This window comes from Aphis gossypii, unplaced genomic scaffold, assembly GCF_020184175.1.
Source record: "Aphis gossypii isolate Hap1 unplaced genomic scaffold, ASM2018417v2 Contig00241, whole genome shotgun sequence".
In the NCBI taxonomy this organism is placed as follows: Eukaryota; Metazoa; Arthropoda; class Insecta; order Hemiptera; family Aphididae; genus Aphis; species Aphis gossypii.
The window spans coordinates 43,961-116,049 of NW_026083035.1; the positions used below are offsets into that span (position 1 = coordinate 43,961).

The following is a 72,089-nucleotide window of genomic DNA, read 5'->3' on the forward strand; positions in this document are numbered from 1 at the left end:
CTCTTCCCAGACCTTAATCATTGTTTTGATGTATTTAATCGGTTGTAATTAATATTTCTTTATAATTACTAAAATCTTCTTGTGTATAATATTCGGGTGGTGGACAAACACGATAACATAATAATCTAAATAAACCCGGTGTTCCTTTATATATTTTCCCATTTAAAAATATTATATTATCATCTTTAAATTTATTATATCTTTCCCAATCATATAATTTCCATTATTATATATATTCCAAAATGAGGATCCTTAATTCTTGGTAAGTATTTTGTCGTGTTTTCACCTAATTTTATGGTTGGTGTTGCTGGTTTAAATGGTCTTAAAGGAGATTTAATTGTCAGCGGTGATCTACTTGCTAGAGTTGATTTAACTGGTGTAAATTTCTCATCCGTACTTGATAAGCGTAATAATTCAGGTCTTTGATAGGGTATTAAAATCTTTTGAATATCTTCATCCGTTTTAATATTTATATCTTTAACCTCATTAACAGCAGTTACAATATTTTTTAATTCATTTGTTACAGGTCCATATGATTTTTCCTTTTCCTCTTCATAATATATATTTTTTAAAGCTGCATTTTTGTATATCTTTTTCAATTTATCCTTAAGCTGAATTACTCTGTCTGCTTCTTCAATCGAAATTTTATTATTCATACTACCTCCTCTTTTTGTCTCCTTCTTATTATCAGCTTTAATCTTGTTTACTTTATCAATCTTGTTTTCAAGATCTTTTCTTATTCTTTTTATATCCATTTAATAAAAATAAAAATTAATTAACGTTCCAAAAACAAATTTTATCGTACAGTAAACGAATTTTATCGTTCAGTAAACGGTTTTTATTGTTCAATAAACGGCTTTAATGATCAGCCTAGATCGTTTACATTCAGGATATTAAATTTATTGTAAATATGATTATTTATTAAATCAACTGATATGAATCCAAATTTTAATTTCCAACAAATTGAACATATAGATTTAGATTCTTCAAAGTCATATCATTGCTTATACAATCACTCCATATTTTCTTAATATAAAAATTGGGTTGCTTGAAAATAATAAAAAAATTAGAATTCGTTCTGATTACTTGTAAATCTAATAAACTAAAATGTTGACCTATATAAATATATGAAATATTTTTTGATCTGGATCTTATAAAATATTCTTTTATTCTATCTTATTTATCTAAAATATAATCGTCAAAAATAACTAAACTGTTTGGTTTACATTCATCAACAGATATTATGCCATCATCAGTAATATGCGCTTCAATTTTATCTATATTATTAAATACTTCTTTCATTTTTTCATAAATTGGTTGATCAATTGATCTTGCAAAAATATAAAGATTCTTATAATGAATCCAATATTTAAGAATAATATTACATAATAAATTAGTTTTTCCTGATCCAGATGAACCTATAATTAAACATCACATAGGAATTAGAAATATTGATTTTGATCTACTATCGTCTAAATGAAATGCTGTAATTTCATAATTATCCATTTAATAAGGAAAGATTTATATAAACTTATCAAGTTTCATTTTTCTTTTAAATTTTTTTCCTATTAAATATTTAAAGTATTTTAAAAAAAATTAAAAAAATAAAAATGTCTGATTCAATTTCTTTAATAACACGATTAAATAAAAAGGCTATAAGTATGAATATATTAAATTATCAGATTTAAAAGTTGATGAAAAGTATAAGGCCTATGATTTTGAAATAATTAACACTAAATTTGGAAACAGAGTTTCTGTAATACTGAATAATAAATATAAACTTATTTTACCAGATAAATATTTGGATATTATTTCTCAATATTTGTACGAAATGAACGCATTTGAAATATTTATTATATATAAAGGTAAAAAAAATCTTAATAATGGACAAACAGTCCATTTGATGGAATTTGAATAAATTACTAATAAAATTTTATTAATATAAATGAAGATAATTAAAATCATAAATGGATCTATTCATTTAGAACATTACATATACAATGAAAATAATGATATGTCTATTGGACTTTATGCTATATCTTTTACTAACTCTAATAACTTAATTAAAATGGAAAATGAATGCCAAATAACAATTAATAACAACGTAACTAACATAAAAAGTGGTCAATGTTCTAAAGGCGAATTAAATAATATAATCAATCCATTAGTCATATCTTTTGTTGATAAAAAGGTAAAAATTGAATCCCCTTGTTATTATAATTTAGACGAAAACTTAAAGAAATATTTAGGGTTTAAGGATCTAAATTTTCTAAGAACAAGTACTAAAAGCATGATTTACTATCCTCTCAATGATGAGCATTATATAAATATAGAGAAGGATTGTGAGTTTACAGTTAAAACAGAAAAGTTAGTACTGACTACTTATAAAATACCTAACCTAACCTATTGGAGTCTATTTAATAAGGGAAATTGAAAATTTATTAAATTGTGACAAAAATATTCGTAATACTAAGCTTACAATTGTTGGCCAATTTTTAAAGATTTCAACTAACTATGAATATGATTTCATAATTATTTATTAAATACCTTGGGAATTCCATTGTTTAATTTTATCACAGACCATACAACTGAGTCCCCATTTAATCAAACTGTTACTGGTACAATTGAACTACAATTTTATACACAAGGTTTTTTAAAAGATATAAATGGTACTATGGAGACTAAAAATGACTATATTATATTGTAACGAGACAAGACCGTACGAGTGTCGCGCTCTTGTATCGCACATTGGCGTGATATAGTTATGGAAATGCGCCGACGGCTGGTAACACATAGTAAAAACATATTCTCGATTCTCAAATCTAAAGGATTTCTAATTTACCCGGATGGAAATGTTTTAAAAATTCAAAATTTCATATTAATTAGACTGATTGAAACTTCATTTCAAATCCATGCTAAGAGTCCTAACGTTTTTGACGACACTGTAGAGCACTTTTTTAATAATAATTATATAATACCTTTTCCATGCAATGACCACAAAACTGAAATTGTTGAATATATTTTCACGTCATATTTGACAATGAGAATGAGACAGTTTATATTTATGAATAATAAAGAAAAAAAGTGAAAATAAGGTAAAAAAGAAATTATCAAAATTATCTGCTACCTACCTAATTTATAAATAAACAATAATCACTTAATATAATAATAGCTGCTGTAATACAATAATTACTTTTTTATGTTTTATCTTATAAATACTGTGAATTTGTTTAATATACCTTCTTAATAACAGTAAAATATTATGATTTGTTGTTTTGTTGTATGCTTCAAAGCATCAAATTCAGACATAAGTATCATAGAAAAATTATATTCAAAATAATACGAAATACTTAATGTCTCCAATAATAATTACAATAAATTGAACTACCCCGGTGGCTTGGTATTTGCCATTTGGTAATTGGTATTTTGGTATTATAAAAAAACTAAAAATTAAACTAAATATTAAATTAATTTACATGGTTTTAGTTGTATTTTAACCAATATTGTCTTTAAGCGCTAGTTGTCATGCCAGACAGTGAGAAGCGTGGGGCCTCAGAAAAATATTGATAAGAATATTCCGTTCCGTATCCTGTATATCTTAATTCGTGGTAGTAACTTATCAATAGTATCATCAAATATATTGATGGAATCTGCATGTTTCTTAATACAAGATTTTAATTCTTGAATGTATACAAATATTGGACAACTCGGGTATGTCAAAAATCCTCTAATTTTCATATTTACTAAATCTGCTTCTGGGTCTGGTAGTATTCCATATTTTGCTTCTAAACATTTTAAACACAAGTCGCATTTATAACTGTTCTTCAAGCGTTTTACTAAGTAACTGTGAACAGTAAAAGCATAATATAATTAATTTAATAAGATAAAATTGAAAGATATTACTAAGATATTTACCAAGTCAGAAAGTACACAATGCATTCAAAAACCGTTGATTCTGGTATATTACAATAATTATGTTCCTGAAAAGTATCACCAAAGTCCCAAATACCTTCTTCTACTATATTATCCATTTTTGATTTCAATATTTTTATTTTATTTCCGTTCTTTCTAATGAGTTATTTTGTTCACTTATAATTTCTTTTAAATCAGCTATATTAATAATTGGTATGTTTTCTAAATAAAATAAAATATTATGTTTTTATTAAATTGGTAGAATTTTGTAGGATATCGTCGACATAGAAACATCTACAGAGCTGAGTAGATTTTGAATACCTTCAAGAATAGTACAATTCCCAGTTTTGGGAGGTTTTTCTAAACTATAAACTGATAACAATCTATATAATTACATAAATGATGTTGACGATGGATGATTGTTAGGTCCATTTGCTTGTCGAATAATTCCAAAAAATCTCTGAAATTTTAATAAAATATGTTTCAATGTTCATAATATAATATAAAAATAATTAAATAAACAAATAATGAATAACTATGAATAATACAAACTTCCAAACAATCCTGATTCATTTTTGCTGTTAAAATATATGAAAATCCACATTGATTGAGTAAATAGTTTGACAAATCTATTGTGGAACTAATAGTTATCCTCAATCCTTCAGATGTTTGTCTTGTGAGAAATTCATCTTTGTTAATTAGGTTTTGATTTAAATTTTCTTCCCAGTTGTTTAACCAATTTAATGTATACTTTAGTACCCAGAAATTAAACATTCATTATAGTTATATATGTTACATACCATGATTAAATTTTATTTTTAATATCTTTAATCGTGTTACATACAAATTATATCTACTCAAAAAATAAATTGTGTTAAATCTAAATAAATACATAAATACTAATACTTTCCTAATATTAGTGACACAAAAGTATTATGCAACCCATAAAGGAAATAAAAAACCTCTAAATATTTTCCATTTGGTTTTATGCCTTCAGCCAGAAAATTCTACATAAAGCATCGAATAAATTATACATTATACGTGTAAAGTCTACAGTTTCTTCACAGTTTTCAAAACCATCAAACTTTTTCATTTTATAAAATGCTATACCAGTTGCCATTGATAAACTAAACAGCTACAAATAGTAAAAATGCTTTATATTTAAAAATATTATATCAAAAGTATTATGAATCAGATTTAATAATAGAATAATAGAAAATTATAACAAAAGAAAATACTATGTTTACTTGTGAAGAAAATTTGACCTTCATTTTTGTCAAGTTGTTCAAATCAAAATGACTTTTGGTCAATTTAGGACAAATTTTAAACATTGTTTTTGAATCATAAGAAAATACTTTTTCATAAAAACTCCATTGTATGTATTGTTTATTTGGATGAATCTAAAAGACATACATATATATAATCATAAGTCATAACATAAATAAATATTAAGGAAAATGTATATATAATTATTTAATTAGTATTATGTGTCTAAAATTCAAACCATGTGTAAAAATCAAGTTTCTTACAGTTTTTAGTAAGTGAGGGGCATCAGAAAATACAAATAATTTTCAAAAAATTTTTTTAATTTATCTGCTTTTCCAAACACCCAAAGCATTCCATAATGAACGATTTGTATCTGCCCCATAACTTGAATTTCTGCATTTTCAAGAAGTAAAATAGCTTTATGAACAATGTTTGATAATTCCATCCCTAAAAAAACCAAGTTGCAAACTAAAACACAAGCTAATTTGTAATTACCTTTCACAGATCCTTTTGATGCAAACATAGCAATTGGTTGATGTAGACGGTCAGCCAAACTTTGAATCATTAGAACTAGAGCATGATTTGCTTTTTCTAATGTCTTTGGTTTGAACTCATCTCCATAATCTTCAAGACCATTGTACGTTAGATTTCTATTATTTACATTTAAACTTTCTCCAACAAAGATTTCATCAAACACAAGGATAGATAACTTTTTTTTTTTGGTTCTCTGACTTTTCACTGAATTGTTTATTAAGAAGTTTAAAGAAATCTTTATCAAAGCCGCATCCAATGTTTGCAAATTGTCGATATAGAAGGTAAAGGAAGTATATTTTGTTCTTTTAAATATTTGTATCCTCTAGGAGATCTATAAGAAAATTTAATCAATACCTATGACACCTTTTATCTTTAAAATTATTAAAAAATATTTTACCGTATTTGGAACAGTAAACATAGCAACATCCAATTCTCACTATATTTTCTGTTTTTTGTATTTTTAACTTTGGCTGCACGATAAATTTCCATGATTAATTCACTTTGCCCTTCCGATATGTTATGATCTTTTGATTGATTTTCAAGTTTTTCATAACTTACATTTTTCATTTCTGTTTGTACTTTTCTTAGGTGAGCTTGTAATCGAGTTATTGTTATACTTTTCCTTCTATGTTTTTCTTTACAATAGCTATAGTTTTATTAAGTCTTTCCAAATTTTGTATTTTTTTAGGGGAGAAGTATGTCTTAGTTTTTTTGATTATTTTGAATACTATAACGTTTGTGTCTTATCGAGTATAATAAACGATTACACCATACACATAAATTACTGAATTAACATGTCATTTGTTGGTAGTACTGTTTAACAATTTTTATGTTTCCATGGACAATGGGTCTCTACGAAATTAGGACCAAATGAATCTTTAATGTCAGGATATTCATATGAAGAAACATCTCCTTTACAACATTTAATATTTTGAATTTTATTGAGAAGTGCTATGAAATCCTCGGTATTTTGAATTTCATTAATTGATGTAATTTCTATATCTAATACACTGACAATTTTCCCATTAATGTGCAAGTTTAAATCAGAATCTAGAAAATGAAATATAATCAATTATTTATGAGGAAAGCGTAAATTATATTGTTATATTATTATTTTATGAATAAAAACTATTATTTATTTTTTATATTATTTTTATTCAATTTGTTATTAATTATTATATTAAATAAGAAAAGGAAACAACAACAATTAAGCATAATAAAAAACAAATGCACAAGCTTTTGGTCAAAACAAGATGTTTTTCAATATATCTTGGTACATTTAACTTGAATCTACTTAATGTATGAAATGATAAAGCTAAAATATAATCCTTGGTTTTATATTCCAAAATTGTGAACCAATTGCTCATCAAACGAATAGTCTTTAAATTTTGCAATACCTGAATGCATAACGTATCTATCTATTAAAACATAATTTTTTTGTTAGTGTTTAGGACTTTTTTTTGGTGTTGAATGATGTTTTATCATTGTTGATTCAGCACATGGTGTAAAAGAAAAATCATTAACAGAAGTGTCTGCTGTTTAACTACTAGTAAATGAATTTTCTGGAAGAATTGTATCAATAATAGAGTCAGGAGTTAAATAACATAAATTCACTAATAATTTTTATTGTATATATTTATATATGTAAGTAGGTGTAAAATGAGACTTCTAGACCCTCATCCTTGGATACGTATCCGTGTAACCCCGCCGCCGTCTCTACATGTTACCCCCGTCACCACTGCTGTTTTGTGTAACCCCGCCAACACGGTTACGCACATGCGCTGAAGAACAAATATTATCATATTATTGTACCATATTACCGTACTCATATATTCAACAGTTATCAGATAACGCTATCTATCCCTGTTGTAGAAATGTTATCACTTATTACCGGTATATCACCATTTATATTTGAAAAATTATAGTATAACAAGCATGTAGAGTCTTGTTTGCATTACAAGCAATAGTATTATTCAATAATCTAAAATGTTCTGACATGCATACTTTAAATAATAAACCTGTAGAAGAAATCCCTACCATAAAATATAATTTGTGAGGGTTTCAAAAACTTAAAATGAAATCAGTCCGTATCCACTCTTCTTCGATTAAGTGCGTTGTTTTGTGATAAATTTTTGAACATGGCTGGTTCGATTGAAAAAATGCGTGCTGTTTATAAAAAAAATGTTTTTACATATTTGCCTCCGTAGCTACCAGCTAAACTTTTCGATTGCAGTAATTTTTTCCTTGATTTTTCGTCTCGCAAGTTTTTGAACATAGGTCTCGATCCGACAGATGAATTCAACACCGTGATTCACATTATAACACCATCACATTTTGTAAATATTTCCGCCGATTTTCTCAAACGTATTTACCGGCTTATGGGAAACATTCTATCGTTTATACTCGATCAACCATAAAAGTATAAGCGTAATTTATTTTTGGATTTCGATTCAATTACTATATCTAGTATGGTGTACCAAAGAGAGAATATGCTCGTTATAGAGTCTAAAATTCAAGATGGATGTCGTATACTGTTAAATCGTAACGACTTATTAAGGTTATAAGATTTAGAGTGGTCTATTTTTGAGATCATCGAGAGAAAAACCAAAATCGTTAAGCCACTCGTCAAACAACAAATTAATCAAATCGCAATATACTTAAAAACAAATACCAAGGTTGAAACTAGAACGCTTGAAGATATGACAAATCATGTGAAAAACATAAATAACGTTTTCATTGCAACACATATAAATGACTACAATTTCACAAGTCAGCTTCAATTATATGCAGCTGAACATATCGCACAAAAATAGTTGGATGAATTAGAAAAAAGTAAGGTATTTTTTTTATTTTTTATTTTTCTTACACTAATATTAATATATTATATTTTCTAGGGATATTCCGACGAGAAACCTTTTTCACCGCCATCATTTTACACTATATTTAATGAGGTGAGGTAATATAACAAAATCTCCATAAAAACATATATTTTAATATTTCATGTTTTAGGAAATTCTTTCTAATATATCGTCCATGCCCCCTCCATCATAGACAAGCTGTATAGACGAAAACGATGGACCACAGTACAATAAAATAACGCAACCCAAAAGATGACACACTATTTAATGTACTATATTTCTTTGTATAATTTTTTGTATAGTATTTGTGTAAAATAAAAACAAGTCAGTTATTTTAAAAACATTTTTCTTTTTATTTATAAATAATAAGGTAATAAAAATATTTACAAGGTAAAAATAATATATTTACAAGTTAAAAAAAAATTACAGTATTCTAACATCCCCGTTAAAGTGCTAAACGGGTTATAAGATATAATCTGGTCATGTAGGTAGTATTAAATAATAAGCTGCAGTCAGTGGCGCCGATGTAGTTTAAAAACAGTCGGGCAGACTAGGTAAAATAATGTAACTCACCACCTACCCCTAAACACCCCCAACATATAATTACAAATAAGACATAGGTATCGTTTCAAACAACAATAGTAAATAAATAATTTTAGAACAATAAGATAACATTTTTATATTATAACATAATAAATTATGTTTTTATATATTTTTGTTAATATTTTAATCCTTTAGTTAAAACTACACTTTTTGAAGCAAATTCATCAATAACAGCTTCTACGTTGATGTCTATGTCTAATTCACAGGTAATACGTAATAAATCTTCTAAACGGTTTTCTCCTATAGTGTTTCTTAATCGTGTTTTGACTAGTTTAAGTTTAGAAAAAGTTCTTTCGGGTGAGCAACCTGATACTGGAAGTGTAACGCCAATTTTTATCAGCATAAATAAATTTGGGAAAATAGTTTTGAAACCATTTAAACAAAATGCCTTATACACGCACAATAAACTTGACGAATTTTGATATGTTTTTAATGACTCTTGCGACATAGATTCTTCATCCAAATAGTCTGAGTTATTTGAGGTATCATTCGAACATGAATGTAAGTTTGTTACTTAAATTAAAGTCGGATTGTATGTATTGTTCATATTCTCTTTTAACATCATTTAAATTTAAAAATGTATGATATACAGAACACACTGATTTAAAAGCATTTTTTGGAATGTTGTCAGGATTTATTTTAATTTCATTGATTCTTTTAATAGAAAGCAAAGCTAAATTTTTCAAGACCTCTAAATTATTATCTGTGAATCTATTATTTATCTGAGTTATAATTAAATCTAACACCAAAAAAAAGTATCAATTTTAAATTTTTTTAAAGGATCTTGCACTGTTTCATCTTGACATAATTCATTTGCTTTGCGAGGAACTCTTTTTTTTCGTGATCGCACATTTTCCAATGGTGTAAAGTTTTCAATCTCACAAGCTTCTACAGAGTCTTTAACAGCTTCCACAATTGTATTAAATTGTTCATCTGTTCTATACAATTGAATTATATTTTTCACTTTGTTTATTACAGATACTGTAGATAAAATATCTATATCACGTGCCTGTAGTATTCGATTCAAAGGTTCAAGTACATCAAAAATAGTTTTAAAAGTAAAAGCAGTTATTATAAACCTATACGAAGTTATATATGAAAGTAATCCTAGACACTCACTACCAAGCATGTAATCAGATGTTCCATCTGTGATTTGAATTTCTTCAATTGTTAAATACATAGCATAATAAGTGTCGAGGATTGTTGTCAATGCATAAGAATGAGACATCCAGAGTGTGGTATCCACACATTTTAATTATCGTATTTGTTTTTTAGGATATAACATTTTCAGTTTTTCTCTGAATATGGCTGCTCTTTTTTTACTTCCTGAAATAAAAGTGAACATTTTTTCCAACTTCCCAAAAAGGTCAATGGCATTCAGGCATGAACCAACAGCTTGAGTTACAATTAAGTTAAGCCTATGCACTGAACACCAAATATACAACGCATGTGGATTTTTTTCAGTGATTTTTGCCTGTAGACCATTATATTGACCACTCATATTGGCGCTCCATAGGTTAGTAACTGGTTTAATGGTACTAGTGAATCATCAAGTAGCGAAAAAAGTGATACTGATGACGAGGTTGAAGATACGAGTGCTGAGGTTGAAGTTGTTGATGTAACAAAATTAATTCCCGATTTTACGGTGTCAAATTCAAACGATTTTGAAGATGACATAACTTTGCCAAACCATTTGACCTGCTCTGCTCATACATTAAGTTTAATCGCTACTACTGATGTGGCAAAAATTGGAGATAAGTCATATAATACTATTTCCAAGGCTATATTTGCAAAATTAAATTTATTTTGGAACCTCTTAAGAAGAGCTCAGTTGCGTCGGATAAAGTATATGAGATATGCTGTTGTAAGTTCCCTGTACCAATTATAACTGGAACTCAATGTTCCATGCAGTCAGAAAAGTTGTGACTAATAAGGAAAAATTGGATGTTGCCTTTGATAACCTAAAATTAAAAAAAATCAAAACTTTGGAGTGGAGTTTTCTTGAGGAATACTGTTTTGTTATGGAGCCTCTAGCCACTTCACTTGTTTTGTTACAAGGTGAAAACACATGTTTTTTAGGGTATGTTGCACCCACTATAATTGCTTTAAGATTGAAATTAATTCAATCAACGCATTTAGTTTATTGCAAGCCATTAGCATTTTCAATAGTTCTTAGTCTTGAAAAAAGATTCAATTATTTGTTTGATTTAGAGCTTTCTAAAAGCAAACCATTTATTTTATCTGCCATTAGTCTCCCTAAATTCAAACTTGGTTGGGTACCAGCGAGGCATTTAGAAATGTGCAAAAAATTATTTTTGTCAGAATGTAATTTATTAAATATAACTGAAAATAATTTTGATATGAGTAATGAATCTGATGATAATGAATTTAGTGACAATGAGTTTTATGACATTCTTAGTGGAGATGGCTCTGTTCATGATGTTAGACCTTTAAAAAGTAATGCTAAAAGTACAAATCTAGCAAGTGTACAAGCGCTTTCTTATTTTGATACAAAAAAAAAAAGATTTCAATATTTTAGATATGTTACCCATTGTTAAAAAAGTTTTCCTTAAATACAACACGACTCTACCATCATCCGCACCGGTTGAAAGATTGTTTAGTAGCGGTTCCCAATATTGACTCCAAGAAGAAACCGTCTGACTGACAAAACATTTGAAATGCTGTTGTGTTGTAGATTTATAAATAATTCATATCACCTGTGTATAAATTATATTATTATTATGTCATGACTCATGAGCATAACATAAAATAAAATATTCTTTTATTTATTGTATAGTAATAGTATATACTTATTCAATGTACATAGTATGCATGGTATTAGTTAAATTTTAACTAATAACAATAATTTTTTATCTACTAATATAAAATACTAAAATATATATAGTAAAACTGTTGTGAAGGTTTATAATAATTAAAATTGACTGTGATGAGTCGTGTCAAAAATATGTAGTTTTTTCTTGTTATTTATACTTAATTTTAAAAATGTTTTTTCAGTTATACTTTAGTTATTTATTAATGATAATGTCTACTACTAAATTAATTTACACATATAGCTGGTGTTTATATAATATTGGAGTACTAAGTAGTATCAAAGGTGTACTCTTTAAATGTTTTGGATTTCAATGTGTTAAAACAATTTATCTTTTTTTTATCTAGATAAAAATGTATTTATCTTTTATCTTTATCTATATACATTTTTGTCTTGTTATCTTTATCTTTATCTAGTTAAAAAATTACTTATCTAATCCCAACACCGATTATAAACGTATTATGAAGTTAATAGTTTTAAAATTTAAAACGTCATATTATATTAAAATAATTTTTATAAATCATTATAACAGGAACAAATAACTCAAAATTATAGTGTAGCAAAATAAATAATTTCTGTTGTAGTTCCTGCCGAGGTTACTGGTGCTAATAATTTCAACTCAAATGACATTGCATTTTTTATCAATAAAAGTTTACAGCCTACTGAAATTAATAATATATTAACGAATCTTTGGAAACCTTATTCAACATTTGTATTTCCAATAAGTAAAAATTATGATAAAAATAAAAAAGGACAAACAATTAGATTTCAATATAATTGGCTATCAGGGTGGACTTGGCTAGTTTATTCAATATTCATATAAGGAAAATGGAGCTTATTGTAAGGTATGTGTTGCCTTTTCCAAATGTGGTGCTGGTGTTAATAACCAAAGTTTTGGAGCTTTGACTAAATACAAATTTGAAAATTGGAAACATGCAACGGAGACCTTTAAAAAATATTTTCTTGTACAATATCATTTAAAATGTATAATTGACGCTGATAATTTTATTAAAACAAGGAACAATCCTTCTGAAGTTATTTTAAATATTTTAGACTCGTCGAGAGCGAAACAAGTAAAAGAAAATCGGACAAATATTAAATCAATTATTGAAGCTATAGCAGTGTGCGGAAAACAAGACCTACCTCTTATGGGGTCATAGAGATTCCGGTCACTTAGTTGTAAAAAACTCTGAAAATACTAACGAAGGACATTTTCGTGAATTATTACGATATAGAGCACTTGGTGATACGCATCTTAAAAATATTTTAGAAGGTCCAGGACTACGTAATATGTATATTATTTCCATAAGTCAGAATGCCATAATTGATTCTTTTAACAATGTATTACTTAGAAAAATTGTATCTCGAGTAAATAAAGCTTAATGCTTTACTATTTTAGCAGATGAAACTGCAGATATATCGGGTAGTTAAATTTTCACTTTTCCATCGGAAACCACCCCCGAAGTTTGAAATTGAAGCATTATATCGACTAGTTATGCTGTACACAGACACAAAAAAAAAAAAAAAAACATACATCATTGTAAAATCAATACATTCATCACTCCATTCAATATCTAAAATGATGGAAAAACGGGAATTTTTTTGAGTTATTTATAGACCACTGACATTTTCAATTTTTATGTGGATTTTTTTTTGAAGTGTCGGTAAAAAAATTTTGGATGACCAAAAAAACTTGAAAATTTGATATAAGGTTCCTTATTAGTTGTTCTTATTGTAGCTAAAAAAAATTAAAAATCGTAAGTCACAATTTTTTTTTATAAGCGTTTATAGTTCAAATGTTTACGAAATCTGTCGAAAACGTGAAAATTTGCAAGTAATATGTTGAAAAATCACAAAATGTTTTGTGTTTATAACTAAGGATTAAAACTACAACACTAAGTTTTCCATAAGTTTTTCTTCAAGTAGATATAGAGAAAACTCGAAGCATCATTATAGGAAAAATTTTAAGTGCGTTTGAATTTTAAATTTTTACGAAATCGCGTAACGATAATCCTCAAACGATTTTAAATATTTGTTATTATTCAAAAAATATAAGTCGTAGGTACTTGAAAGTTTTACCAGTTATTTAGATTGTCATTTTCTTTACATGATTTAATTTTTAAAATATGTTCAGTTTTTTTAAGCTATTTATAGACAACTGAAATTTTCAATTTTTCTGAAAATTTTTTTTTGAAGTGTCGATAAAATTTTTTTGGCCTATCAAAATACTTGAAAACTTTATACAAAGTTCCTCATATGTTATTCTTATAGTGATTTAAAAATTATAAGAATACATAGGCACAATTTTTTTGATTAGCTTTTGAAGTTCAAATTTTAACAAAAATTCGTCAAAATCATGAATATTTGCAAATTATTTTGTAGTTCAAAATTCATAACATTTTTTTTATTTATATCTAACGTCAAAAAAATCAACACTAAGTTTTCCATAAGTTTTGCTTCAAAAAGATATAGAGAAAATTTGAAGCGTCATTATAGGAAAAATGTTTTGAGTGTTTGAGTTTTAAATTTTTATGAAATCGTGTAACGATAACGATTTATACTCAAACAAGTCAAAGGAATTTAAATATTTGTTATACTTTAAAAATTATAAGTCGTAGATACTTGAAAATTTCACCACTTATGTAGGTCAGAAATTGAAAAATTGAAAATTTGTACAATAATTATTTTACCACAGTTTATATATATATTATACGAAATGATTATATTGTGATTACGAAATGTTAGGTACTAAAAGAAGGCGGTAAGTGGGTACCGCTTTGCTGTACATTAAGAGGTAGGGTGGACCTCGGACTAGGGTAGGTTAAATTTGAATGCAATGATATGTATCATTGTATACAAAAAACGATTCTGAACGGAGATGATTTGTTAGTCTAGGATATATTATATTTAAATACTGCCATATATTCTAATTTGAAACAATTATTTTATTTTTCAATTAGGACGCATTTGCAAAAGGCATGGTTAATCAATTTTTCTAAAAACATTGCATGTCGTTATCATAATTCATAATACCTTATATTATCATAGATATACCTGGTATACCAAAGCATGATGGTTGACACTTTAAGACACGATTAGAAAGGCGGACTTCGGGGGGGGGGGGGATATATTGTTTCTTTTAGCATTATTATCGCTGTTTTAGTGGATACTTATGGAACTAGATCATATTATTATTAGTTCCAAAAGTATCCACTAAGACGGCGCTAGTAATGCTAAACGGAAAATATTACCCCGAACTCTGCCTGTTGTATTACATCACGGCTATAATTATAAGCCGTGTATTCATTTCATTTCGTGTCAACCCCCCACATCCTCCAACCATGTCATGAACAGTCCTGTATAAATATATAAGTATTAATATTAGTCCGTGATTTGAACATATGTTTAGCATATGAATAGAGTTAAGATCATAAAAATAAAATAATTAGGATTTATTGACAGGGTTAGGCATAGATAATCAAATAATTAGGTATCTACTTAAGATAATAAATATATTTTTAATCTAATCATCTTGATGAGATAATACATACATTTAAATAAAACTCCCTAAATAATGCTTATTTAATTTATTTTTATTATAAAATTTATTTAATTTCATGAAAATTACATCAATAATTTTTAAATTATTCATAATAACAATTAGTAATAAATTAAATGTGCATTGGGGCATTGATATTTTATATTTTGTAGTTTCATTATTTCATAACTGTACAATTATATTTCAGTACATAAAAAAATGGCTGTATATAAAGAAACATTGATGTGTATTTATTGAAATAAACACATTTAAATAATAACTTAATGATTGTATGTTATGTGAATAATATTTATAATACCAAAAGAAGTATGTAGACAATACAGGAAAAAGTAATCTATATAATTTTAAAAGATGACCGTTGTTTTTTATTTACATATTATACATAAAAGTACGTATAATGCTTAACAGTGTGTACTTATCGTGAGTTAATTCAATTGTTGGGCAAGGGATTATGACATCAGTGATAATGTCACACAAATAAATCTTATTGGATAATATTTTGAAATTAAAATTAGTAAAATGAATAAACGGAGTATAAAATACAAATTACTACGTCTATACTATTTTGAAACATATTTAAATCAGTGGTTTAATTTTTTTGACACTGTGAACTACTTGGAGAACTTTCGATACGTCACAGACCACTACACATTTTAGACTTTATTTATTCTCATAGCCAAGAATCAATTTTTTACACATTTTAGAATTTGGGTTATGAATAAATAAAATATAGTGAAATTCCTTATAGCTTACATAATAAATTGTTTGTTATTGTTCAAATTTAAGTAAAAATTTTACATTTATCAACAATTTAACACAAATTACTATTATTAAAAAAATGTATATTGTATTATTTTTTTTATCAAAAGTAAATTAAAATTATTAAAATAAGTTGATGTGATTTTTGGGCTTGTATTTCCTTTACTAATAAAGATATTAAATTAATATAATTAATATAAAATTAAAATATTTGTTTAAATTTTGTAGGTAGGTATAGTCTGCGGACTATAGGTTGGTGGGAATCAGGGCCATATTTACGCACGAACAAAATAGACATTTGTTCTGGGCCAACATGGCCAAGGGACCCACCGGTGACTATCATTAACTATGTAATATTATATACTAATATATTATTTTGTTGAAATAAAAATTTATTTTTTATTTTGTCCTGAGCCATATATATATTTGGTAAATCAGGCTCTGGCGAGAACCTCTGATTTAAATATAATATGGTATATGTATATGACGAAGTTCGTATACGACTCCCGTCCGAGCAACACGTATGTATTCCGTATCACTCCGCATTTATAGCTTCGATTGCATAAAGACGAGTCTTCACATAACAGGTATTATGTTTATTGTATTTCTTTCAACAAATAACGTCCAAATATAAATACCCCGACACCGTACTAGATAACGGCCGCCTCTCGCGCGGTTGTTGCCTGCCAAGGTCACATACTGGCTATTCACTTATCTCAACCTATTCTAATGAGTCCGAAACTGTCTCCGTTAATTATCTCCAAAGTCAAGACACCTGCACAGCACACTGATAAGTCACCGACGATATGTACTAACAATGAATCTAATTGGCATATAGTCGATTCTAATAATTGCAACAGATCACCAAAATCACCAAATTCCCCCCCCCCATCTAAAAAACCAAACAATATTTTTTTTACATCCAAAAACCGTTTTGCACCGCTTTCATCCACTATTAATAATGAAAATAAAAATGAAACCGAAAACCAACATATAGACATATCAACCGAACAACCCACCGAAATCAATTATGATACTAATATCGTCAAAATAAATCTCCCACCTCCTATCTTTATTGAAGTGCAACTAAATTATAATGAATTGTGTCTTAAACTTACTGAATTAACTGACGCCTCCCGTTTTAATTGCAAAAGTACTACAAAAGGTGTTAAAATACAAACATTTAGCTCCGACTCATACAGATCCGTTATCAAACACCTCAAAGAGGAAGCCGTTTCCTTTCACTCATATCAATCTAAAGAGAACAAACCGTACAGAATCGTCATCTGAAATCTTCTCCCCATTACTGATGTAAACTATATTTCTAAGGAGCTATCGGAACTCTGGTTCCAAGTTAAAAACATAACAAATGTACTTCATAAATCCACCAAAACATAACTACTCCTATTTTTCGTCGATCTAGAACAATCGGAGTCCAACTAAGACATTTTCAAATAAACACTTCTCTACTACTCTAAAGTTAAAGTTGAGACTCCCCACGTTAAAAAAGAAATCCTCAAATATCAGCGATGCCAATCCTACGGCCACACCCGCAGTTACTGTTTTCATAACCCGAGATGTGTCCGTTGTGGAAACAATCACGAATCAACTCAATGTCAAAAAGACCTTTCTGAACCAGCAAAATGCGCGCTATGCGGTGGCTCTAACCCGGCAAACTAAAGAGGCTGTAAAACACAAGGACCTATTAAAACACAGAAAATTATATCTTACCCCCACAAAGAAATATTAACAAATCTTCTCATACCACTTTTGAAACTAATATCACTCAAGATAATTTAAAATCACAAAATTTCCCACCACTTCCAAATACTGATTGTATACAACCTACTTTACCCAACATTACCAAACCATCGGGAAACCGTTCTAACCGCTTGTCCAAAATGAGGTACTTGCCGAAAATAACCTAACCAATAAACTTTCTTTCTTTATAAATGAATTAAAGTCATTAACCAACCCCATGATCACACTTCTCACGACAATCATAGAGAATTTCATCAAGGATGGCCGCTAACCAACTAACCAAACCTATCAGCATACTCTTATGGAATGCCAATGGAATACTAAACAATATAAATGAACTACAAGTATCATTAATCAAAAACCAAGTCGACATAGCCATGATCACCGAAACACATCTCACAAATAACTCGGCCTTTAAAATATTCGGTTACAACATACTAAGGGCAGACCACCTGATGGTACCACCCATGGTGGTGCAGCGCTAATTATCTCTAATAAAATTGCACACACTCCATCTCAACCTTCTACATCATACGATTTGCAAATAACCAACACATCTTTGCTTATCGACTCCATACTAGTCTCCATTGCTTCTGCATACCTTCCCCCAGGACGAAAATTCCCGGAAAACGAACTCCTCCAATATCTATCCACGTTAAATCATACATTCTTATTAGGAGCTGACTTCAATGCCAAACATCATTGTTGGGGATGCTCAACAATCAACACCACAGGCCGTTCTCTCCAGAATCTTATCAGATTAAAACACGCCAAAGTACATGCACCACGCGCACCAACCTATTGGCCTTCTCACCTAGGCCGCAACCCCGATTTTCTTGACTTCTACATCTCTAACATTCCAAATCACTTCCAGACAAAACTAACCAACCTAAATGACCCAGCGTCTGACCATACTCCAGTTCTAATTCAAATAAATGCCTCAATCTCATCGCATAACAATAATAATCCTTCCCGAATAAGTAGGCCAAGGTTTCGTAGCATCATAACTAGAAACTCACACCTCAACATCAAGCTAAAATCTCACGAAGACGCCATCAGAAATTTTACTGAAACTATTATCAACGCAAAAAATAATTCCTCCCTCCCATTTCACAATCTAAAATTTGATCATCTTATCAAACCTGAAATCAGACAACTTATAACCGAAAAACGCAGAGCCCGTAACCGCTGGCAGCACTCTCACTATCCTGAGGACAGGTAAAAATACAATTCACTATCTAATAAACTTAAATCTCTCCTCAAGACCCACAAAAATGAACTTTATAAATCTCACCTTGCTTCTCTTTCCCCAAACAAGGACACACTGTGGAAAAAAACCAAGTTTCTACTCCAACACAAGGAAACTTTCCCACCACTACTCCGAGAACACAACACAATAGCAGTCGACGATCAAGATAAAGCTGAACTATTAGCCTCTCACCTCGCTGACTCTTTTACGCCACACTCTTCACTCCCCTGCCCAAATCAAATTGAATTAGTCAAAACATTCCTACTCTCTCCACTACCTATGGCCCCACCAGCTAAACACACATCGCCTGCCGAAATCTCTAACATTATCAAAAACCTGAAAACAACAAGTCACCCGGTCATGATAAAATCTCAAATAAAATTATTAAAAACCTCCCACCAAGATCAATTATTTGGCTGACATACATATTCAACGCCCTACTTTGCCTATCATATTTCCCTCCCACATGGAAGCATTCTATTATCATAACAATATTGAAACCAGGTAAACCTTCTAATAGTCCTACCTCGTACAGACCGATTAGTCTCTTACCAGCATTTGGCAAAATGTTTGAAAAAATAATACTAAAAAGGCTAATACCAATAGCTCATAATGAAAAAATCCTGCCTGACATTCAGTTCGGATTCCGTTCCAGTCATTCAACCACCCATCAACTACACCGCGTAACCGATTTCATCTCCTCGGCACTTGAAACAAAAAAATACTGCTCGGGAGCTTTTCTAGACGTTGTTAAGGCTTTTGACACCGTATGGCACCAAGGATTACTGTTCAAACTTAAAACAATATTCCCAGCCCCTTACTATCTTCTCCTAAAATCTTACCTCGAAATTAGATCTTTCAAAGTTAGAATCAATGATAAACTTTCAAGTTTCAACCCACCATGAGCTCTAGCAGGCGTTCCTCAAGGCAGCAACATTGCCCCATTTCTCTACATTCTCTACACTGCTGATATCCCAGTTAATCAGTTCACTCTTATCGGAACTTATGCAGACGACACAGCCATACTTGCCTCAAATGCCGACCCTACCATTGCCAGTCAACAAATCCAAACCCACCTAAACACCCTTTTGCCATGGTTCAACAAATGGGGGATGATCAAAATAAACGAGACTAAATCTTCACATATTACCTTTTCACTAAGACCTCAAGACTGCCCATTGGTCACTTTGAACAACTCTACTATTCCAAATTGCACCTAAGTTAAATATCTCGGACTAACACTCGACAGAAAACTTACTTGGGGTCCGCATCTCAAGGATAAACAGAAAAAGTTAAACAGCAGACTTCACCTACTGAGGCCCTTACTAAGATCCAGCATCAACATCCAAAATAAAATTATTATATACAAATGTATCCTTCGTCCCATCTGGACTTATGGCATCATACTCTGGGGCCCAGCCAAAAAATTTAATATTCAAACGATTCAATCCTTCCAATCAATTTGTCTCCGTATTATTGCCAAAGCTCCCTGGTATGTAACGAACTAAGTACTACACGATGACCTTCAAATCAAAACCATCCACGACACAGCCACCGATTTCTACAAAAGGTTTAACGGAAAACTCTTTTCGAATCACAACCCTCTCATCTCTCAAATGGCCTTAAAAACACTACATGACAACCCCACAAGACGTCTCAAACGCAACTGGTGCAGAAATATTCTTAACCTATAAAATACATTGTATTGCTCTTAAAAAAAAAAAAAAAAAAATCCAATTCATTGTAAAAGGTGAGTGACTGCGAGCCTTCCTGCACATTACTCAAAGTCACTTTTTGATTAACCCAACTATGTATGTGGCTTGTTCTCTGTATGGTCAATTTTATTAAAATTTTCTAAAATCATATCCCTCTCTGAACTGTTTACTTTGCTAAATTATTTGCTTCTGCATTTACAATCAGGACCTATAGACCTGGGCATTACATGATTACCACGTATACTACGTAGTATGTTCAAGCCCTAGTGCTCTACTATTTTTTGAACTATTACGTTTCCAAGTTTCTTTTTTTTATTTTTTTCTTACCTTTGGACTTATGTACCTCATCTTCTTTTGTTGAATCATTAATAACTTGAACACTGCTGACATTTTCACTGCCAATATTTTCATCAAAGTCAGTATCATATGCTAAATTATTATTCGCGGGTGTTGATTGTTTGTTGAAGTAGTCATATTTTTCATACTCAAAATTGTCTTCGAAATCCGACACTTCAATAAGAGAATTCGGATTTCCATAGTCTGGGTCATTAAAGAAATCATCTATACTGGAACCACTTATACTTGAAATACTCATTACATTTATTAAATTTAAATTCACTCTTATTAATTAATTAATAACATAAACATTAAATAACAATTAACAATAACAACAAAGAGTTAAAGAAAGTTAATGACTAGTAACTACTGTTGTATAGTTTGTATACTATTTTTTTTTAAACTACATTACTACAAGTAAATAATATGAAATGAATAATTTATTGATTTTCATTATCAAAGCGGTATCTATAATCATTAATTTATTGATAAACATGTTGTTTTACAGTGTTACCAGTATTTGGAGCAACAACCAGACTTGTCCGGACATATCTTGTTGTTGCACCATTTGATTCAGATTTTTTTTTCCTATTTTATTACGTGAAAATGTGAATTTGACCAAAACATGGACATATCTCGTTGTTGTCCCAAGGTCTTCAATGAAAGTGGCCTTTCACTAATATAAGTGGTGCTACTAACATTCAAATGTTTTTATTATATATTTATTTTTGGTAACATTCATAATTTTGTTTTAGATCTGTGATTGCGACTTGTGTTAAGGTAATTTTCAAATTAGTTCTTTTATAATATTATATACTCTAATTATCAGCTAATTTTATATTCTTTTTTTTGGTTGACAGAGGTAGCAGTTGTTGTTGTTGTTATTTATTTTTTTTAACTTTTAGTATTAAGGTTTTTTTTAGCTGTAAGTTTAGTTTTTATTTATTTTTTTTTATCTTATATATAAATATATTTTTTTTTTCATAAAATGGGACGTCCGAGAAAACGTACACAAAATAAAAAAGAAGCAATCAAATATCACGCGAAAACATTGTTCTTCATTTGCAAGAACTTGAAAAGGATAAATTGAGAAAACAATTAAGCCGTGCGTCTGATATTGTTGCTACAAATCAAAGAAAATTGTTAATTTAAAAAGTACAATAAAACGATTGAAAGACCCAGTTTTAAAGAAAGTTAATCAGATCGCCAGTCGTAAGAGCATGTTGAAACGACTGCAAGATCCGGACGTTAAAAAAGCCAACCAGATCGCCAGTGTGAAGAACAGATTGAAACGAATGGAAAATCCAGTTTTCAAAAAAACATATTAAATTCAATATTTTCGAAACATTAAAAATCGAAGATTACCATCAGATAGTAGCCTACGTCAAAATGTATTTACTAAAAATAAAACACCAAATTCAATATCTTATAAAAAACGAGAACGGCAAAAATTAAACGAAACCAGGTAAAAGGAAGATGTTTCGATATCTGAATATATTTTGAAAAGGTCTCAAGGTTTATCAGAAAAATGTTATTCATGTCATAGATTACGTTTCCCATCCAATGTCAATAAATGCAACTCTGGTATCTTCAATCGATTTGGGGATGTCAATTCTAAGTGATGCCAAGAGTACTGTGACGATATGTACAAGTTGTCTTCCACATATAAAAAAATCCAAAGTTCCTCCGTTGTACATAGGAAATGGTTATGAGTTAAATCAGATAAACAGTGTTCCGTCTTCAGTTACGCAATTAAATCAAATAGAAAAGCAAATGATTTCTCTTAGATTACTGTTTATGAAAATATTCAAATGTCATCGCAGTGATGGATAGCTAAAAATCAAAGGTAACGTTATCAATGTTCCAATAGATATGACTAAGACTACATCTATTTTGCCAAGGTGTGCCGAAAATTTAGCTAAATTTAAGATAATGAAGGTAAAATTAAAAAGAAAATCGTGCATTAAACAACATTATCTTTATCAAAATGTTAGACCATCATTAGTAGTATCAGCATAGAATGATTTGATTAAAAAACCTCTATATAAAAATTCTGAAATAGACAAAGATTGGCTGGCGCATGTATCAGAAACATCAAAAAGTTTGGAAAATATCTCAGATCACGAAAGTGAAGAAATAAACGATGAAGACACAAATATTGAACCAATCAATCCGGGAACAATGGACACGATGATTGAAAACTGTGATTTTGTTTCTTTTGCACCAGGCGAATGCATGAAACCGTTATTTATTCTTATTGATGACCATACAGAGGAAAAAGCTTTTCCTGATTTATTTGGTGAGCATCCACGTACAAATAAATCACCTTTAAAAAATTACTCAAAAGTAGTAAGGTCTGAACTGCTGAACGTATATCGAAGGTTTGCATCAGACTCATCTAACTTGTTTTTTAAATGCAAAGTATTAGTTCAAAAACTAATTGCAAGCAATGTGCAAATTGTTTTACGAAAAAACAAAAAAGGAAACACAACTGCGAATGACGTAGCAAATCCAGCTGTTCTAAACAAAATGATAGATAACGATCAAGGATACCGAATATTACACAACGTACAAAATTCACCTTCATATCTTGCAGCAATGAGAAAAAATGTTGTTGCCATAGTGGGTCAAGAAGGTCAACCGACATTATTCTTAACATTTAGCCCTAGTGAATCAACTTGGACTGATCTGTTAAAGATTTTGTATAAACTGCGTTACTCCAAAACGTTGTCTGATGATACTGTCCTAACTTATGCACAAAAATCATATTTAATTCGACAAGACCCAGTTGTTTGTGCTACTTATTTTGATCATAGGTTTAGAGCACTTTTTAAATTGATCAAGTCCAAAAATGTTATTTTCAAAGAACACAGTGTGAAACATTTCTTTCATCGTGTCGAATATCAACATAGGGGCAGTCCACATGTACATATGTTATTGTGGTTAGACAATGCACCTGTTTTCGACCCAGCCAAACCAGAAACTTTTGGTGCATGTGTAACACTTATCAACAAATACATTACGTGTATGGTAGACGATGGCAGTCCGGCCCAAGAGTATTTGCATAAAAATACTCATAGCCATACACACACTTGTTACAGATTTGACAAAGACAAACAAATGAAAAAGTGTCGCTTCAACATACCATATCCGCCAATGAATGAAACCTGTATATTGACTCCGCTAACAGAAGACATAAGTAATCCGATCACAAGAAAAATTCGTATACTACAATATGAAAAACTTCTGCAATACCTCAGGGACTTCAAGGACAGTGATTCATCTTCAGATCCATCATTAGAAGACATTTTACAAAAATTGTCAATTAAAGATGTAAATGAATATAAATCCATTATTCGAACTGTTATCAGACGGCCAACAGTTTTTCTAAAACGTACAATAAAACAACGAATGGTTTCTGGATTCAATGAAAAATTTTTTCCGTTATGGGAATCTAACATGGATATACAGTTCATATTGGACGTTTATTCTTGTGTTAGATATGTAATCGAGTATATTGGAAAAAGCCAACGTGGAATATCAAAACTAATGAGAGACATTGTCGAAAATCTTAAGTCTTCTACTGATTTATCGGTTAAAGAACAACTGAAAAAAATAGCGTCAACTTTTTCAGGGAGTCAAGAAATCTCTGCACAGGAAGCAGTGTACACTTGCTTAGGTATGAAGCAATGCAATACTTCAACTGGGTATATATTTATAAACACTAGCCATCCTGATAAAAGAACTCGAATGTTGAAACCAATGGCAGTTAGAGGAGAAATGGATCCAAAATCTGATGACATTTTTTTTTACGGTCTCAATGAATACTATTCATGTAGACCACACAGTCTTGAAGATGTAACTTTAGCAGAATTTGGCTCCAATTATGAAGTCCGCGGTAAAAAAAACCGGCTAACAACAGTTCTGATTCTGACACTGATAATGAACCTGATACCTTTTATCCGATTGACTCCACTCTAATCGGAAAACCAAACAAGTATATACATAAACGTAAAATCAGAAAAATCATACGGTATGTTAGGTTTAATGTGGATAAAAATGAACAAGACTTTTACAGAGAAAATATTATGTTGTTTTTACCATGGCGCGATGAAAAAACCGATTTGTTAGATATTAACTGTAAACAAGTGTATGAAACAAACATTGGTCAAATAAAAAAGTTGTACCAACAGTTTAATAAAGTAGAAGAAACCCAATTAGACGATAATGAAATCCAAATAGACGGGGAACAAGGCCGTAACAACAATCAGCTTGTAGACGATGAAGATTGGGTACCAGACGATGTACTAATAAACGGTAGTGGGGATTATGTTGAAAATACAAACACATCAGATGTAGATTCACCTAAAGATGGTGGTAAGATAATAGTGCACCTCATAGACAATGAACAGTTTAAAGACTTAATCGGATGTCTAAATGACGGTAAACGCCAACTCTTATATCATACAACTAATGTTATAAGAAGTCAATTGTGGAGAAAAGGTCATCCTGCGATGAAGGTATTTGTCACTGGACCAGCGGGAGCTGGAAAATCAATGCTTATACGATCATTAGCACAATCTGTAATTCGGATAGCAAATCTTAGACCAGATATAGATGATCTGTCACTTCCTCCCGTATTGCTGACAGCACCTTCAGGTAAAGCCGCATATGGAATAAAAGGATTAACACTTCATTCCGCGTTCAAACTACCATTGAATCAATTTGCCGGATTGTTACCAAAGTTAAGTTCAGATATTTCAAATACACTACGTTGTCAGTTTGCAAATTTAAAACTTTTGATAATTGATGAAATTTCCATGGTTGGCATAAAAACACTGGGATACATTGATCAACGATTGAGGTCTATATTAAGAATAAATAAACCATTTGGTGACATAAATGTAATAGTGTTTGCCGATTTCTTTCAATTAGCACCGGTATTAGCAACACCATTGTACGATAGTTTTGAAGAAATATTGACTAAATTTCCAAGTGCTGTAGAAATGTTATCGATTAAATCTATTTGGGAAACATTCAAGTTTTATGAGTTGGCTGAAATAATGCGCCAAAAAGATGACAAACAATTTGCAATAATGTTAACAAAGTTGGCCAGAGGATAGTTGGAGGAAGCTGATGTAAAATATTTCCAAAATTTTATAACCCACCTAGACATTACTTTTCAAACACAAGTAATGCATCTTTGGGCTACTAATTACGAAGTCGACGAAATGAACAGGAGAGTGCTTAACTCTAAGAATCAAGTTAGTTTCATATCCGAAGCCATTGATACGTCTGCGAAACAATCGGATATTGAATCTGCCAAGAAACTGCCACGACAAAAGACTATGGGTTTAGCTTTAAGGTTAGTTTTAAAAGAAACAGCTAAATACATGGTGATAGCAAACATTTCAACCGAAGACGGCATAGTGAACGGTGCAATCGGAGAACTCATGCAAATAAACAAAGGACAGACTGCAGGAGGTAAAGAAGTTGCAAAAACAGTTTGGATCAAGTTTGATGAGTCAGATGTGGGGTCACTAACCAGACAGAAGATAAAAAACAAACTAAAACCCGAAGGCGAACACACAGATGATATGTGCAAGTGGACACCAATTGAAATTATAAAATTAGAATTTCAATTCGGTAATGCAGAACACCATAAAGTAACTAGAATGCAATTGCCCTTAGTGGAAGCTTTGGCATTGACGGTACACAAAAGTCAAGGTGCCACATATCAATCTGTAGCATTTCATATACCCCAAAATTCTTGAAGTGCAATATGTTATATGTAGGATGTAGTCGAGCAACTTCTGCTCAAGGTTTGCGTATAGATTACTTTCCTGCAAAGCCACCAAAACCTTCTGCAAAAGTTGAACATGAAATGTGCAGACTCAGGACACCAAGTTGTGCTCTTTTTCCGCGCTTTTCTAGAATTATGACACACAACATGCCACTCTCCTGCATGTCACACAATATAAGGTCTTTAAAAAAATATGAAGCTCACATTAATGCGGATTTCGTTCTTTTACAATCTAAAATAATGTTCTTCCAAGAAACTGGTTCAAAATCATCTGACACATATACCATTAAGAACCATACTGAATGCTGTAGAATAGACAGTATACATGCAAATGGTAAAAGTGGTTCTATTTGTTTTGTTGAAGAATCCATTAATAATAAAGAAATAATCTGCAGCACAACATTGCTTCAAGATCAAAAGAAAAAGACACACTTAGAAGCAATTGAAGTCATTATTGAAAATATTACCTATATTGGGATATATTCATCGCCAAATTTTCCTGTACAGAAGCTTTGTGATTTCATTGAAACGGTAGCTTCCACCAAAAATAATGTTATCTTTATTGGTGATTTCAAAGTAAACTTCAACAAACCGCCAAAACAACTAGTTCAAATATTAAAACATTTCAATTACAAAATATTGGTTGACGGTATTACTACAAATCACGGAACAACCATTGACAATGTCATTACAAATGTTGACATTGCAGCTTTGGTGTACGAGTCCCTCATAAGTGATCACAGACCTATTCTGGTTATGGACATAGATACTTTCAAGGAAATAGAAAAATATTCTGAGACTGTTGATGACCAAATTGTACAAGAAGAAGTCAAAAACAATTTTATTAAACTAAACGTTTCTGCAATCGATTGATTTCCTGTGGAAAAATCTAAAAAATCGATTAAATTAACTAAGGTCCTGAATAATAATAACTTGGACGATATTGAGTTCATACAGGTTGATAGTGACACTATTTTGGTTCCAGAAACTAAAACTAAATCAACCAAAAAAGTTGATTATAAAATCATAATTAATAATATTCAATTTATTCAGGTCAATAGTAATACTCTCAAAGTTCCAGAAAATTGCAATATAAGGTCAGATTCATTCTTAGAAACAATAAGTGTTAATGCAACTGTGTCAAAAAATCCAAAAACAATAAAAATATCAAGCATTAAGAATAAAGTTGACATAACATCAAGTAGTATATTTTGTGGCTTTACTAACATTGATGGTGTATCATGTTATGCTTATTCTGTCATACAGGTTCTTTTTAATTGTCAATCTCTTGTAAATGAAATTCGCAATAATCAACTCGGACCAACACTTCAACATAGCCTACACGAATATACAAGTAACAGTGGATCATGTGATACTCGAACAATCAGAGAATATTTGGACAACGAGACAATATTATATACTCTGCAACAGCAACAAGATTGTAAAGAATTTTTAGAAGCACTTATGGACCGTAGTAGACCTAAATTTGAATCTTTTTTTGGATTTCAAGAATTGTATACCATTCGTTGCAATACTTGTAAACATACAACGGCCAACAATGCACCTACAAGTTTGATTCTACATTTTGAGATTCCACAGCACAGATCACAAACTTTGAAAACATTATTTTCAACAAATCAAAATGTTTGGAATACATTAGATGACTACAAATGCAATAATTGTAATAACATCGGAAGTTCTGAAGATAAACATCAGATAATAGTGGCAAATGAGTATAAAGTAATTCAACTAAAACTATTTATTCCAACATTTGTAAATGGTCAATTTGTTCCCAACAAGATAACAGATCTAAAACTTAGTGGCGTATCCACCTCTATTTTGGAAATTGCTGGAGCACAATACAAAACTCAAGCTGCAATATTACATACCTATGGGAGAAAATACGAGTTCTGGCCATTACATTGCATACCTGAGACAAGGAACTTCCAATTGGGTTTGCGCCAATGACACAATAGTTGCAGAAAAAAGATGGCCAAACAACAGCAAAGATGTATATGTTATCATTCTAAAAAGAATGTAAAAATATTTTCCAATTGGAAAAAAACAAAACATAACACAGCTAAAAATAAATTGTAAACTTAACCTGTAAGTTTACAATCAGACTGTTATTGGATTCAAAAAGGAACGTAAAACCGCCAACTATTCACTTACATAATATTATGTATGAGTTGCCAGTCCCAAGCCTGGATAAAAAGTGTGAGGGTGCTAACCTTATTATAATTGTTATTTTTTAACACAAGCAGAAACCTAGATTTTATTTTTATTTAAATAATATCGAACTATATATTATTATCCACACTTCTGACCTTAATACCTTATACTATGTATGTTTGTATTCAATCCTCCAAATACAAACTACAATTTTAATTGTGCGGTCTTAAAATTATCAACATTCATTATGTATTCGCCTAGGATCATAACATATTTTAATAACTTATATAATATCAGTTATACATCAAAGCCTATCTTCCATTGTTAAGTATTTAGATGACTTTAGCCTGTATAATAAATGTTATTTTCCATACATAATTTAAATTGTTTAGGAAATTTTATTTTGTAATTTTGTGCCAAGTATATAATTATAATATACAGTGACTAAAAATTAATAATCAGAGTTTATTTAAATTTATTTATTCATAATACTTCATATTTTACATTGTACATTTAACTATGACTGTTGCCGCCGCAACATAATAATATTATCGATATTTTTTAATTAGCATTATCACTGGGCACAGAGGACAGCTGGTCACACACACACATATTATATCACTTATTGTATTGTTTTATTTTCGTACCTATTGAATGTGTCTTGTGAGTTATATAATATGTAGATTAAATGTTATCGCACGCCGCCGTCTACGCGGATATTACTGGACACGGCCGCCGCAATTTTTGTCTTTCTCCGTCCGTCGTGTGAGATAGTCCGCCGCAATTATTAATATTGTACCGAGTAAAATCGTATTTTTTTATATTTTTTTTGTGATCGTCGCTGGCGCCAACCGCCACGTATACCCCTTCGTATATTTATATTATACTTATACTTTATATCACATTGCGTGGGCGCTAATCGCCACAGCGTATTATTATATTATTATTAATTGCATTATCCTTTTATTTTGTGAGCCATAAGGGCATTATTATCATATTATTGTGCAGATTTTACGTGTGTGAATCGTTACTCATTATTATTATATATTGTGTATTATTTTATCATTTTAGCACAGGACCAGCTAGCTAGACTGCGCTCCACAACTGTAAGTTTTTACTATTTTTTTTTTTGTTGTTATTTATTTTATATTGAATCTGTTGAGAGATAAGGGCCACGTATTCTGTTTATATTTTATACTTAAGTTCGCACGAGCTAACAGCTTAAACAGCTGCCTATAATATTATTGTGATTTATTCTGTTCAGCCATAAGGGTTGTACATTATTATTTTATTATTTATTTTATTCTATACTACTGGCTATAAGAGCCGTGAACTAATTATTATTATTTATTTATTTATTATCATAATTTTTACATCTGTGTTGCTGTGATTTTTTATATATTTGTGTCATTATTATTATTGTGTATTATACAGTAACAGCAACTTATTTACCAAAAACCGTGTTACCATTTTATTATTATTGTTTTATTGTACACACACCCACATACATACACACATTAATACACAAATACACATAATCCACAACAATCACTACATAGCCGACAGTAATTGCTAGGCGATCCCGACCACTACTGTTCGAGCTATTACACCACTACACACCCAGTTCGTCCTCTATAGCAGTGTTTCTTAACCTGTGTTCCGCGGAACCCTAGGGTTCCGCGAAGATCACTAGAGGGTTCCGTGAAAGTGCTGTGCTGTGTTTTTATCAAAATATTAAAAATAGAAAAAAGCTAGAATTCTAGAGGTAGCTAATGGGAAAACCCGTTAGACGTGCACAATATATTGTATAAGATATTATTATATTGTTATATAAGAGTCAATAAAATTACAGTTCATTATTTTTAATGAGTTTTAATGATGACGATAAGAGCAACGACAGTATCGAATAATTATTTATAACCGCTTGTTACCGTATATTATTACATAATATACGATTATATACGATATTATTATAAAATATTATTATACGAAGTATAATATTACTAATATTGTACTTCAGTACGTATTCGTCCATTCGTAGTCGTCCGTTAACCGTTGTTCGTCAGTTGTGTGTGACAATTTATTAAAATATGAGTAAACAAAAGAAGTTGGATTTCTTTTTGAAAAATCCAAATACTAGTGTAATTACTACTGCTGAGAAACCAACACCATCAACGAGTGATGTCACATCTTCGTTGGAACCAAAACGGAAGAAACCGAAAAATCGTAAGTACGATCCCTCATACCTAGCGTTCGGATTTACATACAAAGATGATTGCCCTCAATGCGTTATTTGCTCGGAAATTTTAACTAATAGTTCTATGGCTCCAGCAAAACTTTTAAGACATTTGGAAACAAAACACCAGCAGTATAAGAGTAAGTCAATCGATTTTTTTAAAAGAAAAGAAAGTGAATTGAAAGCTCAGAAGACACTAATTCGAAATACGGGAACTGAAAATGAGTTAGCCCTTAAAGCGTCATTTTTGATATCACTTCGCATTGCAAAATCAAAAAAAAATTTTACCATAGGAGAAGACTTAATTATGCCTTGTATGGTCGATGCCAACCTTACACTTTTTGGAGATAAAGCTGCTAAAAAAATAAAAACAATACCTCTTTCTAATGATACAGTTTCAAATCGCATAACTATGATGAGCGATGATGTTCATCAGCAACTTATAAGAAAAATAAAAATGTCAAAGATCTATGCTCTTCAATTAGATGAGTCGACTGACATTACTGATAAAGCACTGCTACTTATTTATATTCGGTATGTGCACTGGGACGAAAAAGAAATCAAAGAAGAATTCTTGAACTGCTTGGAACTGAAGAAACATACAACTGGGGCTGAAATTTTTTCTGCATTGTACGATTGTTTCTTAAGTACAGATTTAAAGATGTCAGACTGTATCTCAATTTGTACTGATGGCGCGGCTAATATGACTGGTAGGCATGCAGGACTAGTCGCAAAAATGAAACAAGTAGCTCCAAATATACAAAGCACACATTGTATGATACACCGAGAAATGCTAGCAAGTAAAAGAATGAGTGCCGAGTTTAATCAAGTACTAACAACAGCTGTCAAAACCGTAAATTTTATTAAGTCCAGCTCTCTTAATTCACGACTGTTTGCAATGTTGTGTGATGAAATGGGATCCACACACAGAACGCTATTATTGCATGCGGAAGTTCGCTGGCTTTCGAGAGGTCGGATATTAAAAAGACTGTGTAAACTTAGAGAAGAAATAATAATATTTTTATCAAGCAAAAATTGGGACCTGGTTCAGTACTTCAAAGACATAGATTGGAATATGAAATTATGTTATCTTGCAGACATATTTCAATTTTTGAATGAGCTAAACCTGTCTCTTCAAGGAACACAAAAAACCATGTTTCACAGTTACAGTAAAATAGAAGGGCAAAAGAAAAAATTTAAGCTGTGGATCACAAGAATTGAAAACAACTGTTTTGAAATGTTCAGCACCTTAATGGAGTTCATGAAGGGGGTGAATGAGAATAATGAAGATTACAATATTACTCAACTTAAACTGATTATTGTTAATCATTTGAATATGTTATCGCTTAAATTTGAAGAGTATTTCCCTTCAAATCAAGACCCAAGAGATGGTTTCTTATGGATTTTGGATCCATTCAGTGCCAATAGCTCAACAAATACTCTATCTACGAATGAAGAGGATATGTTGGCAGATCTTTCCTCAGACGTCACGTTAAAAAACCTAAAAAACAATTCATCACTAGATAAATTTTGGATAGAAGTTCACAGCGAATATGAGGTATTAAGTGAAAAGGCGTTGGGAGTCCTGCTTCTTTTTCCTTCAACATACTTATGTGAAAGTGGATTCTCAGCAGTCACTGCAACCAAGACTAAATATCGAAATAGATTGAATGTGACGCCGACACTAAGACTTTCATTAACAAACCTTACTCCAGATATTGATAACATATGCAGTCATATTCAAGCGCAACCATCCCATTAAGATTCATGCAATTATTGTATTATTATTTTTCCTGTTATTACAATCTAATATAAATTTAATCTAATCTAAATATATTATATAATGTTACTTCTCAATATAATCTAAATTCTAAATAAATTATTTTATTTTATTTGTATACAGTGTATTTAGTATTTTAATCACTAAAGTTTAGTGCATTGCTAATGTTGCCGCTTATCGCCATGTTTTGTGTACCCTTCTTTTTTTAAAGATATTTTCTGAGGGGTTCCGCATGAAAAAAATATTATTGTCTGGTGTTCCGTGATAACAAAAAGGTTAAGAAACACTGCTCTATAGTCTATAATATATTTTTTAGACCTAGGTGTTAGCGGCGTAAAATAAAAGTTAGGTGTCCGAGCTCGTATGTTATTAATATTATACTTCGGCCCCCTCAATGACACAACTCGAATACTAACAATTTATTGAATATATTATAATACATATAATACATTAAAGGTAAAAAGTAAATACTTAAAGAGCCACTTATTATATATGTTTATACTAATTTATTACATTAAATTTGTTATTTTTTACAGATTCAAAATATTTAATCAATTTAAGGGTTGAAAGTATATGAATCTTTCAATGGCCTTCATTGGGTTTAACAGTGCAAACATTTTTATCAGTTGATATCGTTGATGTACTGTGAACTATGAATCTTATAAACAATTTGTCATTACTCAATGTGCTGTGTGATACAAAATTCTTACACAATTCTGTATCTATTGAACTTAGAATTTAAGAAATATATTAATCCACTGTTATTTTTATAAAATATAAAAAAAAAATCCTTTATTTAATGGTTTAATTTGAATTATTAATATTGTAAATAGTCCATAGTAATCTGGTCAAATTTATTTGGAATACCTCTGTACTTAAGTCTACCGGTTGAGAAACTAATAACAATTTGTATTATAGTACACTGAGTATAACATCAGCTGAGCTTGGTTACACTATAATATGCATATTTGATGATAAAATTCAGCCATTAGTTATATCTAAACAATAAACAAAATACATAATTATAAGTAAATATTAAGTAATTTAATGAGATAGGTATCTATTAAACTTACATAATGAAATCTTTAAGAAATGGCTCGTCTTGATGTTAATATGTAATTGTTACACAAGGAATCAACACGACGTAGAATCATATTAATTTAAAACGATTACAATTAATACATGGTTAATTCATAATAGAAATAAAATTTTAAAAACCGTAATCAACCAACAACGTCAACATACGGAATGTAAACAAAACATAAAATATCACAGATATAGATAAAGTTTATTATCTATATCAGCAGCAAGCTTACTGCTGTGTACAATATTATATATGATTATATCTAATTCCGTAAACTATACACATAGATAATAAATAATTATTATGACAAATCTATGACCACGGTCTTAGAAGATAATTCTATCTTCTAAGACCGTGTCTATGACTATACAAACTAGATATTATGGTATTTCTTTTTGTCACGGACTAAGAATAGATAGTATCCATGAAGACCATAGAGTACTCTATATAGTTACTCTATGATGAAGACTCTAGTCTTCGTGATAGTATCTTAGTCCGTGTTTTTTGTGTATACCACGATTGTAGATAATATATTATATGGGATATCTACAACCATGCTTTGGTATACCAAGTATATCTATGATAATATAAGGTATTATGAATTATGATAACTACATGCAATGTTTTTAGAAAAATTGATTAACCATGCCTTTTGCAAATGCGTCCTAATTGAAAAATAAAATATATGACAATATTTAAATATAATATGTTCTAGACTGACAAATCATCTTCGTTCAGAATCGTTTTTCGTATACAATGATACATATCATTGCATTCAAATTTAACCTACCCTAGTCCGAGGTCAACCCCACCCCCTAATGTACAGCAGAACGGTACCCACTTGCCAACTTTTTCAGTATGTTTATAGATTTTTGTTATCGAAAATAGGTATTGCAATTTTAAAATAGAAAGTTGATAGTGTTTTATCAAATAAGGGAGGAAGTTAAAATTATCAAAATTTTAACACAGTGTAAAATAGTAAAACCTAGAAAGTTAAAAAAAAAATTATTTTAAAATTCCTAATATTTCCCGAGATATTAACTGGTTCACGATAAAAAAATCACCCTGTATTTATATATACTTACAATCTTGATAAATTAACCATGATTTGGACTTTGTTGGATCATAATCTGGAGTCTTTTCATTATTGGCTTTAGCATACCTCATACTTGCTTGGGTCAAACCACCTCGAATTCCTATAATAAATTTATATATATTATATATGTAAATGTATATATAATTATTATAATTACCCTTTTCAATCATTGACATCATATCAAACTCAGTGAGTAACTCTAATTTGACTCTGGTATATTTTAACATACAATCAAAGGAGAATCCTGGTGCTGTATAGTAAAAAGACGGATCCAAGCAGTATGTAATTAAACATGGGTCTCTGAAATTCTTAAACACATTCGCCAACAATATAAAACGTCAATTTTTAGATATAGGTTAGATATATATTCACCCAAAGTCTTGCATTCAAGTGGTCCCATACAGTTTTTGCATGTTCATAATCTTCTTCTTATACATGTGATTCTGTTAGTGTACTGTAGAAATCTGCTTTCTCCGGTAACTGGGTTTGCTCCAGCTTGATCTAACCATCCGTATACTCATAAGGGTAAACACCTTTACGAGTAACGAGTGTCAAGTCTTCAGAATTAAAGTGTTAAGCGATTTCTCTAAACTTTTCGAACCCCGGTGTTAATACATTTTCTGAGAGTGTTGATAAACTTGAGGCCATAAATCTTAATGTGTCGATGAATTGTATTGAAAAGTTGTTGATAACGTGTTTTGAAAATGAGATGAATTTTTCTTCACTGTTTGGTATTACAGAAATTTTTTTCACATCGAGACCGAGTTCAGTTACGATAAAATGTGTATCATAACTTGATAAATTGTGAAAACAACATGGTACAAAATTTTGGGGTTTGAAGCTTGAGGTTGCAGGTATTACACAATAATTGTCAAAATTTACCCGATAAGTGACAGTGGTCAGCAACTTTTTGGTTTCCCGCAGAGATACCGTTTTTACATAAATTACATGTCTTACATAAATTATGTGTTTGTTGTTGTTTTGCAGTAAAGATTATGGGTATGTTGGTTTGTAGTAATTTTTCAATGTTTTCAGCTATTTCAACGATACTTTTTACAAAATGTTTACCAACATTCTTATTATCTTCATCGCCACGAAAAGTTATAGGTGAATTTGGAATATTAAACTGATCAAGCAATTCCGTAGGAACATCGCTATTTGCTTTAACCATAAAACCATAACTCATAGCCTAGTGTTTTTGAATAACTTTTGTATTATTTCCACATTTTTCATCTGATTTTTTTAGTAGTGCTTCAAAATCTGCATATATAACTATTAGGTGACGTTGAGTTTTTTTCCATGCATCAAATTCTAACATTGATCCGGAAGCAGGCATTCGAGGTAAAATTGATTTATGTGTTCTGCATATTAACTTGTGTTCTTCAAATCGTATGCGTTCATTTATTTGATATTTATTAATATGTTGAGGTTCGAACGATGTGAAGCATTATTTACAAAATATAACACGTCCCTTATGTCGGGTTTTCTGTGATCGAACAAGCCGGGAAAAATTAGAGATGTAGGTAAAATGAGAGTTTTCATCGTCGGTTATTAGTAACCAGTCGAAATGATCTGTTTTTTCTTCATCTACCACCTTCAGTGGAAACACTTCTTATTTCGGACATTTTAGATGTGGTTGGAAATGTTTTTCGAATTCGCAAACATTGACAGTTACGTTAGGATAATTTTTTCAAAAATGTTAACCTGATGGAGTTTTGTTGGGAACGTGAGACCGGTAAAATTACATTTTTCTTCGTGTGTTGTATAATTTTCTATACGTTGTTTATTTGAAACCGTAACATGTTTTGCTAATATAGCCCACTTGAAGCACTGTTGGTATGAGTTTTGTGAATTGATTACTTTTTTCTTTTCGATGAAGTCCGGCAACGGAATATAAGACGATGCGCTCATAGGTGTATATTTATATATGCCTAATAATAATCCGTCAATACACTATAGCGTATAACCACTTCCCTTGCTAGAATATTCGTCTTGCTCAGCCATTAATTTTATAATCCCTTCTTCAACAATTTCCCGTACACCGGTTCCGGGAAAAATTGGTCTAGCTGAGGTCTTAAATGAACGGTTTTCTGATGAATTATCAACATTCGGAATATTGTACGTAGCTTCCAGCTTTAAATTAAACTTGATCGGATGTTTAGACGCTTGTGATTTTAGTAACTCGACTAATTCAGATTTAAACGAATTAAAAAATTCAATACCTATAGTTTTGAATATTTTCGATATTTTTCACGTAACACCAAACTACTTTTCTATTTGCAGAAGACGAAATTTCGGTTAAGCCTGGGCACTGTACAAGAAGTAAGCGTGCCTTTTTAGACTTGATAGAAGACGTAGTGTTTGCGGAAGAAGTATGTTTTCCGTTATCGTTCGTAGTGTAAGAATCTTTTTTAAAAAAAAAACCTAATTAATAACTAAGAATGTGTTGTCGAATATATATAATTAACTCACGAGTGATAAAATATATTTAACGTATTTAAAAATCAAATAAAACTAACCTGTATTAGCGTCTAGCATTTCATATGCATTCATTGCGAGCATACAAATATCGTCATCAGATAACATGTTGGAACCACCAGCTGGTATATCTGTAACAGTTATTTTCGGTGCTATCTGTATATCTTCACGTGCGGCGGATCGACGATTTGCGGGAACGATAACGACTCCTTGAAAAAATATTGTTATTGAATGATGAAAAATAATATTATATAAATACATACCATGAACATTTTTATGATGCTTAAAAAGAACTGACTTGTATTTAAATGTTGATGGACAGATGGTGCATGGGAAGTGTATACAGAGATGAGTTTTTTTATGAACCGATCAATTACGCTTTGTGTTAAAAACCAATGGGCACTTTTCGCATTTAAACATATTTAAAATGTTTAAAGTAAAAACGAAAAAATAAACATTTTAATAAAGGCGATGAAACGCAGAGATAGAATGTACGATATGGTCGTCTTGAACAGACTGAACGTACATCGATGGGTAACGGATCAAGTGTCTTGGCATTTAAACCACGGGTTGGTAAAATATTATATGAGTATGATAATTGTGTATATCACTATAGATTTCTGACTATTTTGGGGATCAATAAACAAAGTATCGATAAAATTCCTAAGACTGACCTGCACGTGTTAAGAATAGACCGGTTGGACAGGCCATTCCGCTAACAATAGAAGACTATACCGTCAACAATAAAGGTGTGATTCCTATGCACGCGTCTAGTGACGCGTGGGCGACGCGGCGCGATTTAATTTTAGCCACGAAGGTACTACTTTATTTGTTTTTAAATATAACCGATTCCTATGACCGCTTCGAGAGCAGTCAAATCGCACGAGCCGCGCGGCTAATTACTAATACATTTTAATAAATTTCAATTCTCGATATTTTTTGAACATTGTTTTATACAAAATGTCTTCAAAAGTATCATTCACAGTAGAAGAAGACATACAATTGGCTGAATGTGTAAGGGAACATCCATGTTTGTATGACCTAAAAAATTCCAACTACAAGGATCTACAAATAAGAGACAATGTATGGAAGCTTATATCAAATAACTTAAATAAGAAAAGTGGTAAGTAGTATACCCATTCTATATATCATTTAATATATTTTAGCTAGATATTTTTTTTGTGTCTGAACTCAACATTGGCATCTGTATTTTATTAAATTACATTTTTAATACAGTTTAATGAACAATTTACAACTTTCAAGAAAAATAAAGTAAGCACAAGTATTTATTTATAGTTATTATTACTTACATACAACATAAACTAAATAATAGTTATTTATCGTATTATTACATTATGAAAAAAATTACATTTATTTTAAATAGATATTATTTCCTTATTATTTATATACCAACTGATGCGTGGCTAAGTATAACTAAAATAATATGCTACTGTGGAACTGAAATAGATATTCTTTATTCTAATCTATTCAATTGATGATTTTGCCAAGGAACTGCTCCCTGTGGACTGTTGAAAAACTTTTTTAATTCGTCTCTCACGAAAAAACTCTCAAAGTTAGCATATCCTCTTGTTCTTGCCAGTGAAATCATATTTTCAGATGGCTGAGGTTTGTTATTATTGAAGTTATAATAATTGTAATTTGTTTTCTCCAAGTAACGATCGCGAAGTAAATTATGAAGGCAACATGCAGTCAACACTAAATTATCAACTGTTTCCGTTTTTAAAGGTATTGGTGTATAGAATACTCTGAAAATTTGGCTTAGAAGTCCGAAACTGTTCTCCGTAGTTCTTCTTGCCCGGGAAAGTCTATAGTTAAACATGGTCTTTTGATAATCTTTCCTAGCCTCAATCTTAGAATAAGGACGCATCATATGTTGGTCTAGGTGAAATGCTTCATCGCCAATATGTACCAACGGTAAAGATACATTCGAATTCGGCAGTTTTTCCGGGGTAGGAAAATATTCACCGGTTGATATCATTTGGGAGATAATAGATTTATTGAAAATTCCACTGTACCCTTCTTTGCCATAGGACCCAATGTCTACAAATATAAACTTACAATTAGCATCCACAATCGCAAGAAGAACAATGGAAAAAAAAATCCTTATAGTTAAAAAATAAGGTTCCACTTTTCTTTGGAGAAAATATGCGAATGTGTTTCCCGTCTATGGCACCAACACAATTTGGGAAATTCAATTTGTTCCAAAAGTCATGAGCAATACGCACTAAATTTTCTTTTAATAGAGGCTTTAATAAGACAAGCGTTAGGCGTGTACTTAAACTCTTTAAGACTAATTGTATTATACGTGTAATATAACTTTGAGATATCCTGAATGAAAAAGACAATGATCTGAGCGATTCTCCCGTTGCCATATATCTAAAAAAACACGTATCATGTTTATAAATATATTTATTTTTAAATTTACCGTAGTAAAATGTGGTATTTCCGCCACAAATAAAATTAAAAATTGTTTGGAAATAACTGTTGTACTTATATTTAAATAAATAATATAATATAAATTATTTTGTACAAATAATTTAATTAAAGTGAACGAAATATTTCATTTTTGTTTTAATATATTATATTTTCACATAAAATCAATAAAATATGTACGTTATTCGACTAAATATAGTAGATACTATTTTATACTATTTATATTATTGTTTTAGACAGTTTGGTTTTAATTTTTCCATCATAATCTTAATTGTTTTTTAAATAGAAACACATCTAGAACCAGACCTATGTGGTCTGCCTGTCATAAGGTGGATATTTATTTTATTTTAGTATTTAGTAGTATAACCTAGTAATAATTTACTTCTATTGTCTGTATAGTTTTATTAACTGTAATATTTAAATAAATGGGTATTGATTATTATTATTTCAGTTGATGATTGCAAAAAAAAGATGGAAAAACATGAAAGATACGTATAATAAAAATAAAAGGAGTAGGAAACTAGGGACGGGATCATCGACAAAAAATAAACAAACAAAATGGGCTTTAGCAGATGCATTATCATTTCTGGACGTATGTTTTTACGAACGAACGTGAGTAAAAATATATTAAATACATTTTATTTAAAAACAATTTCATTAATAGTTATAGAAATTGCCCATTATTAATAATTATTAGTCGGAAACAATGCACATTTTAAAGCCTAAGAAACCAAAATGTACAAAATGTGGTAAGTTTGGACATGAAGTAAGCACTTGCATTACAAATACAGTTAATAAAGACTCATCATTAGTATCACTAATAAGTTTGACACCGAATAAAGTAAATGAAAAATATTTTTTCGATGCACTCGTTAATGAAATACCAGTCAAATCATATATAGATACAGGAAGTCAATTGTGTCTAATGCGAAAAAGTGATGCGGAGGATTAAGGGCTGGAGATTGAGTCGTTGCGGAATGACATAGAAGTGAGAGGCTATGGTGATGGAAAACTACTGCCATTAGGAATTGTCACTGTACAGCTTCAAGTTGATCAAGCTACATCTCAAGTACCTATTCACATAGTTCCAGATGACGCACAAAATATTTCTTTAATAATTGGACAGCCATTCATTGAGCAGCCGCATATTTTTCTAGTTAAACGTGGAGACACTGTGCACATTTATGAAGATCATAAAGAAGGTAATGACATATTTGGTATGGATATTCCTACTCTACCTCCTCGTGTAATGAGTCTGTGGGCAAGAAAATCTGAAGTGATTTCACCTAACCACGTAGGTGTAATTGAAGTACGGTCCGATAATAAGTCACTTAATTTATATGTCAAAGCACAAGTTAGAGAAAATTGTTGCATCCCAAATTGTGTCATAACTACAGATGAGCAAGGTAATGCACGTATACCAATTATAAACTTTTCAACAACAGATGTACAATTTAAGGAGAACGAGAAGATAAGTAAAGCAATAGTTTGCACTGAAGTAAAGAACACTCATGTAGAGGCGGTGGAAAACGATTAAGTGTCAATTAATCATGGAGACCAACTAACGGATGAAGAAAGACAAGCACTTACAGATTTAATACAGAGATATCGAGGTTGCTTCGCGACGAACATGAACGAATTGGGTATGGTCAAGGGCACAGAATGCGAAATAATAACTACTACGAATGAACCGGTTACTTTCCGACCTTACCGACTAAGTGACACGGAGCGAAAGTTGGTACGGGAGATGGTTGAAGATCTAAAGAAATGTGGTATAATTTCCAACTCAAGTTCTCCATATGCTTCACCAATTTTACTTGTTAAAAAGAAAGACGGAGGTAGTCGATTCTGCGTGGACTATCGAGCTCTTAACAAAATAACAGTGAAAGATCGTTATCAATTACCTCTCATAGATGAACAGTTGGACCGTCTATCAGGTATGAAGCTTTACACCAATCTAGATATGTTTTCAGGTTACTATCAGCTGCCCATGAGCAAGGACGCCGTTGAGAAAACATCGTTTATAACACCAGACGGGCAGTACGAGTTTAAAAGGATGCCGTTTGGGCTAGCCAATGGACCATCTGTATACCAACGAATGATAAACCGAGTACTTGGACCCCTGCGTTTCACAATAGCAATGGTTTTTATGGATGATGTACTAATTCCTAGCCGAACAGTCGAAGAGGGACTTACTAATTTAGAAATTATACTCAAGGTATTTAATGAAGCAAATCTAACATTGAACTTAAAGAAATGTAACTTTTTATGTACAAAAATCGAGTATTTGGGGTTCGAGATTTCGGAAGGAACCATAGCACCGAGTAAACGGAAAATACTAGCTGTGACAAACTTTCCTAGGCCTCGTGATGTTCATAACGTACGTCAGTACTTAGGGTTGACTGGATATTTTAGACGTTATGTACAACAGTATGCACAGATAACGAAGCCACTTACACACTTACTGCACAAAGATGTTACGTGGGAATGGACGCGGGACCAAGAAAAGGCATTTGAAAAACTAAAACAGGTACTCACTAATAAACCGGTATTACAATTATATGATCCACTTGCAGAGATGGAAGTACACTGCGATGCATCGCAGCTGGGTCTTGGAGCAATACTTTTGCAAAAAGATCAACATGCTTTGATGCATCCAGTTGTCTATGCTAGTCGTCAAACAACTGCTGAAGAAACTCGTTACCATTCTACCGAACTAGAAACATTGGCTGTAGTATGGGCACTTCAAAAGTTCCGCACCTACTTGGTAGGAAAGAAGTTTAAGGTCGTCACAGACTGTGCTGCAGTTAGGTGGACTTTCAGCAAGAAAAATATTATACCCAGGATAGCAAGATGGTGGTTACAAACAATGGATTTTGATTTCGAAGTAGAACACCGTGCTGGTGACAAAATGAATCATGTAGACGCCCTATCTAGGAACCCAAATGAATGTGATGAAATGGTAGATGAGACAGAAAAATGATATGTCTTGCTGAACACCATGAGCAATGAAGATTGGTTGACGATCGCTCAACGTCAAGATAAAAAAGTGAATGACATCATAAGAATAGTAGGACTGGATGGAAAAAAGACACTGACTAAAGCTGAAAGAAAGATACAAGATGAGTTTTGTGTAGTAGATGGTAGATTATATCGCCGAAATGATGATAAGCTACTGTGGGTGGTGCCAGATAAAGCAAGAAGTCAGATCACAAGATTGTGTCATAATAACGTTGGACATCCAGCAAGTGAGAACACATTAGAGAGATTACGGCGTCATTATTGGTTTCCATATATGAAGAGGTATGTCAAAGGATTTGTTGGGTCATGTCTTGATTGTTTCTATTGTAAGGTACCAGGTGGACGAAAACAAGGAGAGCTACACATAATTGACAAAATTGGGATACCTTTTCATACAGTGCACGTAGATCACTTAGGACCATTTATTAAAAGTAAAGTAAATTAAATAATTTATATTTATTTGTGTTAATAGATGGTTTTATTAAATTTTCTATTCTAAAACCAACGAAGAACGTTAAGAGTAATACTACCGCTAAGCTAATGGAGGAGATCATATTTACATTCGGACCTATGCCAAGAATAATTAGTGACCGTGGAACTGCATACACAGGTAAGGAGTTTGAACAGATGTGTAGAGCTCATAACAGTGGCGTATCCAGGGGGGTGGCCACGGGGGCCATGGCCCCCCCCTCGTTGGCCGTATTTACTAGATTTTGTTTTAAAGATTTAAATTTATTTGTATACATGAACGCAATGAATGCATACTACAATAATACTCTTATACCAGCATTCAGTAATCACTATTACTGTTATCACGTTTCACTAACGTGGTTCTAGTTCCAAAGGGCGCGAGTAACACAGCTGTTTTAGTGACATGGACAGTTTAATGGTCTCCGTACCACAATCTTCGTTGTGTAAATAGTGTTCTCTATGTTATCACTTATCAATATTCAAAAAATCTACAACCGTATCGTTAACGTAATATACGTAAAATACTAAAATGTGTATTATTTTACGAGTTAGTCTTAGTGTAAATTATTAAATTATTCAGTAAGCAGTAATTTTTTTTTGGTATTCAAAACTATAAATTAAATAGCAATAAGTATGTCTGAAAAGAGAACTATGTTATATTCGATTTTCAATACGAAGAAAAAAAAAGTTGAACATTTTAATGACACGGTAAGAATATAATTTTATATTATTATAATATATAATTCAACTTAAGTAGTCTTAAGTCTTACTATTTTATTTGATTCATATTTAGTCCTCAATTATTGGTAGTATAGACGCAGTGACTACGGATAATTTAAAAAATAGCCAAGAAGATGTTAGTATATTATGATTACAATATGTCAATATACATTTGATATTTTGATTGTATATAAAATAAAAAATATATATTTATGTTAATATTTTAGAATAAAGAATTGCATGGTTCTGCCTCAACTACAACTCATATTTTGCACGATATTGCTTCTTTTGTAGTTAGTAGATCTTTAAATAGCTCTGAAATAACTGATTGCTTGAAAAATGCATAAATACCTCCACCTTCTTACGATTTTCCTATAAGTATTGAAGGTAAACGGAAACGAAAATTTCAGTATAAATATTTACTATCATTTCCATGGCTTGCTTATAGCGTAATTAAACAAGGTGCTTATTGTAAATGGTGTGTAGTTTTTTCGACTACCGGAGGAAATCAGGTAAAAAGTAAATAGGTAAATCCAATTAATAATTTTTATAGTTATTTAATAAGATATATGTTTTTAGTGTTTAGGTAAATTAGTTAAAGAACCGTTAGTCAAGTATAAGAATATAATTGTTGATTTACAAAATCACGAGAAAAAAGAATATCATCTTCTCGCAGCTCAAAAGGCAAATAACTTTATACTTAACACGGAAAGTGGATTTGAAAAATCTGTGGACGTATTGTTGAATAAACACAAACAGCAAGTAATTGAATACAACCGTAAACGACTTATTCCCATTGTCAAAACTATTATTTTTTGTGCTAAAAATAATTTATCTTTGAGAGGACATCGAGAGTGTGGCTCAATGGCATCAGAAGATATAAGGAACAGTTGTTTGTCCGGTGAACAGGGTACCTTGCGAGCACTTCTAGCGTTTCGCGTAGAGAGTGGTGACAAAGATCTTTTATCACATTTTGATACTTCATCCAAGAATTGTACAATGATTAGTTCTGTGATTCAAAATGAAATTATTGATGTAATAGGTAATCTTGTTATAAAAAAAATAGTTGAAAGAGTAAAACTGGCCAAATACTATTCTATACTTTGTGACGAAACAACTGATGTTTCCACACTAGAACAAATGACTATTTGCGTTCGTTATGTCGACGTAACAACTTGGGTTATTCGAGAAGATTTTCTAGGATTTATTGAAATGGTTTCAACTACTGGTACAGTAATTACAAATACAATCGAACAAAAGCTAGTTTCTATAGGTTTAAATATTGAAAATATTCGAGGCCAAGGTTACGATGGTGGTAGTAACATGTCTGGACGAATAAATGGTGTTCAAGCTCTTATTCTGAAAGAGCAACCTTTAGCTTTTTACACCCATTGTTTTAACCATTCTCTCAATTTGTGTTTATCCAAAGCATGCGAAGTATCCGCAATAAAAAATATGAATGGAATTATTTCTACAATTTCAACTTTTTTTCTGCTTCTGCAATACGTGTGAATAAACTTAAATCTATAATTGAGTCAGATGAAAAAAATAATATAAAAAAAAATAAACTCAAGACATTATGTGAGACTCGTTGGGTTGAGAGGCATGATGCATTAATTACATTCAAAGAATTGTTTTTGTACATCATAGAAGCTTTAGATGACTATGAAAATAATGGTAGTAAATCAGATTCATCAAGTAAAGCAGCGATGTATGGTAGTGCTATCAGAAAAAGCGATTTTCTTGTTTCATTAGAAGTAGCAGTTTTTATTTTTTCTTATACATTAAATTTAAGTCAAATTCTTCAAAGTAAACAACAAGACTTATCAAAAGCACTAAATGATGTTATAACTGTACGAGAATCTTTAGAATCTATCCGTAAAGATGTTGATAGTCATTTCAAAAATATATTTAGTGAAGTACTTAAAATTGCTTCTAAAATAGACGTTGACATTAAAATACCTCGAGTTTGTGGCAAACAAAATCAAAGAGCTAATGTGAATGTTACAAATCCGGAAGATTATTACAAAATAACTATATTCATTCCATTTATTGACCAAATTATATGTGAATTAAGGACTCGATTTGATCAAAGGTTAAGAGAAATTATTCCACTTGAAGGGTTAATCCCATCACATTTCAATAAATATGATAATAAAACTATTTTAGAGGCTGCAAAAATATACGAAAATGATCTTTCTTTAAATGCAATTGTTACATTAAAAGCTGAATTAAGTATATGGCAAAATCAATGGAAAGACGATGGACGAAATAGCACAGTGAATAAACCTCAAACCGCTATTGAGACTTTACCTTATTGTACAAGTATTGTGCCTAATATTAAATTGCTTTTACAAATATTCACAACTCTTCCTGTTACAACAGCTACGCCAGAACGTACTTTTTCTACCTTAAAACGACTGAAAACATACTTAAGATCAACAATGACTGAAAATAGACTAAATGGATTAGCTTTAGTAAACATAAATAAAAAAGAGGTCATTTCAGAAACTGAAATTATTGAGGATTTTGCAGAAAAAGCACCAAGAAAATTGCAACTCGTAGATTGGTCAAAATAATTTTATACAATTGTTACTATTGACTATTGACTGAAAATATAAACAAATTATTTGCATTAAAAACATTAAATATTTGGTTTATTTTATTTTTTTGTTTTTGGTAATAGGTAGTATATATGGTAAAATTTTAGACAGTGTGTGCCCCCCCCCCCTAAAAAAAATCCTGGATACGCCACTGGCTCATAACATCATACATGTGAGAAACGCGACAGCTACTCCGAGGGCAAACGGGCAATGTGAACGTTTGAACTGAACTATTCTATCTATGCTGACAACCACGTGCACAGCAGAAACAAATTGGGATAAGGAAATAGGAAAGATACAATGGAGTATAAACAATGCTCTTAATAGAGCAACTAAGTCTACTCCTTTCGCTTTAATGTTTGGTTATACACCGAGAACGTTCGATGGTAATAGCATGCAGGATCATGTAAATATAGTTCAAGGTAATTCACATGATTTATTAAAATTAAGAACTGCGGCACTTACTTCAATAATTGAAGAGCAAAAAAAGATCCAGGCTCATAATAATACAGAGAGGACAAAAGCTCGATAAGTATAGTGTTGGTGAGTTGGTAATGGTGATGCGCCAAGTAGTAGGGCAGCCAGGAGAAACAAAAAAGTTGGCACTTAAGTATAAAGGACCCTATGTCATTACCGAAGTGTTGCCTCATGATCGCTACCGGATCCAAGATCTACCCGAAATACAAAGTACTCAAACATTTTACGAAGGTGTGATAGCCATTGATCAAATGAAACCATTTGACAACACATCATATGTGAGCAGCGATGAACACCATGAAGGAAGTGATGAGGAACAGGTTAATGTAGTATCTGAAGTGGAGACTCAAGAGGAAAAATCAACATCAATAAGCAATTCACGGTCCTGTCGAAAAAAAAGAAAACCAAAGTAGCTCCAGGTTTATGAATAATACATACAATATTGTTTTTCTGTTAAAATGTATGTATTAATTAGTTTGCATAAGGAATACTACAAGTAAATTATTACTATCTTGTTACTATTGATTACTATTAATGTTAATTGTTTATTCATTTTTTTATTTATTTGTAAAACTTTTATTATGTTATACTCTACTGAGGACAGAAGAGAAAAGGGTGGCCGAATGTTAACATTAGGAAGTGTCCTGATTATATTATATTGTTATTGGTTGATAAGGGGGGGGGGGAACTGATTGTATGATTAATGTTATTATGATTATTTAGTCTAGTCTCAACGGTCGTACTGTTTGGGCCTTGGGCGAGTCATGTTTTTATTAAGTATAATATGTAATGAATAATAAATGATCAGTATAAGAATTAAGTGTTGTTAATAAATGGAAATAATAATTAACACATGACTTATTATTTTTTATTATTTTATTATATTTTAAAGGGGTCTGACTAATTTTAATTATACGAATGAAATGAATAATAGTGAAGAAGAAGATAGCTTAACTGTTGACGATGAAAATAATCCCAGTGATTCGAATGATTTTTAAAATATGTCTGCAACAGAAAACTCTATAGTTCAGGAAACTGAACTTGAAAATAATATGAATACTGGAAAAAATAAATTATTAAAAGAAACAAAGCCTACTAAAAAATTAAAACAAAATGAAGAGTTAGTGTCGTTGTTGAAAAAAAGTAATGAAGAAAGGCAACAAATTTTAAACTCCATTAATAAAGCTGAGGAAGATGACGACTTACTAATTACTAAGCTTATTTTCATCTCCAAATCCTAGTTTACAATCATCGTCACACTCAGGATTTACAACTTCTGATCATCCAAATCAATACGTTTTTCCAGAGACTAATGATCGTCGATCTGGAAATTGGATTCAATCGTTTGGTGAACAAAATTGTGAACCATTTCAATACGACAATAGACAATGTGAATAAGCAAAATATGATAAGGTATTTTTATTTGTTATTTTAATAAGTAGGTAGGTATCTATTTTTATTGAGTGGTTTATTATACAGTTACAATTATTTTTATTAATTTATTCTATTAAAGGATGAATTTTTTGTTTAAGTATATTTTCATTACAATAATATTTGGGGTCCAAAAAAGTATTATTACTATTGTTATAAATTGTTTGTTTTATTACATCTTTACAATTTAAAAACTATGTTTGATTTTATTTATGTTTATTTTTAATAATTTTTATTGTTATGAATATTGTATTGGCATTTTTATAAGTTCTTTTATTCTTTTTATACTACATTGTTAATTTTTATTAAACCAGAGTTTAATATAATTGATTATTAATAAAAATGGTTTTATACACATTATTTAAAAATGAATATTACATAGGTACTATTAAATATAAATTATACTATAAATATATTATGTTACATTACCGCAGCGTGACTGCTAGTTTTTCAGCAGCAGTTATGGGTTTTCTAATTTTGATGCTTGGGTTGGTTTTAATGTCTTCCTCAACTAGGTTCAATACATAATTAAATTGATCCCAGCTTAATCTGAAAAATTCCCTGAATTTGCTTTCGTCTCGCCATAAATGTTTTTCAATCAAGATTCTGAAAAATCCTTCAGCTTTCCTGGATAAGTACATTTCATGAACTTCATTTTTATTTTTTGACAGAACGTATTTTATGATGGCTTGTTCTTCTTCTACTTGTTGTAAAAGAAGTAATTTTAAGATACATTTTTGTTTTTTTGTTAAGGACATAGTTAAACTAATAATAATATTTTAAAACACACTTATAAATATACAAGTACCACCTAACCAAACAGTGCACTTGATACAACTGCGTGTACGTGCCTATTTTTTTCAGTTAGCCGCGCGTCTCCTGACGCGTACATAGGAATTAATATTAGACAGCGCGGCTAACTAAATGGCCGCGCGGCCCAAATTCAAAACGTGCCGCGTTGGCAGCGCGTCACTAGACGCGTGCATAGGAATCACGCCTTAATAATGTTTTTCGAACCAATAGTTAAAGTCTCGTAAAACTCAGTGACGTATTATTTAATTTGCAATACGTTTTATATAATATAATTTCATGTGTTTTATATTACTTACCTAAAAATATTCACTACTCTTCTTCCTCATCATCATCCCGAAAAAAATAATTTTTTATGTACATAATATTTTACATTATCATCATAGTCTATATTATTAACATCTAAACTTAAACAACTAATTTTTTTCGTTTTTACTAATTCTAATTTTTTCTTATCATCTAATTTTACATTTAAATCTAAATTTAAACTTATTATTATATTATTTACAATATTATTTAGATGATTTAGTTAATAACATTTATGTAAAAAAAAATTCTAAATATTAACTCCTCCCAGTAGTTTTTCCCAATATTAGAGTTTTGTATTAAACAGTTATTTATTATTTTGTTAATCCAATTTGTATAGTTAATCTCTAAAATATAACGATTACTAACTAAACTATTATCAAGTAGATGGAGCTTCCATTTGGTATGCCCATCGTCACAATGTAATTGATAGGCTTCTTCGAAGATTTCACGTAGGGAAAATTCAATATTGAAGCCCGAGTATGTAGTTATATCCTCGATTAACCATTGCGGTCTACCAATAAACTTATTATCTATAAATATGTATCATATCGAGTTTTATGCATGATGGTACTTACTACAGATTTTTTTTTCTTAACCTACAATATATACATAGTAAATCTAAACTACATTCTTTACAAGTAACTTTAATTAGTTCTTCAAACGTAGTATTCAAATAAAAATGGAATACTTCATAAACTAAAAATGTAAAAAAAAAAAAAAAATCTTAGATGTATTATATTATATATATATCTGTATATATAAAAATTTCGTGTCACGATGTATGTTCGCGATAATCTCCGAAACTACTGGACCGATTTTGATGAAATTTTTTACACCGTGTGTAATTTGGTCCAACTTAAAATATAGGATAGTTTTTTTTTCAAATTTTTTAATATTTTAAATATTTTAATTAACTTTTTAATAAATGTGTATAATTGCATGGTGTATTTCGTGTTTTCCCGTGACCTAAAATATATAGGATAGTTTTTATCTCAATATTATTTTTGCATTGCAATTGATGTAATGAAGAAAGTTATAGAATTTTCGAGAAATGTTCAAAGCTATAAAATGCGAAGTTTGGTACGACGTATAAGTTGAAATTGATAATCGGTGGGTAGTTCCGTACTCACCATTGATGTCAAAAGCGTATAAGGCTCATATTAATGTCGAGTTTTGCAGTTCTGTCAAATCCATTAAGTACATTTGTAAATATGTTAATAAAGGAAGTAATTTGGCCGTATTTGAAATACAAAATATAAACAAAAATGACGAAATAGCAAGATACCAGATGGGTAGATATATAAGCAGCAGCGAAGCTATCTGGCGTATTTTCAGTTTTCCAATACACGAAAGAGAACCTTCTGTCCAGCATCTTGCAGTACATCTTGAAAACGGTCAACGAGTATATTCTCCAAAGAGCATTTGAGACACCGAAAACGACACTAACTGAATTCTTTACATTATGTCAAAAATCTGATGTATTCGGCCAATTTGTAAAAACATTATTATATATCGATGTTCCACGCTATTTTACATGGAATAAAATAGGGAAAAAGTGGGAGCCCCGTAAGCAAGGAAAACCACATCCATCGATCCCAGGCATATTTAAAGCTAAGACATTGGGACGACTTTACACTGTACATCCTAAACAACGTGAATGCTTCTTTTTGCGTTTATTGCTGGTGAATATTCCCGGACCAACATCTTTCGAATATTTGCGAACAGTGAACGATCGAGTGTTCAATACATATCAAGATGCATGTTGCGAGTTGCAACTACTGGAAGCAGATAATCATTGAGACTTGACACTTGCTGATGCAGCATTGACATCTACACCGAATAATATTCGTCAACTATTTGCAATAATTTTGACAACATGTTTTCCAACACAATCATCGACTCTGTGGGAAAAATATAAAAATTATATGACTGAAGATATACTGCATCGAATTAGACGAACAAATCAATGTCCAAATTTAGATTTCACACCAGAGATGTATAATGAAGCATTAGTGTTGATCGAAGATTTATGTATTTTAATTTCAAATTTGCAACTTGGTCATTATGGAATGTCATCACCTGATCGCCCGGCTGTAGACTTAGTTAACACTGATTTGCAACGAGAAAAACAGTACAATGACGTTGACTTAGCTACAATTATTGTGAATAATGAGCCATTACTGACAGCTGAACAAAAAAATATTTATAATCGGATAATGCGGACCGTTGATGCTGACCAAGGTGGGTTTTTTTTCTTAGACGCACCAGATGGAATAGGTAAGACATTCTTAATATCATTAATTCTTGCAAAGACATGTTCCCAACAGAAAATTGCTTTGGCAATTGCATCGTCAGGCATTGCTGCAACTTTGTTAGATGGTGGACGAACAACACATTCAGCATTGAAGTTGCCATTAGACATTCATAACAAACCAAACGCAATGTGTAACATTAAAAAAAAAAAGCGGAATGGCTACAGTGTTGCAAAAAAGTGCAATAATAATTTGGGATAAGTGTACTATGACTCATAAACATACACTTGAAGCATTTCATAGAACTATGCAAGATTTGAAAGGTAACAATAAACTTTTCGGTGGTACTGTTTTACTACTGTCCGGTGATTTCCGGCAGACTTTACCAGTTATTCCTCACTCTACTTTTGCCGATGAGATCAACGCATGCTTAAAACAATCGTTTTTATGGACAAGTGTTGAGACACTTCGACTGACTATGAATATGCGAGTACAATTGCAAAATGATCCAACAGCACAAGTATTTTCAAAACAATTGCTGGATATTGGAAATGGTGAAATTGAGTTGCATCAAAATACACAATACATAAAATTACCAGATATTTTCTGCACTGTTGTTGAAACGAGAAATGAACTAATTGAGAGTGTTTTTCCGGATAGGGGAGAGGGGGGCACAATGAGACACGGGGCACAGTGAGACAAGCTAAATAGATAACAGAGGAATATAATCTAGTGGTTCATACCGATATGCAACGATACGTAATGTTGAATACAAAGTAAGTATTCTGTTATTGTTTGATTCTGATAACCCGTATCATGTTTATTAACATTTCCCACAATTTTGTTATCAAAACGAAAAAATTTAGACGACGGTTTTTTTTTTTTTTGTGTCACGTAATTTAATTTAAAGGTACGTATTTATTATATTATATTAATTAGAATAGAAAGAGACATATTTTGAGATTTATAACATATATAAAACTTTGCGTTAAGGTTCTTTTTTTAAATATTAAACTTAAAATGGATGTGTGGGGCACTATGAGACGGGGCACAATGAGACACAGTTGTTTTTGTCTTATTGTGCCCCATTAATATTTTGCTGAAAATATTTAATACTTAAGTTACATTTTATTGAAATAGTAAGTATTATTTAATTTGTGTTTTTTTAGGACTATTCATGGTACAAAACAGGGTGAGAAAAACCACAAATGGTACATTTAGTGCAGAAGATATGGAAGAAGCAGTTAGTTTTGTTATAAATCAAAAATATTCAATCAGAGATGCTGCTAAATTAAAAAACTTAAAGTTTCAAACTGTGCATAGGTAATTTTTATTAATTATGTTATACATAACTGAATATTTTTTTTAATGCTTACTAAATAAGTAGGTACTATTTATTTTTTAAATTAGGTATGTGAAAAAAAAATATTGATGCTATCATGAAACCAAACTACAACTGTCGGCAAGTTATTCCTGCAGAATTAGAACTGATGCTAGTAAAGTATTTGGTTAGCTGTGCTAAGATGTGCTATGGTGTTGGTTACGTTGAATGCCGTAAGTTTGCATATGAACTTTCTATAAAAAATAATTTGAGTGTACCTGATACTTGGAATAAAAATAAAATGGCAGGGATTGAATGGGTGCGAAGCTTTATGAATAGAAACAGTGACTTGGTCAGTTTACGTAAATCAGAAAGTTGTAGTTTGTCTAGGGCCACTTCATTCAATAAACATAATGTTTCAATTTTTTTTAAGAACTTACAAAATGTAATGAACAGATGTCCCTCGTTTGCTGATGGTTCTAGAATTTTCAATCTCGATGAAGCTCTTGTCACAACTGTTCAATCACCAACAAGAGTTATTGCACAAAAAGGTGTTAAGCGATTGAATCAAATAACAAGTGGAGAGAGAGGTGTTTTAGTTACTGTGTGCTGTGTGATAAATGCATATGGAAATAAGTTACCGCCAACGTTCATATTTCCTAGAGTTAATTTTAAAAGTCATATGCTACATGGTGCTCCACCTGGAAGCTTAGGTTTGGCTTGCCAGTCAGGTTGGATGAATTCAGATCTTTTCATAGAAACATTAAATCATTTTATTAAACACACAAGTTCAAGTAAAGACAATCCTTCATTTTTGATTATGGATAACCATGAAAGCCATGTATCCTTAAATTCCCTCAGTGTTGCCAAGGATAATGGAGTTACCATTTTAACATTGCCTCCCCATTGTAGTAACAAACTTCAACCTCTTAATGTCAGTGTATATGGACCATTTAAATCTTACTATATTTCTGCAGTAGATTCATGGCTTCAAAGAAACAGTGGAAAGGCTATTGACATTTACCATGTAGCAGAATGTGTAAATGTTGCATTTGAGAAATCTATGACACCCTCAAATATTACAGCTGGATTTAAAGCTACTGGAATTTTTCCATTTGATGAAAATATATTTAAAGATGATGACTTTGCTGTAAGTGCAGTTACTGACCGCCCAATTGATGATATATATGACCAAAATACACAAATAAAACCAATTAATTATTTATTAAAGTTAACGACATTGTCTCAACATTATCAAAAAGTGCACCAGAAACACCTAAAAACCAAGTTGAAGAAACACCCACAAATAAATATATTAGTCCACAAAATATAAGACCATATCCCAAAGCTTCGTCAAGAAAAAAAAATCCTAATAAAAGAAGAAAGAAAAATAGTGCTATATTAACAGACACTCCTGAAAAACAAAAAATTGAAGAAGCACATCAAAAAAATAAAAAAATAAAAACAGTATTATTTCCTTTACAAAAGTAGCCTGAAAAAAATACTAAAAAACATCAAAGCCTATTTGAAATTGCACCTGCAGAACAACTAAATATATCTGATGGTAATTTAACAGATCCGGAGTCCTTCACTATTGACGAGCTTACTGGGTTTGAAGAATTAGATAGAGATCCAGTTGAGGGAGATTATGTTTTGGTTGAATTTAAAATACAAAAACCTAGATCAAATTTATTAGTGTTTTATGTTGGGAAGATAATTAAAAACATTGATGATGATGGAGATTTAGAAATATCATTCCTAAGAAAATATAAAAAGTCTGAACCCTGCAAATTTCTTTTACCTGATATTCCTGACTTAGCTTCAATTAACATAAATGATATTAAGGTTCTCTTGCCACCTCCCAAAATTAGTGGCAAGACTTCAAGACAATAGTCATTTTATATATTTGAAATAGATTTAGGAGGATATAATATTTGTTAACTATTATGGTGTAGAAATTATTTTTTATTTAAAATTTATCTACCTTCACAATTTTCAAGATTGAAATTATAAGATTTTAATTATCATATTGTTTAGTTTCATTTTTTAATTTATAATGTATCAACATTTTCAAGACTGAAAATATTATTTAAAGAGGTTTTTAATTATATTTTTTATGTATTGTTTTTTTATTTATAATGTATCAAACATTTTCAAGACTGAAAATATTATTTTAAAAGGTTTTTAATTATATTGTTTATGTTTTTTTTTATTTATTTATAATGTATCAAACATTTTCAAGACTGAAAATATTATTTAAAAAGGTTTTTAATTATATTTTTTATGTATTGTTTTTTTATTTATAATGTATCAAACATTTTCAAGACTGAAAATATTATTTTAAAAGGTTTTTAATTACCTATATTATTTATGTATTGTTATTTATTCAAATTGTATCAAACATTTTCAAGACTGAAAACATTTTAATATTACATAATACAGTTTTTATTTATCATATGATATTATGTTTTGTTTACTTATTTAAAATATATTTACACAATTTTCAAGACTGAAAATATAATAATATTATAAAAAGAGGTTTTAAACTATCATATTTATATATCACGTCTTCTTTTTCTATTTGATAAGTTATTGTCTCAGTGTAGCCCACTACAAGTCTTACTGTGCCCCATCACTGGGGTACATTGAGACATGTTGAATTTTTTTTAAAAATGATTATAAAAAAACAAATATAAAAAAATATATAGAAAACAACATTATACTGAAATGTACATTAGTTTAGAAACAAAACAAAACAAGAACTGTTTTTATATAATTAAAACTGAATGAGATATGTCCATTTGAAAATTTAGTGTCTCATTGTGCCCCCCTCTCCCCTATATTGAATTATTATTTAAATCACAATTGGCTCTGTAATCGTGCTATTTTGGCAACAAAAAATGCTAATGTGAACGAAATTAACTTCCATATACAACAGATTTTGCCCGGTGATTTGATGTCTTTTAAATCAATCGACACAGTTATTGATGAAAACGAAATCGTAAACTTTCCAACTGAATTTTTGAATTCTCTGGATTTGCCAGGAATGCCACCACACAACCTTCAATTGAAAATTGGTTCACCAATTATTCTTCTACGTAATTTAAACCCACCTCAATTATGTAACGGTACACGTTTAGTCATAAAAAAAATGACCGAAAATATTCTTGAAGCAACAATTTTGTCGGGAAAATTTAAAGGAGATATCGTCCTGTTGCCACGTATTCCACTGATAGCGTCGGAATCTCCAATACCGTTTAAAAGGCTCCAATTTCCGATTTATTTAGCTTTTGCGATAACTATAAATAAATCTCAAGGCCAAACAATGTCTATTTGCGGTTTGGATTTGGAAAACACATGTTTCTCACATGGACAGCTATATGTTGCCTGCTCACGTGTAGGAAAACCATCAAATCTCTTCGTGTTAGCGAAATACAGGTTAACCAGGAATGTTGTACACAAAGTAGTACTTAGATAATTTTTAGTTTTAATAATTTAATTTATTTTTGTATGTTTTTAATGTATATACTATATTTTGTAAGTAGGTCACTGATTACAAACAATAATTTAATATAAGATGAATAAAATGTAAATTTAGAAAATATATATGTTGGTTTGTACTTAATTTCAACATTTAGATACTTTACCTATTACTTTTAAATTTTCTCATACATAATAACATTAATACATGGCCTACGAAAATGCAAAAAAAAAACAACTAATACGCGGGCAACGCCGTATATTACAGCTAGTATATATATAAATTAAAAAGGTACTTACGTGTAATAAGTTATAAGATCCATGTTAAAAATATGATGTTGAAAATATTTTAAATTGGGATAAATTAAAAATAAATTATACTTCTTAGTATAGGACGTTTCTCCTTATCCGAAAAAAGTACGACTAAATTCAAAAACTCTGGTTTTCGAAATCTCTGGGTACATTTGACTTAAAGAACCCAGGGTATATTATATGAATTAAATAAGCTGAATTTAGAGTCTAGACTATTTTACCTATACATTATATAGTAACATTTTGAAACCCTCACAAAGTATATATTATGGTCGGGATTTCTTCTACAGATTTATTATTTAAAGTATGCATGTCAGAACATGTTATACTATAATTTTTCAAATATAAATGGTGATATACTGGTAGTATGTGATAACATTTCTACAACAGGGATCGATATCGTTATCTGATAACTGTTGAATATATGAGTACGGTAATATGATAATATTAGCTCTTCTGCGCATGTGCGTAACCGTAATGGCGGGGTTACACAAAACAGCAGCGGGGGCAGGGGTAACATGTAGGGTCGGCGGCGGTGGATCAGCTATATAACCTGTATCAGCAGCGAGGGTAACGTGTAGGGACGGCGGCGGCGGGGTTACACGGATACGTATCCAAGGATACGGTTCTAGAATTCTCATTTTACACCTACTTATGTATTATACATTATAAAATAGTAAATATAAATTTTAAAATACATCTACTTCTTACACGTGGTTGTTGAAGTTGAAAACTATGATAAGTCAATACAAGTTAATGGGCCAAATGTAAACTCCTACACTAATAACCTTTTAAAATTTTTACCTGAAAATCAAAAATATTGTAATCTCCTACATAGAAATGTTTCCCTCAACAAATAGGGTAATATAACTTAAATTCATAATTTTGAAGTTGAAAAGCTCAAAAAAGCTCAAAATTATCATAACTTGAAAATAATAAATATATATTTAACAAACAGACGCTTGAATAGAGCTTGTTTATACGTTGTATGATGATTCTCGAAGGTTAGATTATATCCATAATATATACTATACTATACGATCATATCGGCACTTGCAGCACAAAATGTTTTAAATAGATCAGCGATATGCATCAAATATTGTCGAATAATCTCGTCTGTATGGGAAATTTCCAAACAAATTGGCGTTTATTGCCGATATCGTAGTCCGCTCGTAACTATATAACTGTGGATTGTTTAGTCTAGTGAATCTTTTGTGTCTTTCACCGTTTTTTGCAGTTAAGTTAGTCACTTTTATAGTCGTACATTATTACAAATTGCAATGGAATTCATGTATAGTCAGAATGGTAAAAGGTTATTAATAGTTAATAAATATAATTTTTTTTTACACTATACTGCAAAACGTGGCCAAAAAACTTGGCGTTGTATTAATAATAAGTGTCAAAGTAGAATTTACACAAATAATTCAGAAGATGAAATTATTGAAAAAAATGTAGTTTAAATTCACAACCATGATGAAGATACTACATCAAATCGCCAAGAATTCAATAATTCATTGAAAAGGAAAGTAAGTGAAGACAATATTGTAGAAAAACCTTCCAAGTTTATTTTAACTGAAATCAAAAATTTTAATAATGAAAATAGTTTAAATACAACTGATCTCAATTATATTAGACGAAATGTATATAATGCACGTAAATCTATTTTGCCACCTTTGCCTAAAAGTATTAAAGAAGTTCACGATACATTCAATTTAATGGATATAAAAACAAACCGTTCTAAATAATTTGTTTTATTAAATGATCAAGATAGCCATATTATTATATTTTCTTGTATAGAAAATTTAAAATTTCTTTGTTCTAACGAAAAAAAATTTTTAGATGGTACTTTCAATTATTGTACAAAATATTTTTTGCAGTTATTCACTATTCATGGTTTTAAGAATCAAAATTATATACCATTAGTCTTTGCTTTGCTTCCTGACAAAAATAGCCATACATACAGTCCATTATTTTTAAAAACTATCGAAATTTGCTTGCAAAATAATTTACGATTTCAACCAGTTACAGTTGTGGTGGACTTTGAAATTGCTATTAATAATGCAATTAAAAATATTTGGCCAACAGTGCAAATTCATGGTTGTAATTTTCATTTATGCCAAAATTGGTACAGAAAAATTTAGCAATTAGGCCTAACTAATGATAACATTAATGGTAAATCTGAAATTGGAAAATTTTTAGTTCTCACATTCGGTTTACCATTATTGCAAGATGCTAACGATATTGAAGATTGTTTTGTATTTGATTTGTTAGAAAATATGCCATCTGACGATAAAGTCCAACAATATTGCAACAATATATAAATTTTATTTAAACTAAGATAAAAACAATAACATGAGAAATAAAAGTATAGGACTATTAATTATTACTATTTATATAATATTTATTTATATAATTATTACTTATTATATGTACCTTTTAAGCTTTTGATGTTATGTTGGTGTTTTTTTCCTTCGTTGTGTTTCTCCAGTTCACTTTTACCACATGACACTAAAGTATTGCATGCTTTGCATTTACCTTTGGTTTGATCGTTTGGAACCTCAGCCAACCAATTTTTAAATAAATCAATCTTCAACCATTCTTGTCGAAATAACTTCCTGTTTGTCCTTTTTTTTTCAGATTTGGATAGTTCATTTCTACTTGCACGAGTTTTTTTTGGCGTTGAAGGCCCTGACGTGTCTGAACCACTCATTATTATCTGTAATAAATAAAACAATGCCTATAAGATTCTACATTGTACCTAGTTAACAAATTGATAAACTACTTAATCCGAAATATTTTAAATATTTACCTTAATTGTCTGCGTTCCTCATAAAAAACGGAGGACGTTTACGAGTGTCGTTGTACGGCTCGTTTAAATGTCGAATAAACAAAGATAATATTATCTATGCGAATAAGCAAAATGATTGTGATAAGTGACTTTATGTCGGTGCATCCATATTAATATTATCTATCGTGAAATTGTACCACCACGGCATGTATAGATTGTAGGTATGTAATGTAGAATAATTGATAAGTGAAAGAAGATTATTTTTTGTTTATTGTCATAAAATTGGATAAAAATTACTATTTCACTAAAATTTTGAAAGTTCCCTGTATTTCAAGTATACTGTTCTAACTTCCCCGCATTCCCTTTTTGCTATTTTGTAGTAAAATTTCCCCGCATCACGGGAATTTCCCTGCAGCCTGGCAACACTGCTGTACATGCACCATATTATTGTACATTCACCATTTACCGTACATATATTTCAGTCACCAGTTACATTATGTATCCAACAACGTCTTTAATAACGTTTTTCCATCACATAATGCAAAAAATAATAATCTGGTGTTAGAATCGAACAGGGTATGTACTACCTCTGTCGTACATATTTGCCCCACTTCAACTCTAACTCCATTGATAATTATTGTTAAGACTGTTATATATAATGCATTTTATTGAAACAAATAACGTCCTGATCAAATTAAAAAGCATCGTCAGTAGAAATATGAAATATTCCATTACATCGACATGCATCGACAGGTCCGAGTAGAAATATGAGGAATTTATTTCAGTACATCGACATGTCCGAGCAGTCTATTGTTATTTACATTTATAAGATATGTATTTAAACCCCGAATTATGAGTCACATGTCCATCCTTTGTCTTAAAGGAATTTTATAAGATCGCCCGTTGTGTGGCGTAAGATATAAACCTTTACTTAAATGAATAGGTGTGTTTTTACCGGAATTTAAATCATTTACGAGTTTTACTATGTTACCGACGCCGCCGGTAAGCACGCCTAATGCGTATTATTTCTTTTTCAAAATTTGAAAAAAAAATTGGGCGGCCATGCTAATCAAAGCATCAAGAGAAACCGGTGGAACGAGATTTCAACCTGTCTATCCTTATCTATCGAGCACTTGAATAATTTCTGTGCTGCGATAAAATTTACGTTTAGCTCTGTTTTACTAAATAACAGGCACGCAGCTAAGGGGTGGCCCGGCCACTCTGATGGCCACCCCATTATATTGCTGAAATACCAAAGGTTTAAATAATTGAGTGAAAAAAATTATAACACACTTTAAAATTTCTATTATATTTGTTTTTACTTATTAATACATAATTACGCTATGATTTCACGATGATTGCAAATATGAACATAACGGCCTTTAATTTATAGCATCAGAAACAATTTGATTTTTAAACAGCATGGTAAGATTATCAGAACTCGAAATAGAATTCGTTCACAGATACTCGTCGTATTAACGTAGGATACAATGCATTTAAATTAATTATTATAAAGTCACATACTCACATGAACTCGTTTTCCTATTTCAATAATAATTCGGTATTTCCCGCCATGGCATCATTGATTAGTGTGGGTCCATGATAATTATTATGCATAATAATATTATAGTAGATATCTATTTATATTCTATATTTTATAAATATAAAACCGATTGCAGATTTCCTACTATAATCAACTAGGTATATAACAAATAATGCTGTAGCGTGCCACGTGCCCACGTATGAGCAACCGTAATGATGTGGATTTGAAATAAATGTGAACGCAGATGAAATATTTCTAAGTGTTTTTTTGTTGGAAAAATATTCTATGTCCAAATAATTAATTAAATTAAACTATGAAAAATATTCTAAGTCCAGGAGACATAAATATTAAGCTTGGTGACGTGAAGGTGTTTGCTCTAATTCTGTTGGATCACGTCTGAAATGTATTCAGGGCCCCCTTTTATATCGTCCAGGGACTCCCGCGGTACCGGCAGGTCCCTGCTGGTCAGTGCGCGTGCATTCGCTTCTTCCCACGCCTTTGCGTCATCCGCGCGACGCTAGTGCGTCAATTTTTTTTTTTTTTTTTTTTTAAAGCCACTAGTATAAACTATGATAGCTTTACAATAGCTTGATTGAGTGCGTCAATTATATGTATATATTTGTACCGTATTAAAATATTTAAATAAATTATTTATTACGAAATATACATTGCTTAATTATTCACATTATATGCCTATACGTATTAGTTAATTGATAACATATTATACATCATCAGAAATAATAAGTATAATATTATAATTAATTTATAATTTCATCATTCGAACAATTATCATAAAACATAATTATATGACATCGTTAATTTGTAGTAGCATAAATTGTAACATTTAGTACATAAATTATAAATATAATATCAATAATAATTATTATTAAATACTTAATGTCTTAATATCTATAAAACAATAATTAATTGTAATGACAATTGCATTTAAATCTTTTAAATTATATAATTATATTGTTAAATCGCAGATATAGCTCCTACGATCTATGGCGATTATCTATATCGATTTGCGGCGTTAGGACGTAGGGTTACCAAAATGAGTACACGGCATATACGTTGAACAACGAACTATGTGTGTATAGTGTATAGTGTATACCATAAAATATATATAATAATAAATAATTATATTAATGCGGTTGCGTAATTATATAAAATACATAAAAAAGCTTTACCTATATTAGCGGGCGCCCCAATATAACCTTAAGAATAATATACCAATAATAATCACAATCTCAGACCATTACTGTAGAGTATAAAAAATTTAAAATATAAATAGGGTAACGGCACCAGTTTTTGGCAATATAGCGATTGTTTTTTTATTACCACCTTTTAATATTTATTCACTTTTGTAAAATCATGCTACAATATTATTTCATTAACCTATTTAAAAAGAATTTTGTACTCTTTCGAATGATTATAATTATGTAAATATTTATCTAAAAATACCCATTTTATTTTGAAAGTCCATATATTTGGTTGTTACCTAGTGTATGGCACAAAAATGCCAGTCTTTGGTATACCTCTAGTCTTTGGCACACCCCAGTGTTTGGCTAAACAATAATTCAGTCTTTGGCATTAAATTAAAATATATAAATTTCATTATTTTTATTATTCATAAATAACTAGGTAAATATATTTTTATGTATTATTTAACATAGGTAGGTAGGTTTGTATAAATAAATGTGATGTAAATAAAAAAAAAACATAACTTTGTATTTGTTATTAAAAAATAATAAAGGTAGGTTTAATTATAAGAAACTATAATCCAAAACTAATTCAACTGAAACTTGATTCTTTATTATATATAGAAATGAAAAAAAATTAACTTTTGAAAGTTCAACTTTTAAGGTGGTTACCCGTAAAAACCACTATGGGCTTACACAATTTTTTTTTTTTATTAACAATTTTGTAATTATGTATTAATATATTAGGTATGTGATAAAATAAAAGTACATAGTTTTTACAAATAACAATTTTACTTAGTATGATAGTCATTTTTGGTTTCGTTGAGACACAATGCAACTTCACATATTGAACAGGACCATTTACTGCGATGAGGTTCGGATTTAGAACTGCAATAAGAATATCTTCTAAATCCACTTCTTATAGGCATATGTTCAGCGGCGTTGAAACGTTTTACATATAATACTTTGGGCTTATAATTATTTTCAAATTTTAATGGTTTTTTAACTCCGCGTGGTGAAGGCTTTGTATTACCAATCAATACAGTGGCCACAGCTAAACGAAAATCTTTGAGTGAAATGGTTTTTCCTTTATTGTGTGAACTTACAGTGAATAATATAAATGCATTATGTACAGCGAGATCGAGAAAATGAAAAGAAATCCTCATATACCATCTTTTGCTTTTGTCGCGGTCGTTATCGCAACGACCTCGGCTGCCTTTTCTCGTCCGCGATAACGCGACTGGACAACCGGTCTGGCCGCCGCCTTAAGGCACGGCCGACGGCCCGGTCGGCGGCGGCGACGAGCTTTAGCTTTTGCTAAACCGTTGTCGCCGACACACTCGCGCGTCGTTATTGTTACTTTAATATAAATAAAGTGTGTTTCCGCCATTGCAACCGTTGTCGTTATTCATATTCCTTAGACACCTACATTGGCGCAGTCGGAAAAGGAGTAAAGTAAGTGCTAATTTTAATAAAAATAATTTTATGTAAATTAAAGTAAATTAGCACATATCGAGTTAAAAGAACCTACAATAGGTGTCCTGATCATACCGGTTCCTAAATAGTTTTATTCAAATTATTTATATTTTTTATTTTGAATAAAATATTAAGGGCTTATCCAATCTAAGGTGGTAAATTTTATATTGTTAAATATATAGTTAAATATTGTAGAAATTAACCGGGAATTGTCGATACGTGGTATTGAGACCGGGGGGTCCAAGGCCGATAAACTCCTAGCACTAGAGGAGTATATTAGGTCTAAGGAAAACATGGATCCAAGATCAGTACGGTTTGGGGTAACTGACGGGACGTCAGCCCAGGTACTGGAAGATAATACATCGGAGGTCCAGAACAGTGGTGAAGAGGGCAAATCCGACGGAGATTTTTATAACCACTTTATGGAACAGATGTTAGATAGACTGGAGGGGCTGGAAACAACGGTCGACAAGCAGCAGCTAACAATTGCTACTCTCAGTGAGAGCGTGGAACGCTTGGAGCGGGAGTTAGCCGAAGAAAAGCTTAGGTCGACCGAACGGGTGGCGCAAGCAAGTTGCGCATGCCGTGGGGTTTCCCCCAAACCCTCTACCAGCATTTTGTCCGGTGAAAATCAAAATTGCCCGGGCAAAAGTCAAAATCTTCCGGTCAAAACTCAAGGTGTGAGTTTTGAAAGCCGTTGGGCGAACATACGGAGCAGATTGGCCGGGGAAAACCCGAGAAATCGGGAAGTATCCGGAGTTTCCGGTAACCGGTCCGGAGTGTCCGGTGAAATGTCCGGTGTCTTCGGTGATCTGTCCGGAGTGTCCGGAGAAGTGTCCGGTAGAAGTGATGGGGAAGCGTTACGGAGTAATCTCTCCGGTGGAAAACGTGTTCACTTCGCGGACAGCCTGCTCATTCCTCAAAATGAGTTGAATATGGCCCGTGCGTCGATACCAGAGTTTGCTGGCAAGAGGGAGGAAGACCCGGTGCGGTTTTTGCTCCAGGCCGAAGCAATACTTGAAGAAACTGGTATCCACATGGCTCGATGGGTGACCGTGTTGGCCCCTCAGCTAAAGGCACAGGCAGGTACATGGTGGGGAACCATGAGGGCGTTGGACTTGCCATGGCAAGAGTTCAAGTTTGAGCTTTTGGAAAAGTTCAACGGGGACGAATTACAGTCGAGCCTACAATCGGAACTGTTAAGTACCGCTCAGACCAAGGCCGAAACACTGGGAGGGTATGTCCTTCACAAGTACCAGTTGTATCGGAGGTTAAATCTTGGTCTGACTGAAGAAGCGGTGGTGATGACGGTGATTGGGCTCATGCGTGATGAATTTAGAATTCATGCACGCATTGAACGGCTGAAATCGTTCAGTGAACTACGTGCGCTTGCACATATTTTGGATGGTAGTAAGGCCGTAGTACCGGATAAGGCGGGAGAGAGCACCAGCGGACCACCAAAATTAAAATGGTTGGATAGGAGAAAAGCTGAGGATGCTAGCAAATCCCAGGTGCCTAATCCGAGGGAACGACTATCTTCGGGTGCAGGATGCAGAGTATGTGGTAGTCATGACCACTGGCAAGCTGCATGTCCGAAAAGAAAGTCGGAGTCGGGAAACGCCAGAACGACCGGCGGGACCGCCGGGTCCCGACCGGCCAGGAAGTAACCGGCGGAAAAGTCACGAGTCGTCCGAAGAGTGGTAAGCAACGAAGTTCTACTCGGTCAGTGAGTAACGTTTCGGTACAGAAACCACAAATTACAAGAACTGACCCCAAGAAATGGAACTTCGGAGCGTTACGGACCGGAGACTCGGGAAAGGATCCGAATAAATCGGACCAAAAGAGTTCTGGACCGGAGAAAACCGGTAAGAACAGAAATCCTCCGGAGGAAAACTTCGGTTACCCGAAGTGGACGTCCGGAGTGAGAAGTTGTCCGGTGAAAACCGTCGAGCCTCCGGGGAAACACCGGAGAAAGCGCCGTAGCCACCCGAGAAAACTCATTGAAAGCGATGTTCCGGAAAAGGAACCACAGTTCGTGACAATGAGTCGGGCAAATGGCAAATCGACGGAGAGGTGGTCGAACCACCCGGACAAAAGGTATGGAAAATCGAGCAGGATTGAAAATGTTTCGGACAAATGTGAAGATATCACCGAGGTGAGTTATCCTTCCGATAAAAATGTCGCGAACAGCATTTCAAGTGATGCGGAACAAGATAAGTTAACACAGCAGTTGTTAATTTGTCCGGTCACATCCGAAGATTTTCCCGAGGAAATAGTTCCTTATCCACGGAAGATGTGCAAAAGGAGAGACTCAGATACGGACTCAAAGTTTGAGTTGCGGCAACGCTTCTCGGATCTGCGGACTGAAGCGTTTGAGTCTCCAGCCATTGCAACGGTGTCAACGGGGAAAACTAGGGTATCGGATGTTCCGGTACCGGCCATAGAACTTGAGTTTGCACTCGGGGCAGTAGTAGCGCTATTGGACTCCCAGGCGGCGAGGACTTATGTCAAACCGTGGGTGGCAAAGAAGTTTGGCCGAAGTTTTACCGAAGAACCGGAGATTGTCCGGATGGCGGACGGTCGGACCCGAGAAATTACGGAGTTTTCCGAATTTCGGGCCCGGATAGTGGATATGGAGGTAAGCTTCAAGGCAGCAGTGTTAGACGATCTCATTGGAGATGTCTTCCTGGGCCACGATTTCCTCGTGGAGCAACAAGTCGCTTGGGACTATAGTGGTTGCATAATCCATTTGGGGAAAGAAAGACGGGTTTCCGTGAGTTGGAAAATCCAGTAACTCCGGTCACCGTAGGAGTGGACTTAACGACCGCAGTTTTACCGGAAGGAGAGTACGGTACGCGGGTCAAAGAAGTCTTAGGCCAATATCCGGAGGTTTTCTCCGGAGAGGTAGGCAGAACTCGGGTGATAGAGCACCAGATCCGTCTCAAGGATCCAAATCCGGTGGCTCTAAATGCTTACGGGTACTCCCGAGAAAAACGAGGTAATTGCCGAAATGGTGCGAGACATGGAGGAACAGGGGTTTGTTGAACCTAGCATATCTCCATGGGCTGCACCGGTAGTACTCGTGAAGAAAAAGGATGGTTCACGCAGATTTTGCGTTGACTATCGCCGTCTGAACATACAGACGGAGTCGGATGCTCACCCAATGCCGGACCTCCATGACATGGTCCGAGGAATGGGCGGAGCGAAAATTTACAGCACCATGGATCTGAAATCAGGATATTGGCAAGTGGGTCTCTCCGCAGAGACACGTCCACTGACGGCGTTTAGGACCCAAAGAGGATTATTCCAGTTTAGGGTAATGCCTTTTGGACTTAAAAACGCCCCAGCCACATTCTGTCGCTTGGTAAGCGAAGTCTTCCGTGGGTTAGTTGGTAAATTTGTGTTGGTTTATTTGGATGATATTGTGGTATACTCTGAGAGTCCCGATCAACATCTAAACCACTTGCAGAGAGTCTTGGAGCGACTCCAGTCTTACGGTCTAACGTGCCAACCCAAAAAATGTATTACATTCGGGATGCACAGATCAAATTCCTAGGTCACGTCGTGGACGGTGAAGGAATAGACCGGGAACCGGAGAATTGACGGCGATTCAGGAGTTACCGGTTCCAAAAAAGACAAAAGACGTGTTGCGCGTGTTAGGCGTTTGTGGTTGGTACAGCCAGTTCGTGCCACACTATGCCGAGATCACAGCACCGCTCACGAGTCTGTTGGCCAAAGGGACCAAATGGCGTTGGTCAGAAATTGAGCAAGAGGCGTTCCGGAAGTTGAAGGAGTCTTTGGTGTCCGCACCACGGCTCTGCCCTCCTCTTCCGGGTAAGCCATTCAATCTACAGACCGACGCAAGCGAAGTCGGAGTTGGTGCCGTGCTCTTCCAGCGGGGGGAGAGTGGCGACAGGAAAATCATATCCTATGCCAGCAAAAAACTTAACCCAGCTCAGGGAAGATACTCGGCAGTCGAACGCGAATGTCTAGCCATAGTTTGGGCGGTTGACAGGTTCAGGCCGTATCTTGAGTCTGGTAAGTTTATGTTATTTACAGATAACGCGGCACTCCGATGGTTACAGCAAGCTCGCTGTACCAACAGCAAACTAACGCGATGGGCGTTACAACTCGGGGCTTTCGATTTCGAAATCCGGCACGTGCCCGGAGTAGAAAATGAAGCAGCCGACGCGCTATCCCGTTGTCCGGCGGGACCGAATACAGTGGACGAAGAATCGTTGGAGAATAATATCCACGACCCCCCTGTGATTCGGCCGGGAGTGTCCGGAGAAATGTTCGGAGTCTTCGGTGATCTGTCCGGCGTGGCCGGAGGACCCAGAGTGGGTGTCACCCAGTGTGGTGCGATCCAGCCGAAGAGGGATGACGGAAACGTCACATTGCAAGATGTCCGAGAGTGGCAACAGAACGACCCGAACATACGGGAGATAGTTGCCAAACTCTCCGGAGACGGTGCAAGGTTCGGGCGTCTGCCGAAGCTGTACGTCATGCGGGACAAGGTGTTGCACCGCCACCCTCGATCCATTGCGAATGGAGAAGAGGGGGTGGTCGTCCCAGCTGACAAGGCCCAAATTCTGCTGCAAAGGTTTCACGACCACGATACAGCGAATCACCCAGGGTGGAAAGAAACGTACCGCAGCATAAAGAGTCGTTTCTTTTGGGCCGGTATGCGTGAAGCAGTGCGTAATTACGTGCGGGCATGCGACGTCTGTGCACGGGTAAAACCACTGAATCGTAAACCTGAAGATCGGATGTGCACCAGGATCCCACGTCAACCTTGGGAGGTACTGAGCATCGATCTTATGGGTCCGTACCCGCGGACGCAGCGGGGTAAGACGACGATTTTGGTAGTAACAGACTGCTACAGTCGCTGGGTAGAGGCCTACCCTTTAGGAAAGGCGACGACCAAAGCGATTGTGGATACATTCGAACGGGAGTTGTTCCCACGGTTCGGATACCCGAGGGCATTATTGTCAGATAATGGCCCGCAGTTCGTGTCCAAGGCAATGGGAGAGGCACTCAAGAAGTGGGGAGTGGAAGGTTGGACGACTCCAATATACCACCCACGTGCCAACCCGGTAGAAAGGCAGAATCAAGAGTTGAAGAAAGGGTTACGAACCTTACTTGTTGATAAGCCTCATCATCTGTGGGATGTCTATCTGCCACACGTGTTGTTCTCCGTAAGAAACAGAGAAAACCGAAACACCGGACAGTCGCCGGCCAAAATGATGTTTGGTCGGGAGATCAAGGCCCCGGAGACTGGCAGCTCGAGTTGGCTGAAGAGTCACCGGACGACGGCAACAATGGTCCGGAGTTGTCCGGAGCACATCAGAACCCTCCGGTAGGAACCGAAGATTCTCCGGCGGAACAGGATGATGCTCCGGCGGTAGAGGGGGGTTACCCGGTGGTTTCCGGCCCCAAGGCCCCTAATACCCATATACCCCCAGAATCCCCGGGAAAAGGCAATCTGGCAGTAGGGGATTGGGTATACTACAAAGCGCATCCGCAGTCAAGTGCGGAGAAGCGGTTTCACGCGGGGTTCGCCCCGAAATGGTTAGGTCCGGTTAAGTTGGGTAAACCACTAGGAACCGGAGTGTTCTTGACGGAGGGTAAACACCCTACTAAGTTACATGTCTCAGCGATGAAGCGAGCTGTAGGACCGTCAGAGAACACTAACTAATCATACCTTGTTTTAGATGGCAGAACGCGCAAATAACCGGCCATCCCGTGGCATGATCGCCGCCCACGTGGAGAAGCTACGGGCCATGGCCGGGCAGCTCCTCCGAGAAGCCAGGAGGCTCTCCGGGGATGAACCGGAGGATATGGTGAGCGGTTGGTCGGCTGAACGCGCGGCCACCGCCTCATTCGGCCGGATCCGGGCCAGCCCGACGGCATGGGCTCTTTTCGAGAGGGGGTTCGCCGAGGGACGTCGGTCCACGCGGGCTAACACCCCGCAGCCTACTGCCAGGACGCGGGCAGGACCTCCGGGAAGGGCACCCCCCGCCGAGAGGCGCCGGCGTACCAACGTCACGATGTGCGGGACAGACGGGGGCGGTTCCAGCCTCTGCAGCCACCAGCTCCGCCGCCAGCCGTGCAGCCACCAGCTCCGCCGCCAGCCGTGCAGCCACCAGCTCCGCCGCCAGCTCAGCAGCCAACCGAACAGCCACCAGCTCCTGAGCCAGCGCCCGGAGCGGCACCACCAGCACCAGCTCCTACACCCACACCTCCGATCCAGCCCTCCCAACCACCAGCCACACCCGAGGCGCAGTTGGCAGTCGTGGAGCGGTGGATCGAGGAGATTTAGGTGACGCACGAGGCGGACACCGGCCCCTTGGGCGAATAGGGTCAGGGGCGCTGGTCGCGTTTCGCGGACTTGGGGGGGAGTATGTCGCGGTCGTTATCGCAACGACCGCGGCTGCCTTTTCTCGTCCGCGATAACGCGACTGGACAACCGGTCTGGCCGCCGCCTCAAGGCACGCGGACGCCCGCCGAGGACGACGCGCCGGCTCGGTCGGCGGCGGCGACGAGCTTTTTCGCAAGCGTCGCTCTACGTCACGCGACACATCGCGCCGTCGTTATTTTATTGTACTTTAATATAAATAAAGTGTGTTTCCGCCATTGCAACCGTTGTCGTTATTCATATTCCTTAGACACCTACACTTTTATGATCAATTTTGTACAAGGTCATCAGCATATCAGCCTTATCAACATACCCCATGTGGGCATTATAGTCTTTTACAAGTTGAGGACAAATGATGATTTGACTATAGTCCGTTTCACAACACTAGATATTCGATTGCAGCGCGACCCGTGGAAAATTTTCTTCAGGGTTTCCAAAAGTGTTCGAATAAAAGGGCGCCAAATTTAAAAAAAATAATATCACCTGTTATGTATACTTTACATTTTAGTTACCAATGTATATTTAAACACAGAAGCTGCTATTATATCCAAGCATTTTGCTTATAGTCAACTCACGTGCTCGTATATACGTCATACTGAGTTATACAAAACGGGAGAGGGCAGCTGCAGCTGTCGGCTACAACCTTGATCCGTTGCGCATTGTTGTATTATAATACCTTATTTTTTTCACATTCTTCAATTCTAGTTTTCGAACTAACTTTGTGACGTACGCACGTATTCCCGCTCTGACTATCAGTGATTTGAATTTATTATTTAATCATTTTCACTGCAATTTTCAGTTTTTTTTAAAAAAATTATTTTGCCATTTACTGTGAATAATTTATCATGTATATTCGTCCTGACATTCACTCTCAAACTAAAAAAAAACAATTTTTAGTGTTTATGAATATTTTAAAAAATTGTTAAATGACAAATCAAATCTTGAAGTGGCCAATTTTTTTAAACAAGCT

General features: G+C 32.8%; 4 protein-coding genes and 1 pseudogene across 4 annotated transcripts; all 5 read left to right on the top strand.

The window, feature by feature from the left end:
- Positions 1-25,470: 25,470 nt before the first annotated feature.
- LOC126553414 (uncharacterized) lies at positions 25,471-26,505 on the top strand. The gene has a single exon (XM_050208580.1). It carries the CDS (start codon positions 25,471-25,473, stop codon positions 26,503-26,505), a length of 1,035 nt encoding a protein of 344 aa, XP_050064537.1.
- A 4,942-nt stretch (positions 26,506-31,447) lies between these two features.
- LOC126553415 (SCAN domain-containing protein 3-like) lies at positions 31,448-33,355 on the top strand. The gene has a single exon (XM_050208581.1). It carries the CDS (start codon positions 31,448-31,450, stop codon positions 33,353-33,355), a length of 1,908 nt encoding a protein of 635 aa, XP_050064538.1.
- Positions 33,356-38,991: 5,636 nt separating this feature from the next.
- LOC114120723 (uncharacterized) lies at positions 38,992-49,175 on the top strand (annotated as a pseudogene).
- A 4,843-nt stretch (positions 49,176-54,018) lies between these two features.
- On the top strand, positions 54,019-55,793 carry LOC114120722 (uncharacterized). Its single transcript, XM_050208582.1, has 3 exons — positions 54,019-54,252; positions 54,334-55,050; positions 55,392-55,793. Exons 1-3 carry the CDS (start codon positions 54,019-54,021, stop codon positions 55,791-55,793), a joined length of 1,353 nt encoding a protein of 450 aa, XP_050064539.1.
- Positions 55,794-56,856: 1,063 nt separating this feature from the next.
- On the top strand, positions 56,857-57,378 carry LOC126553416 (ATP-dependent DNA helicase pif1-like). Its single transcript, XM_050208583.1, has one exon. The coding sequence runs from the start codon at positions 56,857-56,859 to the stop codon at positions 57,376-57,378; it is 522 nt and encodes a 173-aa protein (XP_050064540.1).
- The last annotated feature ends 14,711 nt before the right edge of the window (positions 57,379-72,089 follow it).

Coding starts and splice junctions, on each gene's coding strand:
- LOC126553415 (XM_050208581.1), top strand. CDS start 31,448: ATGAGTAAACAAAAGAAGTTGGATTTCTTTTTGAAAAATCCAAATACT.
- LOC126553416 (XM_050208583.1), top strand. CDS start 56,857: ATGTCTTTTAAATCAATCGACACAGTTATTGATGAAAACGAAATCGTA.
- LOC126553414 (XM_050208580.1), top strand. CDS start 25,471: ATGTTGTTTTTACCATGGCGCGATGAAAAAACCGATTTGTTAGATATT.
- LOC114120722 (XM_050208582.1), top strand. CDS start 54,019: ATGAAACCAAACTACAACTGTCGGCAAGTTATTCCTGCAGAATTAGAA. Junction 54,253..54,333: donor TGAATAGAAACAGTGACTTG/GTCAGTTTACGT, acceptor ATTTTTTTTAAG/AACTTACAAAATGTAATGAA. Junction 55,051..55,391: donor TTAAAGATGATGACTTTGCT/GTAAGTGCAGTT, acceptor TTACAAAAGTAG/CCTGAAAAAAATACTAAAAA.